General features: G+C 37.6%; 3 protein-coding genes across 3 annotated transcripts; 1 reads left to right on the forward strand and 2 right to left on the reverse strand.

Annotated features, from left to right (window-relative positions):
• Positions 1–23484: 23484 nt before the first annotated feature.
• LOC147487809 (uncharacterized) lies at positions 23485–23901 on the reverse strand. The gene has a single exon (XM_086574148.1). The coding sequence runs from the start codon at positions 23899–23901 to the stop codon at positions 23485–23487; it is 417 nt and encodes a 138-aa protein (XP_086430274.1).
• A 10864-nt stretch (positions 23902–34765) lies between these two features.
• LOC147487810 (putative E3 ubiquitin-protein ligase LUL2) lies at positions 34766–44891 on the forward strand. The gene is made up of 3 exons (XM_086574924.1): positions 34766–35710; positions 43574–44072; positions 44346–44891. Exons 1-3 carry the CDS (start codon positions 35232–35234, stop codon positions 44457–44459), a joined length of 1092 nt encoding a protein of 363 aa, XP_086431050.1. The 5' UTR covers positions 34766–35231; the 3' UTR covers positions 44460–44891.
• Positions 44892–45742: 851 nt separating this feature from the next.
• Positions 45743–47509, reverse strand: LOC147487811 (uncharacterized). The gene has a single exon (XM_086574923.1). The coding sequence runs from the start codon at positions 47364–47366 to the stop codon at positions 45969–45971; it is 1398 nt and encodes a 465-aa protein (XP_086431049.1). The 5' UTR covers positions 47367–47509; the 3' UTR covers positions 45743–45968.
• Between the last annotated feature and the right edge of the window lie 24580 nt (positions 47510–72089).

Here is a 72089-nt window from a genome sequence, read left to right on the forward strand (position 1 = left end):
TCCTACCTCTACCTCTACCACTACCACCTCTTGCTCCTCTCCCATTTGGTCCTTGACTCCCATCCATACTTGCAGGTCCTTAAGTCCTATCCACAGTTGCAACTCCTTGAGTCCCATCCACAGTTGCAACTTTTTGGCTCCCATCCACAGTTGCATGTCCTTGAGTCCCATCCACACTTGCAAGTCCTTGGTGGCTCCTATCCACAGTTGGTGGCACTTGGCTCCCCTCTTCAACATTTTTTCCCCTTCCCCTTCCCTTTCCCCTACCCATACCTCTACTTCCTCTTCCCCTTGTAGGCAATTCACCTTCAGGTGCTTGAGTCCCATCAGCAGCATTGATTAGTATGATTAGGGAAGGGTTAGGTAGTGGTCTTGTTCGAGGTCTCCCAGGCCTTCCCCTTCCTCTATGAGATTCTTTGCCAGCAGCAGTTGCATTAGCTTGTGTATTTGCTTATGCATTGGCATTGTCTCCCACTACACCTCCTTGATAACCTCTAGCATTATGCCCATATGCTTGACACCTTGAACATCTTGTTGTATTTGCTTTATATGCACTTCTTCTTTTATTCACACTTGGCCTACTAGGTTCTTTTTTTTCTGATTGGTGGATGGATAAACTCAGTTTCACTTGGCTGTTAGTTACAAAAGAAGTTATCAACATTAAGGCTAAATCACTAACAATAACACACTATAACATATTAAAAAACTAGGGCTAAGTTACTCACTGGTAGCCATTCATCTTCATGCAAGTATGGTGTGATGTGACCAGCACAAACTCTTTTATAAGCTGCTCCAGAGAAGTAAAGGATACAATACCTAAACCAACAACATATACCTATTATAAATATGTACATTATAAACATAAGGCGACAATAGTACAATTTGTAAATACAATAACTTACTTAGCCCATATAAGTCTTCTTGGCTTGATGACTACTACAACATGGAGGCAAGGAATTCCAGTGATTTCCATTCAATGCAATTACAGGTGAGAGACTTTAAGTCCATATTCCACCATTTACCAAAGATATGAGTAACTAAAAACTTGCCTTGGATTTGAGAACCACTGACATGAAGGTTTCCAATTTAGACACATCTTTCATCTATGATTTGCTTAACCCTAGGCACCAAGCCATTATTAGCCCATAATTTACACTTTTCTTTTCTATCATACAACAATTTCATCTGCAACACCATCACCAGTGACACCATATTCACAATGGGCTTGTCCCTAGCATCCAGTATGTAACTATTCCATGCTTCTGAAAAATTGTTTGACAAATGATCTTGGACACAATATCAAAGTGTGATCTTGCCCTTGGATCTTCACTCATCAGATACCCCTTGGATCCACTATCAAGTTTTTCTAGTTCGCCCATCAACTTCTCAAACTCTATTGGTGCAAAAGCTTTGGCAGCACACCAAGCTTAGTAGTCAACTCCTTTATACTTAGTCTTCATGTTTAGCACCATATGCTTGAAGCAAAACCTTTGGTTGCAGTCTGGAAACACAGTTGCCACTGCATTACATAATCCTTTATGCCTATCAAAAATGATAGTCAACTTCTCAGGGTGCCTATTCAAGTGTGGTGCCATCTTATATTCTTATCTAAAAAATCAGTCCATGTCTCTGTGTTTTCTGCAATACAGATATATAAGGCAATAGAAAACAATCCATTGTTACCCTCCAGAGCAATGATAGATAGACACACACCTCCATGTTTCCCTTTCAAGAAACAATCATCAAGACCTAACAGAGGCCTACACCCTTGAACAAATTCATCCAGAGAAGCCTTGAATGCAATATAGAGAGTAGTAAAACTATGGTAATTCTAATGCCTAGAATGCATTGTAACACTTCTAGGGTTAGAAGCAAGAAGCTGCCTACACACTCAGGCAATTTTGCATATAAAAGATCATAGCTTCCATGTATCTTCTCCATTGCTAGATTCCTAGCATGCCAAGCCTGCCAATACTTAATCCTCACTTGAAACTTATGCATAATTTCTTCTTTAATGTCATTAGGAGTAAAGGTCATATGATGCATCCTCATTTCTATCTCAATTCTACTTGCTATCTAGTTGGCATTTTCCATTGGATTCCTGTCTTCTGCATCACCCACATATGTATGCATATCATTCAACTTCCTACACTTCATTGTATGACCATTTGGCAACACCCTCACATAACACAACCATTTACAATCATTACCCTTGCACACCCACTCCATCTTATCACTGTTATCACTATACCAGAACAGGACATACCTAACGGTTAGAAACCGTTACTAAAAATATATGTAACGGTTTTTTTTTGCATCACAGTTTTGGCATTTCTAATTCGTTATTAATATTTGTAACGGTTCTGAACCGTTACATAATTATTTATTGTAACGGTTTTTTGCCGTAACTGAAAATATTTGCTAACAGTTTTCTTTGCTCAATTGTGTTACTTTTTTGTAACGGTTTTGATAAAGTTAGTAACGCTTATTTTGTGTTACTAATTTATAAAGTTAGTAACGGTTTTTTGCCGTAACTGAAAACATTTGCTAACTGTTTTCTTTGCTCAATTGTGTTACTCTTTTGTAACGGTTTTATAAAGTTAGTAACACATTTTTTTTGTTACTGACGTATAAAATTTGTAACGGTTTATTTTCTTTTGGTAACGGTTTTGCTACTTCGTAAGTGTTACTCATTGCAAAGCTTAGTTATGGTTTTCCACCATTACAAAACTATTCCATATATAAAAATAATAATTTCCCCCAAAACCACCCTTTTTGGGAGACTAGTGAACCTGCATAAAGATGTCCTCACTTATTGGGTATTCTACAATCGTCTATAACATAAACAACAAGAAATCTCACAAGTACATCCAATCACATAATCTTTTATTAAAATAACATCACCAAAACGTCTTTCATAAATAGGACTTGCCACAAATGAAATACACATTGTTTTCCAAATCAATGGGACTTGTCCTTAAACTCAAACTCTCACGTCATTTGTACAAAACTCCCACCTTTAGTAGTGGCAAGCATCAGGGGATGACTTTGGGATGATATCATCATAAAAGTCCCTTTTATCGTATACACCAATAGAAATAAATAAAAGAGAGTCAGGCAGTAGAAAACAAATATGTATAGATATATACTTATATCCTATTCTTAAGTAGTAGCTCCTTATACTCAAACTACGGAATTCAGAAAAGAGAGTATGGTAGCAGACTAGTAGCAATAGAAGCATAGTATAGACATGAAAGTTTATGTAACGCCCCGAAACCCTATAACCTTCTCAGACACCTTGACGAAAGACATAAAAAAATTCGGCAGAGTCTCCTCTGTATTATCGTAGGTCAAACTAGCTTTAAGAAAAATATTTACCTTTTTCCGAAAGTGCTGCCAAAAAAACCAAGTGACTACAAACTGTGACCTGCATGTTACTAGCACCTTACATTAAGGTTATTACGCTACTGCTCAAATGCTACACAAGCTTCTAAAAAGTCTAGAAGGTGGGGAAAATAACAAAAACTCAACAGGCAGAACCTCTTCATCTCCATCAGCTCTATTGACTCCACCTTTAGTTCAAGAATCCCAACATTCAATGGAAAAATAGTCCAAGGCTCCACCATCCTCCTTTATCCGGGATTGGGACCGATAGTGCAAACTAATCATATTGATTTGCACAGGCGGAGTTAAAAATGGGTTAGTACTTTCTTCAACCTGCTAAGCAAACAAGCATACATATACTGCAATCAAATTTAATAAATAGATATAGTATGAACATATTAAAGTCAATACTCATCCATACAAAAAAAAGACCATAAGTTTGTCAAGTCACTATGACATCTATATTAAACAAAAAACAAACGACATCCAAAACATGAAGTAACCAAACCATACTGAAAAATCCCAAGTTCAGAAAGTTTGCATATCCCAAGCAACTTATTAAGAAAACGGCATCCTTGACTCGAGCCAAATTAAAGGACCTCCTGCACTAAAGCCATCCAAAAATCTAACCCCATCTTGGGGCCCATCGTAAACAAGAGCATCACCAACCAAGACTTCCTTTATGTAGACTTTTTTTTCACCTACGAGAACTTTTCTGCCATTGCAATCTCCAGCTATCTCTGTCATGACATACCCCTTAGCAACCACTACACCATCCCTATCTAATAAAGATACATTTGGTGAAGAACCAAGCATCCCAGAAGGAGGATTCAAATTTGCAAACATATTCACCAAGTTTTATTGAGTTGAGTGACGAACAGAACTGGAACCGACTTCAGTTTCTAGTGTTGTTGGGCCGCACGATGGTTGAGTAGTCGATGTTCCATTGTTTTTTACAGCCTTAACACTCCAAATTCAACCCCGCCACTCCAAATTTTTACAGAAAGCTCCATTTTCAACCTTTATTACAACTAACCACCCCGATTTCATAAACTCCTAATCAAAATGGCACAAGTCTTAAAAATCGTGCATGAGCAAAACTTCGAACCCCTCTTCAATTCTGATATGTTTGAAGTGCACTTCAAGGCCAAGATTAGAAGGAGGGGATGGGAGTCTCTTGTTTTGATGGGGGACGCGAGTTATTCTCCCTCTCTCACTCTTTCATTTTAAAACAGCATGCAACTGGGGAGGATCACCGCGTCATGGTTGTCATAGAGGGCAACACTTTCAAGCTCACTAAAGAGGTGGTGAGTGAGGCTCTGGGGATTCCTCTGAAAGTCTATACACAGACGAAATAGTCCCCAGACAACATGACCATCGATGTTATGATGGCAAAAATTCTTCTTGAGGGTAGGAAGAACCCCACGTCATACTGTACGTTTCAGAGTTCGCTTCGAAGGAATCAATTGGCAATATCTCAATGGACAACCTACAACTTGATATGCTCAATCAAACCTTCTGATATCGGTAAGGTGATGTTCCACATCTTGTGGATTCTTTAGGAGCAGAAGAACAACTTCTGCATTGCCACCTTCGTCTAGGAGCAACTTTACAAACCCAGGAGGTCCACTGCTTCTTTACTAGTGCTGGTCACTAGGATCATGTAGCACTGGGGTTTCGTTGCTACAGATACTCTAGTGGAGGTCACCATAGGTGCTATCTAATCCCACTGCGTCTAGCAATTCAGGCATCCACCTGCCGCCGAACACACACGTGCTACTCCCACACCTACGCCAGTGGACTACTTCATTGAAGGTGGTACTCGCCAGTTCACTAAGCCCATGGATGGAATTCATTTCATCCATGAGGGCTAGAGGATTCTGCACCAGCACTTCCACCAACTCAAGCAAGGGCAACAAATCATTATAGCGGCACAACAAACCCTCAGAGAGGAGCAACAGTCTTTCCAGCAAGAGCAGCGACGTTTTCAGCACAATGTCCCAATGACATTGCACAACATTAGAGATGTGCTACCTCGTAATACTCTAGGACCCAACGTCAGCGAGGAGGAAGATCTTCTCGACGTCGTGACGAGTCACACACGGATTCTGACCAAGCAGTTCTCTAATGTCCGTATAGTTGGATGTTTTATTTTTATATTGTTTTGTTCGCTTTTCCTTTCAACACTGACGTGTATGACGTTTAGTATAATTTTAATTCTAATATGCCTTTTTAATTTTTAGCCGTGGAATTTGGAGTATGAGTAGAAGTTAATACTAATACATCATGCCAAAATTTTCCATTTTTTCTTTTTCTGCATTTTATATATTTTCAAAAATATAAAAACCCAAAAAGTTCATAGTAGAATAATTATGTAAATCCCTAATACAATAAACCATGTATTTCTCGTTCTATATCAAATAACCCACGCGCCAAACTTATTTGGGGGTGGTATATTTTCATCCTGAAGAACAGAGTACATGTGTATTGTCGTTTTTGCCCATATTTCTATGGTAATTTCTTTCCTTATCTCTTCATATTTTGAGAACAAAACATATTTCTATTTGAGGCTGGTATAACAACATATAGTAGAAAACTTGCATTGTAATTAATGGCAGCTTTCTCTCATGGTGGCTCGCTCTCTCTCTTTTAGGGTTTTGAATTTGAAACCTAAACCCCAGAAAATCCAACTGGCTTTACAAAGATATATCTTCAATTATCTGGTATGTGGTTTGATAAGTATGAGTTCGTGGTCTGGTGAGAAGAGTTTTTGGATTTCTCTTGGATTTCCCTCATATTCCTTGCCACTTGGAATTGATTTTGCCCCTTTGTTTTGCCTCTGCTCCTTCTCTTGGCAGTTTGTTCGGTGTAACTCTAGTAGTCCCATGCTCATGCGGCGAGAATAAGTGACTATCTCCGAATTCGAACAAGACAAGGCCGACTGGTTGTGAAGTTTGGTCTTGATAAGTGCTCAAAAAGTGTTATTTAACCCTCAATTATGCCTTTTGTTTAGCCATCTTAGTGGACTAATAGTGTTTGTAAGTTATGTTTTATGATTCTACAGGTCAAAGAGAGAGTTTTGTGGAATATTAGAGAAAAAGGGGTAAAACGGAGCAATTCGGAGCATTAAGGATCATATGGGAAGCCCGTGGACAATCATGGAGAAGGCCAAGGAATTGGAGCTATTAAAGATGCGACTTGAACCTATTTTAAAGCCTATTTGGAAGCCCAAGGCCAAAGGATTCGTTGCTTGGATCAAAGCCCGCAAAAGAAGATAGAAAGATAGAGCAGAAGAGACAAAATTGGCTAATGCGTCTGGGACGCATGGATCGAGCGTCCAGACGCATTGATCACGCCTGAGACACATTAATAGTGCGTCCAGACGCATGAATCGACACTGTAGCCAATTTCTTCTCAGTTTTGGAGACAAAGTTAGACTCTGAAAGAAGTCTATTTGTATTAGGAAACAAATGACGGTTTTGAATGCTTCTAGAGCTCATTGTAACCTCTATAAATAGAGGACCTAAATGCCTCATGTAATTTGCCAATTCACTTATATTCTTGTCTCTTAACTTGAAGGAGAGAGATTAATAATAAAAGATCGGTTTTAACTAGCCGAGTCTTAATAAATTAGTCTTTCTAGTCTTATGTTCTTCGACTCTTCTTTTTCTCGTTCTTCGTGTTCTTCCTTCTTTATGGAAGGCTAATCTTCTCCTTTAAGGGAGAAGATGAAGCCGGTGCTTAAGGTTCAATGATTCTTCTGGTTCATAGTGTTCTTCAATCAGGTTAGTTCTTTATGTTTTTAGTTATTAGTTCCATTGCCCAGACTAGGGGATGGAAGTATAGATTAATGTTTTTATTTATTGCAATCGAATATTATGCTAGTTTAGGGTTTTATTTATTGCAATTGAATATTTGCTAGTGACATGTTTTTATTTATTGCAATTGAATATAATGCTAGAATAGGGTTTTATTTATTGTAATTGAATATTATACTATTATTCTCTACTTTTCTTCTAATTGTGTATTGTTTTAGAGTAAGAGAAGTATTCCTTGTGTTTGCCTTAGATGGTGATTCATTGAATAGCTACCCAAGCTCACATAAAAGGGAAAGAAGATACTAGTAACATGAACATAGGAACAACCTTAAGTAGAGTTATTTGTTAACGATATTTCATCCAATAGGGCATCGGTACTCGCTCGATTGCCTAATTATAGTTTACTTGTGAGAATAACCATGAAGCAAAAGGTCATTGAATCAAAAGTATTGGTGGATTCTAATCTCTTGAATTCCCTCTCTTATAAATTCTCAATAGTTTAGTTTAGTTTAGTTTAGTTTAGCATTAGAATCTATAATATCTATAATCATAGTTTTTAATCCCTCAACCCCTTTTCTAGTCCTGTCCTTCATATAAACATACACTTAAAAGTAGAACGATACCCTACTCATCCTTTATTTATTGAGGGATAATTAGGTTTTGATACCCTTCTATTTTGTTCAACGACCATTATCTATCTACATTATCCATATACCATCTCACACACAAAAAGAGGCAAGGTCAGGTCTACTCATGGTTACTCTGGAGGTTTCATTGTGTTGTGGTTTGGATCAGGTGTGTGAGCTTGGGACGGCAAAGATGTGTTAGATAAAGCTTGAAACTTGACTCAAAGATGCGGCTGGTTGGAACTCTAGAGGTGACCGTTGGCAGGAGATGTCCTTTACAACCTCTCTGGACGGGTTTGTTTTGGATTGGGATCGAGAGTTGGCTTCTTGGCTATTGGAATTTGGTTTCTATGGTGGGCTGGGGGCTCTGTCGGGAGGTGGGGCAAATGACATTGAATGGAGGGGCTCGTTGGTTGTTTGGTGGCACTGGGAAAGAGCTGCTGCCATAGTTGGTGTTGGCTATTTGCTGGCGGGTAGAGAAGATGGTGGTGGGTTGTCTCGATCCAGATCCACTTCTCAGGCGGCTTGTATTGGTTGGGCTCAGGTTGTTTGGATACTGGTTGTTGTCCTAGGCCCGAATAGTTGGGCCGGTTTATTAGCTGATATCTAGAGCGTAGACTTGAGCCTGGCTAAGGGGATTTTCACCAACTTTTGGTCTCCTATGTTTGAACCTAGTTTGAGCTCTGCCTAACGGGGTTTCAACGTAGTTAGTACCAGCATGGTTGCTTAATTGCACCAAGATGTTGAATTTTCCAAAGTTCACTTGCATATCCTCGTGATTTGTTGTACAGAACATTGTAAACGAGGATGCGAGTGGTACTATAAATGTAAGGATATATTATATTAATACAAGTGGGGCTCTGCCTAACCCTAACTTAATTTTTTTAAAAAAATATTAGATATAGTATTATATTTCTTCCTTTCTTAAAATTTTTTTTCGAAAAAAACCAAAAATATTTTTTCTATTTAATACTAAAAGTCTTGTTTCCTTTTTTCATGATGAATAAATAGTCTAGAAGCCTCATTATAGCAACAGAGTAAGGATTCGTTTTGCGAACTTAGACTAATATACGTACAATAGTTTCTACATATTTTCATGAATGACATGCATAAGCATTTGATTGTATATAGCAGTGAGTTTCCGAGGCCAAGGTTAGAAAAATTAAGTTCCATATCCTGTGAGAATTTAGCCAAAAGCCTCATCTGAATGATTATTGAGTGATGACACAAAAGATGTCAAGATACAAAGACCACACGTCCACTTGCTTGATTACCACACCATATCCTAGGAGAGAATTTAGGCCATTTTTGGATCGATATAGCCGAATAAACATTAAAAACCCAAAAAGATAGTTTTCCTCTAGTTACCCCTTTTGAAGCTTCATAATTTTCTAAAAACTTTTTATTCTTCGCCATCAATCTCTGACCCGTTACAACACATAATAAAAAGCTTACCCAGCTGACGAGTTGAGAATTGGGTGAGTATCAGAAAAAGAGAAGAGGAGACCTTGTACAAAAACAGATAAGTTAGTTGCTTCGAAAAGAAAAGAAAAGAAAGACCTAACAAAAACCAAAACTCCAAAAAATTCAAAGGAGTTAGAAATCGAATCTCCCAAAAGTTCAAAATCAAAAGGAGTCGATATCAAAAAGAAAAGAAAAAATAAACAAAAGCAAAGTTAGAACTCCCAAAATTGAAATTCATATGGAGTCACTAAGCCAAAGGGCTAAAGAATGAATCACAATTCAGAAGCAAAGAACAAAACAAAGCTCTTCTCTAGTTACAAGTATCTTGAAAACCCAACTTCTCAACCTATTATATTTTGTTTTTACTTCCTTTTTCTTTCTAAACCATCACCCTAGCCCCATAACTCATGATAAAAAACCTCTAGCTCGATTAGGAATTGGATAATGTGATAGTAAGTGGCAAGTGTGATCAATCGACCCCGGTTTTCTTTGGAAGTCATTTGTGTATGTGAGGAATATAAATGCCCGCTGCCATTTGAGAGAACGAAACTTGAGTGAATCTATTAGAGAGTTTGTGTTTTAACACATCCCTGTGAGAACCAGTGTTCTAAAAAATGGCTTAGGCGGCCGTCTAGGCGGTGCCTATCCGTACTGTATTTCACTTTAATCGGTTGATAAAATGGTAGACTGTTTAATCGGGCCTAGGCGGGGCTGGACGGTTTAGAAGGCTCCAGTTTGTTTTTTTGGTCCAATTTGTTACAAGCCCAATTAAATTTAAAAAGCCCGATAGGGTTTAGAAACAAACAATCGGGCATTTGCCTCTCTCTCACTCACTAATAATAGGGTTCAACGGTTCTGCTCAATCTCTTCTTCAACAAACCTCTCGGCCTTTTCTGCTCTCTCTCTCTCTCTCTCTCTCTCTCTCTCTCTCTCTCTCTCTCTCTCTCTCTCTCTCTCCAATTCTGCTCTCTTAACCATACAATACAATTACATTAAAAGTAGTTCATCCCATTGTAATCAATTCATGCAGTTTACAATACAATACAATTACATAAAAAAAAAATCACTTCAACCAAAAGAAACAGATGAAAGAAAGAAGAAAAACGGTGACCCATTTTTCTATTTCGTTTCGCCTTTTCAATTCCAACAACTTTGATATCAAGCTAAGTCTTGCCACGTATCAAATAACCTGTTCTATCCAGAGAAAAAAAATAATTATATATATATATATATATATATATATATATATATATATATATAATATATATTAATTAAAATTAAATAAAACCGCCCTAAGCCTAGAGGCCTAGGGGCTTAGGCTTCCCTACCCGTCCGACTACCTGATAGGGTTATATACTAAAAATATTACTTTTGTATTAACTCTAATTCTTTATATTTTGAATGAGAATCATATAGGCAAATGTTATGCATATATGTTATTAATTATATGCATGCGTCTAATACTTTATGTTGTAGATGATATGGTGTGTGGTGACACACAGAAGATCATATCATCAGTACCTTATAAAGTATAAGTAAAAGTTCACAACCTAGATGGATTTGGACAAACCATTGGTACGGTTGTAGTATAATCTGGTATTAGTCTATCTTGACTACATGATAACACTAGTACACTTTGTGTGTATTGAACAAGACCAAGTGAGGTTGTTTCTCTTTATACTGAATATATAAGAGAACAAACATGTCACACCCCGAATTTCGACAGAGTCGGGAACAAATATTGTTTTTCAGAATTCTGTCGAAATTCGGGGTGTGACAGTTTGGTATCGGAGCATTTGATTAGCTTAGACTTAGGTGAGTCTAAGTGATTCTCGGATCATGGTTTATGGATAGTGTTTAGGAAGTATTATTTTCAAAACTATTTCCGTTAGTCGTTTTATTTTTACAAAGAAAAGAAAAGAGATACAGAAATAAAGAGAGTCAATATTTTTCTTGATTTGTTTATATGTGTAATGTGTATATTTATATTAGTTACTCTTGTGGAGTGCATATGAAATGCTTTTATTTTTTCCTTATCATATGAGGAGTGGTTATATGTGTAATATATTAATTATTAACGGATTTGATCAAAATGATGTGTGCTGCTATAATATAATATTGTTTTGTTGTTGGTGATCATTTTCACATGGAGTATGGATTAAGTATGACAACCTGTCTGTGAACTTTGTATTTGAGTGTTATGCTATTATTCAAGAAACAATAAGATATTTAATCTATATTGAATGAGCTGTATTAACTGATGACTTTATGACGTACTAAGTAAGAAACTAATTACCTCTGCGTTGGAGGAACTATCTCGCCTCACTCGTACACTTTAATGGATGAATACTATTTTAAAGTATAAGAGATTAATTTGTTGGATGTGATTAGTTAGAAATAGAAAGAAAAATAAATAAAATATATGTGTATTCTATAATTGATATATGTTTATAGAACTAAACGAAAACATAAAAAGGTGAAAGATAGAACCTGGTTGTTGAAGTATGCGTAGAATGAAGTGCAGAGAGATAGTATAATTGTTATAAAAGAAGCTAAAAGAACAAAATTGGGAATTGCACAAAAGAAGATAGAGTTGGTTAATGTCAAATGGAGGAGTTACATCAAAATCGAATAAATTTGGACATGGAGAAAAAAGAATTTTTTATGGAAAAAGGAAAATCGTAATAATATAATAGGAGAGGAATAAGGAGTAGCATGTGGGAATTTAAACATGGAAGAGAGAGATTTATTCTTCACTATTCCCATTTTAGTTTTATTTCTAATAAATGCATTTGCACTCATGAATTTCTTCATTAAGTGGAGACGTTGGTTTTTATTTATTTTTTATTTATTTTATTTGTTGGAGAGGCTAGGGTAATGAAAAATTATAAATAAATAAAACGAAATATAATACCATGAAGGAAGGATTAAATGGACTTTAATGTAGTAATTTAGAAATTAATTGAGGGAGTGTTCAACGGAGGAGTAATATAGAAATTATTGTAAGTATCATTATCATTACTGGAGAGGTTGGGTTATTTTTTTTAAGAGGCTATAAATAAACAAATTAAATAAAATGGAATTAAAATATTATTAAGAAATAATTACATGATCTTTAATTCATTTACAAACCATTTAATTCATTTACAAAATATTTAGTTCCTTAAGTAATACTTTTAAATGGCATTGAAAAGGAGTTTCAAAATGCTCTAGATCGTACATTTACCCCAATCTAACTCAGATCCCCAGACGATCCCGACCACCCTTTGTCTTGCTATTGTGTTTTATTATAATAGACTAGGTATAACCCGTGCCGTACGGCACGGTTTGTTATTGGGCGTTAATTATATTGAATGCATTTGCTTATTATGCATTATTTGAAAACAGAATTGACTTAATCAGTCTCAATCGTAACTTAGCGTAAACCACTAAAATTTCAGTTACATGAGCGTAACTGCTTACATATAGTTAGTTATTCACACAATACCAATGCCTGAATAAAACTCATGTTAAACCTGTTTTTGTCACCTGATTGCAATGCCATGTGAAATATGGTGTGGCAATGTTAATGTTTATCTAAAATCATAAATTTTCATCATCAGTTAGTACAAAGGCTCTTATTCCAATTTTGTTTGTTCCCCTCATCAGTTATTCATATTCAATAATAACACATTAAGATAAATGGGTTTCCACTGACAAATTACAATAAGTAAATAATTGTTATGTTGTGTACTTCTGCTATCTACAAAGATAGATCCATACCTTTTAATCTTATAGTCGCCAAATGCTTGGCACATGTGTGTATGTCACTCGGTCGGTCAGATTTCCTATGAGTGTCGGTGATAAAAGACCAAAGACAACATCAACATTAAAAAAGACGGACTCGAGAGAGACTTTAAGAACTTAACGACATTTCCATGGACTACGGGAGCGACTAATATATGGCACTTTGTAGATGATTGAAAGGAACCGAGTCGCCTCATGTCCCATAGTACATAGCAAAATCCAATACAGTATGGATGTAGTCTAGGGCCCACTTGAGGAGACTAACATGGGGTGCTATAAATTCATTCGCAAAGAGCAATTGAACTACAACCCGACTTCCTTTTGAATCCCATTCTCTCGCCATCACCATCCTCATCTTCTCGCCTTCTCCCATCGATCCAAGGCGATATATATTTGACAACACCACATAGTATGCATCATCGCTTGCACCATTTCGAGAATTGACCATACCAACCTCGGCTCCACTCGCTTTGCCATTTTACGTTTTCGAGTAAATCCCGCAAGCTCCAAGCAAAGCCCCCCGGGCGACATCATTTGGCTTCATTGCCATTTTATAGAGCGTAAATTCATTGAGGAGGAAGACTTATAGGAAATACGTAATGAGAAGATATCCTTTTCATCAATAATCGGAATATGTGACATAAATATCCTTTTATCAATAACCGTAAGAGTTTTACAAAGACTCTAAACTCCGTGAGTGCAACCCTACCAACTGCAAAGATTAAGAAAAATTTCGACTCTAACTACTAAGGCGTCAAACGAAGGCATCCAATTGAACCCGAACACGGTTGTCCATCACACCTAAACTGTCAACGCTTGAGCTCTGCTGCCTATCTTTCTTTGCTTTCTGCGGATAGATAACATTTGTGAGTAGAACAAGCAACTTAAACCAAAGAAAAGTAAGCCGTCCACAATTTTTCATTGAAGATCAGAACCGACATCGATTATCAAGTGTTTATAATCTGCTCATCTTGGCAAATAAGTTGCCACAAAACCGAAGCGTCCTTACGTTTGTACTCCTTAATTTTTTTTTCCTTGGAGACTTTATACTCGAGCTTTACGGCCCTGTTTCAATAAAGATTAAACCCCAACATACATTCAGTCAATAGACATTGGACATCAATGAATTAGGTGGTACGTTACGTTGAAAAAGGCATAATGCATACCTGTTGTTGGGTTCAATTTCCAATGCCTTCTTAATATCAATCTCAGCCAGTCCAAATCAGCCCGGTTGGATGTAAGCTTGGGCTCGTCTATAGAGTGCCTTGACATTCAGTACTTCGCAAGTTCTAGTACCTACAATATAATTAACGGAACATTAATCCTCGTGCCCCTTGCTTTGATGTGATTGAGTTGTAGGTATAAGTTGGTCTTGATTACCTTTGTGCAAAGCTTCTCTGCCTATTTGTAGTCCTTTAACTTCACTTGCAAGCTGCATTGTTCAAATTTTATCCCCTTACTATACCCAAATGGGTCTCACGTGTCCTTGCAGCTATAATTATCTCTATTATTAAAAGGGCTCAATTAAATTCCCAAAGCCAAAAAAAAAAAAAAAAAGTCACACACATCCACAAAAACACAAGTCCGACAATCTTGTAGTATGATACTTTACGTTACAAAGGTCATGGATCATGGATACCATTGTTTCGACTTCTGCTGCGGCGCGAGTGCACTTCTCTGCCAATCCCATTTCCTATTATCCACTCTTCATTGGTTGACTCCAGTATGAAATACCATGTTACCTGAATACCTGATCTTTCTCAAGAAGGATAGAAGATCAACAGAGAAGCTTAAAGACTGATGAGCAGGTTAGAAATGTGGACAAAAATAACATTGGAGTTTACCCAAAAGGAAGTGCCTAGGCGCCTTTTCTGTAACCAAAGTCCATGTGAGCAATGACCATATTCCCTTGAGCAAAAACAAATGAATATTTTCAAGTGATTCTCGGATCATATTCCTATTTTGGATAAATCAGCAAGCACCAAAAAGCTGATCTCTTCTCTCTGATCTTACATCCATGTGAGGCACATGTCCACTGAGTATCCCTTTTCTTCAAATCAAGATTGAGACTTAGATTCTTGATAATCATAATTGTCTACATTTGGCTTGTCTAGTACATGCTCTTGAACTGTTGATACACCATTACACCCTAATAACTAATAATAAATAAGAACATGGAAGTGCGCAATTATACTCACCATGTACCACAATTTCAGGGAAAAAGAAAGAATTATTGACACCAAGTGGATATTAATGTTTTTTGTTTTATTTCATATCGAAGTCAAATGTGTGAAAATAAAAGTATATATGTATTAGAATGAAACAAAACATTGTAGGGCTATATACGTGAGCAATATGTGGGAGAAAGTAAACTGAGTATATTTGAGTGATTAGCAACTTTAGGTATATTCTTAGAACCCAAAATGAAATCCAAAAGCAGTCGTTGAAGAATACATACCAGGGAGAAGATGGAGTTCTCCAACAGGAATTCTTTGTCTGAGCATGACTGGCGAATGAACAACTGTGTTGGGAATGTTTAGGAGCGAGGAAACACTACCAGTAATAGCATTCATGCGTAAATAATAGATAAACTTATATGTACGGCTATACTGTGCCTCGTTCTTTAAGAATGTTATTGGAGCTTGATCAAGCTTCTAGAAGAGACATATTTATGTACACAAAACTTCAAAGATTGAATAAAAGCAACTATATCAAGAAGAGATGAATTTACCAGAGGAACACTCGCATCAATGATATACCTTTCGATGTTCCGAATGAAGCCGACAATGCATAAGTGGGGAAAATTTACATTGAAGGAGTGGGCTGAGTCCCAAAGAATTCTTTGAGAGCATTGAGATCATCAAGGCTGAAACTCACAAATCAAGCGAGATATATAGATCCCGTAAATATTTTAATAAAGCCGTGGGACTAATTTTCAACACTATATTTCGTGATAACTCAGAGGTCATAACTGAAAGTGGCTGATTATATGTCAATATAAACCTTCCAGGCGGTCAATCAACCATAAAAAGCAAGGAGCGTAAATGGCTAAGAACCAATATAAGGAAAAAAGGAAAAAAAATAGCACCTAGGGGTTTGAGATTTTACATGATGTCCGCACTAGAAGCCATATCCTTTGTCTTTGGTAAGACAAATGGGGCATACGGTGGACATCCATAAGAAAGATTCACGAGACCTTAATAACTTCTTCCAAGATCTGATTGCTCCTGGTTCCCCCTAATTGATTTATCAAAAGGGCAAAATAGCCTATTAGTTCTTCCTAGCTTACTGTAAAAAATGCTTTGATTTTTATAAATAAAACGTACACAAGAATAACAAAAGGCTAAATAAAAGACCTACATTATTTTTTCTTAAGACTTAATCATTGAAAAGTCCCTTAATGATAGCTAAGAAGTAGGCTGTAGGCTCTTATATATATATATATAAACAATAGTTTGGTGCACAAAGTGTGGGAAAATATGTTGCATCTAAAATGTATCAAACGAAATTAATAAGTTAGCCTACAATGACAGGTCCTTAAATCATTGTAGAAGTTAGAAGAGATAAGATGGCAACATGAAAGTTTGACCTTGTTATCAAATGTTGAACTTTCAGGTGGAGCTGTCCCTCTAGAGGTTGCTTGGGATTATATGGTGGCACACTATCTTTGGAAAGCTATTTGGACTGGGACGGCCGGTTTCTTTGTGCTAAATGAAGCATCATTGTAAAGCGGTGGTGAAAGAGGCACCCTTTCTAATAATTTCCCATTCCTAGATCTGCTTTAAAAAATGCCTCTAGAGTAAGTGCATCGTTGTTATGTTTATGTGGAATATGCTTAAAAAAATCAGACGGTTAAAAGCAAAACCTTTAAAGGAAAGACGTCTCTTGTTACCGCAATATATTAAAGTTCACTGTTGCTTTATACTGTGCCGAAATTCCATCAAAGTTGCAAGAGCAAACTCCATGTCTTTTTTGTATATAGGCATATTCTTTGACATAATTTCGGTAAAAATCACAAACTGAAAGAGAGAAATATAAGGTTGTGATCATAAAATATGTGACGTGCAGTACAATCAAACAGAGTAAGGGGTGTGATTGTCGCCCGCTAGCAATTACCTTGAAATTATGAAAAGCTCGAGCAGGAATATTGTCGTTAAATGCCTTCATCATATCCCAAGGTCCATCCCCAACTCCCACTAAAATAATCGACTATGAGTATTCATTGGAAAAAAAGAAGCATCAAGGACATGATTTTGCCAAAAAATAGTAAAAGTATTAATAATAACCAAGAGAAACCATAAATGTACCTTGCTTTTACAATTGCTCCAACAGTTTTGTGATACGTGTTGCTTAGCCCAAATTTGAGGAGACGAAAACGGAGATAATGACAATGATTATTCCTTTGGGTTTGGTTGTATTCCCTTAGCCTTAATAGACTGAATAGTGTTGTTGTACATCATATCCATTGCTCTTTTGTTGCGAGTCTAAGATTGCCTGAACATATCCACTCTCTGGTATCCCTTCTGGCCACATTGGTACCACAACATAGACAGTAAACCTTTCTCCAGCTGTATTTCTTCCCCATTTTTTGAGCTTTAAAACTGAGATGTGAGCCAAGGCTGAATCTTACTGCAAAATAACAGCCGAATACACCCTAATTTGCCGTGGGTGGGATTGGTGGAGGTAGCCAAAACCAAATTATAATATTAACGACGTTAGACGAAAAAATTGTGGTACTGAGTTGTACTAAACAAAGACAATTCGTAAAGCAAGAAACAGTGTTACTGAATTGTACTAAACAAAATACTTTAAAAGGGACTAAGGGCGCAGCTAATTCAGGGAAAGAAAGGTGACCCACAAACAGGAAAAGAGAGAAGGAAGCGGCAATATAATCGCATATGCTACTTTTCATGATATAAATAGTTTGTAGAAGCATGCTAATTTGCAAAGACCATCTAAATCAACTCCATTGACAATATGTGTTTTCAGTGGCAATTAAACAGATAGATACCATGAGCTCGATGTCCACATAATCTTAGCGAAGATGTTTTGCTAAACAAAGTGCATCAAGTCGTGAAGTTTTGTGACCTTCCTAATGACAACCATCCGACTTTGGCCTGTAAAAAATATAGCAAATATTAGTTCATGGCACCGAGTAGACCAAACTTTATATGAATGAAGAGGTCATTATATGTTAAGCATTGGAAAAGACTGCTATTGAGGTTGTTGATATAGTGGAGGTGGAAGCACTTATTGAAAATTAGAGAGTCCACAAAGTAGGTCCATAGTATTAACCGTGAGTCCAATTATCATTTTTTTCATCGTGTACATTATGCAAGTTTCGTCACTTACAGTACAAACACAAACAGGGATTATATCACGAAATTGCTCATTTTATTTTCTAACAGTGTAATGTATTTAGGATAGTTCAACTGGAAGCAAAAAATATGATTTCTTCATCCAATGTTGGTAACAAAAACACAAACACACATTGAGCTGGTACAAAAGTAACACAACAAAATCTATCAGAACTCAGAAAGGACAAAAAAAGAAGAACAAGAACAATCAAGGTGGTCATTGTTATGTCACAGAGAGTTTTATCTTTTTTTTGGCTGTATTACATAAACAGAGTAATAAAAAATCACTTAAAATAGATGATCAAGTAGTGGGCACAGGGGTTATGAAAATGTTTGAACTGTCCTCTACTAAGCAAGCTAAAAATCCTGAACCCAAACAATAATATAATGCTGTAGTAAATCATAATTCATAATACGTTACCTTAGCTTTCTTCGGTATCTTGATGATTGTCTTCATATTTATTAAAAAGTTGAAATTGAAAGCATAACAAATGGATAAATTGAACTATTTGTTCTCCAAAGGGGTTAAAAAATGTCAAGAACGGTGGTTGACATCCTCATCTTCAGATGGGTCATATTGACTATCATATTCCTCTTCACTTTCAGCATGCTCATTCTTTTCCATTATGAGACGCTCTTTCAGAACTTTATTTTCTTCAATCAGCTGCTGATAACTTGCCTGCATAGCTTGATGTTCTTCAAGTAGTTTGTCAAAAGCGAATTCTATTCGTCGGTAGCGCACAGAGTATTTTTTTTTGTCCTTATAGTTGAAGTCTTCGATTTCGCAGCTGTGGGCTTCTTGTAAAAAAGCAATTGCTTTCTTTGCAGCATCCTGTTCCGATGTTTTTTTGTCATGTGAACGTATTCCTAAGAATATCTTCTGCTTTTTTATTCTGGAGATTTCAACTTCTACCCATGCCTCATATAAATTTTCGTGTAGGGTGCATCCGTAGGAACTTTTGCGCATGTTGAAATGCTTGAGCATGTGGTGGAGTAAGGTTTTGAAAGAAATGGTGTAAACTGACAAACCCGATTCCATGACCTACATATTAGGCAAAATTGTTAGTTGTGCTATGGAATTGAAAAATACTACCAATGGGCAACCAAGCAAGATAAACAATATGCATGTTCATAGCCACAAGGAGAATGAATTAAAGTTGTTAGTTTATAATTGAAGAAGACATAGAAAAAGGTTAAGGCCTAAATTGTTTTGCACCACTTTGCGCATAGACAACCCAATACAATTGCAGCAAGCCTGTAGGGGGGCTTGGCTATTGTAGGGTTCTAACATGGATTTTATATTGCAGTACCATTATAAGTTGAAAGCATAAACCGATGCGTGGGATGATAAAATGATGCCTGGGTGATTAACTTAAATGCATTGAAGATAGTATGATGTAAAAAAAAAGAGAAAAGAAATAAAGAACTAAAAAGAAAGAACATAGAAAAACAAAAAACAAGATCTGAAAGAAAGACAAGCGGCATAGATAGGGTCAAGTAACGCAATCATAATCAATTTCTGGTCAATGACACTAAAGCAGTATGCAGATGATAGGGATGTACAAAATCAAAGATTTGGTTTAAACCTTTGTGGGATTTAGAAGCGAAATAGCAGGAGAATTGAATAGGCCAAAAAAATTAATCAGAATGGATGTGGAAGGAATTTTAGCGTAGAAATGAAGACAATAATTTAGTATAGAAATGTTAGCATAATTTAAAGCTTGTGGATTCGTGGTGACTGCTTTGTGAATCTCTTTTTTAGTGTTGAATACAATCTAAAAACACACCACTGAGAGAGAGGGAGAGAGTAATAATTTGAAAACACACGACTGTAGCCAAAAAGCTCCGGTTGTTAGGTTGTTTTTTATTTCTTTAAATTGGAAACCAGTACATGAATTCCCAAAATTGATACAATAAACCAATTGAGTTTTTCTATTACACAAGCATAAGAACAATAATAAGGGAAGGGAAATAAAGGAAAAAGTCATAAAGTTTAGTAAAGAGAGAGAATAGTGAAACAACCATGGCTCACCTCTTAAAAAAACTTGAGGGCGTCTTGAAGCTTAGGAGGTTGTAACAAAAATGGTGCCAAACACTAAGTTATCTGGAGGATGTCTACACCAAGTAGCTTTGTTCAAAGTGTTGAGGAGAAAGGTTGCAGACTCGCGGGTTTTATACTGGTATAAGTGAGAGAACAAAGCGGGAACGCGTTATTTGATCCATTACTTCGTAACCGACTACTTTTATCTTTATGAATTTATTGGGCAGAAAATTTGGACGAAGAGGCAGGCCTGAAAAATGGAGTTAATTTAGCGATCTATTATGTTTATTTCGATTTTTATTAAGTAACGGTTCGGAAATGGTGTTTAAGGGAGAGGAAAAAGGGCAACGTGTTAAGCCCACATCGAAGCCCATTAGGATTTTTTTTTTTTTTTTTTTTTTTTTTTTTTTAAATTTTAAATTTTAAATTTTAATTTTTTTTTTTGTTTGATTGGATGATGGTCAATACATAAAAATGGCAATCAACATACATTAACCTATGTAACGGTGAATAAGAATATTTCATTTGAACCTTTATTAAGCTCTTTGTAAGCTGTTAAATTTCAAAGGTTAGTTAATCAATACTCTCCATGCATTGTGAACTCATTAGGGAAAACCACACAAACATCTTTGGTTGGTTGTCGAGACTCTCTATTTCCATTGTTATTTCTAATCTTGACAGTGAGCTTTAGATGTGCTTTGTTATTGTAGTCATTACATTGTTAAATTTTGCATGGCCACCCCAGAGCCCTTGGGAGGTGTTGCTTCGCGTGTAGCAAGAAATTTGTCGCTGGATTCACCGGGTACTTTGCAAAGATTATACATTCTAAAAACCCAGCATTATATGTCAATTAGAGGTAAGACTGCATAATTTAACTAAGTATATTCGTTGTAAATAAATAACAAACCTTTGAGTGGAAGGAGTTGATTGTGAATAACATTGTACAGAAGAATCACTAAGTCTTTATAAAGGAGGTGCTTGGTAATGTGATTTTTTAATGCTATAAATACCAAGCCTACGTATATGTATACTTTCTATATATTAATAATGAAATTATTTGCTGACCCCATTTGGGATCAATTACCAAGATTATCAATGTAAAGAAAAGTATAGTATATAGTAAGTTACCTAGATTTGAATTATTTGTTGGGTCAGTATTTTTTCTTTAGATTATTTCTTCAAGGGAGTGAATTTTGTATGTCCATATTTGTAGTTGGTAATTCTACCATCCATGGGGTAAAGAAATAAAATGTATATAGTAAGTTATTATGCTCAAATATAGAATGGACTACTTGTACACGAAGCAGATCCTAATATATTTGTTCGTGGATCCTGTTACCTTACTTTTAATTATATGACCAAATGAAGACATGCTATTTGGATTTTGTTAACTAATGTTTTATTATATGACCAGGATGACCAAATCAGATAACTTGTTGAAAGCGGTAAAAAATTCTGATTGGAAATAGTATTGTTTAAACCACGCATCAGGCGCATAGCATAGAAGCAGCAAAACAGTGAATTGCATAGAATTCCTTTCAAAGTCAATCACATTAAAAGGATGAAAGCTAATTGAATGTCATGTTTTGCTGCTGGTCGTGCACGCTGTATTTAGCAAGATGGTAGCATAGGAGTAGAATTGGTTGCTTCAGCTGCTACCTATATTGAGCCAACCGGAACGGGCCTGCACCACTTGAGAATTAGGATCCTGGTTACAAAGAAATGGAAAAAAGAAAGGTACAAATGAAAAAAAAAAGGGGGTTAAAGAAATCATTCAACATGAGGAAGTCGTGTTCTTTAGATTTTTTAGAAATCAGGAACTAACACTCTGTCGTAAAAGGCAAAATAAAAACAATTCTCCAATCGTACCATATTTTAGTTGCAGTTAACATTCCCTCCCTAATAGAACTAACACCCTAGAATGGCACAAGTAAGCTTATTTGACCTAGAATAAAAAAGCAAAGTTCCATTTTGATAGTATAGAAAGAGCAAAGAAGGAGACCTAACAGTAATCTGAACTCAGGGTCTCTGTTCATCACTAATGCCAAGCATGGGGATTTCAAGTGGCTATAGTGGCATGGTAGGGAAATCCGATAAATCGAGAATTGAAGCAAAATACCCAGCCCTATTGTTCAAGCAACACCTAACTGCATATGTAGGGAAAATATATGGAATGATACGTGGATGGTTTGAATAAAGAGATCGGATCATTCTTGAACCTTTGCATCTGAGGTAGTACTTTGTCTTAGCATCACCTAACAATTTAGAGATAACATTTAGCATTTGACCAATCTACAAACTCTACTAACAGGCCCCAAGATCTGCAAGGGTGAGATCCATAAGAGGGTTGACTAAAAATTTGCATATGAGCATTGTTGCAAAGCAGGCAGCATCAAGCATAAACTGGCAAAGCATAGTACAGAGAATGTGTAACTCGATGCATGTAATGTGTGGAAAATCATGTAAGTAAAAGCTATTCATAATATATCATGTCATACTATTACTTTGACTATATATGGTTCAGAGAAATACTGTATGGTTATCTCACATGAGATCTGCAGGTCCCATACCGCAGCTTTTCAATAGGTAAATTGTTTCTTCTGAAATTGGACATTTGAGTGATTTGAACCTGTAGAATCAATAAGTAAATTTTCAGCTCAGTTACAGTCCAGCTTCACAGAGTAGTGCTTAGTGAATAAGACGAAAAACAGGAGGACGACAAATAAATGCATGCAGCTTAATACCCATAATACTAAGATCATGTTCAAAAGTTGATCTAACTCATCTGCCCATGAGTGATTCATGTGCCACAATACAGTCATCGATTATAGACATTTGTTTTAAGAAAATAGTAGTGCCATTATTAAGGTGCTGATAATGCCTAAGTGCTCTTATAAACCCACGACCAAAAAAGCCAAGATGTACAGTACAATCAAGAGGAGGGTATAGTTATGTATACCTAATAATAGGCAATGTAAGAAATGCATAGACATAAGCCGGCTTTACCTTTAACGATGCTTCTGAAGCACGCCGGGGTATACAATGTTGGTGGTGCAATTGGATGAATCGTGTGGTAGTAGGACCGTAATTCTTTTTGAAGACGTGCACCTAGAAAGTGCGACATAGAGCTGGCCATGACTGAATGCTGGGGTCTCTAAGTTGATGCCGACATACTTGACTGATTGTCCTTGAGACTTGTTGATTGTCATTGCAAAGGCCAGTCTAACGGGAAATTGCCGTCTCGACATTTGAAACGGCATTTCAGTTGTTGATGGCATTAGGGATATCCTTGGAATAAATACAGTATTTCCAGCCTTGGCTCCAGTTATGATCATTGCTTCCAGTACTCTACTTTCGCAGTGTAATACAATCAGACGGGTTCCATTGCAAAGCCCATCTCTTGGGGCAATATTCCTAAGCAACATTATAGGGCAGCCTATTTTCAGTTGGAGATTAAACGGTGGAAAGCTTGAGGGATCTAGGGAATTTAAAAACTCACTTGGGTATGTGGATCCGTTGTTTTGAGGGCTTGTAATATCATCGACAACTTTATCTGCCACTAAGTAAGAAATCTCTTGACCGGGGAACAAATTCAGGGCCGCTCGGTTAACGACGCTGACATCGTCATTTCGAAAGCGACTAGGATGGTTCTTTCGAGTCCAAGTAAAACTGGTGTTGCCGCCCCAATCACACATTCAAATCGGGATAAACCGACGAAATAAGATCCCCTATGTCAAGTATTAAGCCAGATCCCTATTGGCAACTCAACAATATCTAAAGGATTCGTGCCAATCTAAAAAAATTGAGAGAAGTTTGAGTCAAGAACATGCCTTTTTAATCTTTAATTTTTATGATGTTTTGATTTGTAAAGTACCTTGATCAAGTAATCTCTGGCCGGCATTATTAGGCTCGACATCTCCAATCTCATGTTATGTACCAAGTGCAAGACTTGTGCGTGTGTGTCCATTTGGGATCTTTCTCCGATGTTCGACGAATTGTTTCTGCTGCCTTTTTGGTACAATAGGCAACGCGTTTGCTGAAATCTCCGCCTAGAACCATAGTAATTCCTCGAAAGGCTTTGAATTTTCGGATATCCCTCGGTGTTCTTTCAACGGCTTCGACGCAGTTGTTCAGTCTTTGCATGGGGACTTCATCCCAAATAATTAAGCTAACTTCCTTGAACGATTTCAAAGATGTATGGAGTTTTTGAAAACCCGCGAGAAGGTGTTGTCCATAATATCCGATTGGGAGGCAAAAAGTAGAGTGTCGGTCCCGCCACTTTGACAAAGAAGAGCGCGATGCTATCCCCGACAGACTTAACATTGATGACAATATGGCCTTGATCGCGGCAAGTAGCAAAGACAATTGTGTTGTAGACATTTAACGCTTTTTTTCGCCCCATTTGCACCATTTAGGAAGAAAGTCTCTCCCATATTGTTTTGCTGAATGAATCTGTTATCTCGGTGTGGGCATGAAGTTGTTCAAGATTCGGGCATTCCAAATTTGCATTTGCCTCTTGTTCAAGACCTTCTTCGCAATTCCCTCTGCTCCCAAATAAGTCCGTTCCCACCAAATTTGGTCCCAATCTTTTTTGGTTGTGGCATGTCCGGGAAATTAGATAAAGTCTTACCCGCGAAAAGCAACTTGTTAATTAGGAACAAACCATAATCGGCTATTTCCTCTCAGAGTTGGACTATGGTTGTTAAACTTGGAACGTATCATGTGAGCGGATCGTCACAAATATCGTAGAAAATTCATTCCATAGTGTTGCGGGACTAGTTGGGGAACATTCCAAAAGGATTACGTTGAACAATCTGCCAGCGGTTGGTATCCGGGTCTTCATCACCGACGCCTCTTGTAGACATTCTCCTCCTTTCGTCGTCGGATTCGAAGTCCACGGCAACGATCTTTGCTTTGAATGTGTCATGCTCAAAGCCGTCAACCGTCATGAAGATCTTCAAATGATGTTGGTCCTCTAACTAAACAGCCAAGAGTAAAGGCGAAGGAAGCGTTCTCCGGCATTTGGATTTGCAAAGTACATTCTCCCAATAGCATAACCGTGGTCCCTTAGTTTCCAAATCTTTTTATCTCTTTTCCGGACATATCATCGTGGGAACTCCCGGTAAGTATATCTACGGGCACCGAATCTTCGCACAACATTTGAAGAAAGCCGTTAGAGTTGATCTCGATTTATAGCTCTTTGCGAGAACTGTAGCCCTTGACTCCTTTGCATTGTAAACAACTTGATGCATCCCTTCCAAATGAACCGACCTTTCAGCGTGTGGTAACTCTTTGTGCAGAGGGGAACTCGAAGAAGGCGCCATGCAGCCGGGTGGCCCGACATACCGTGCATCAATGTCTTTGTTTTGATCTCATCATCGGTACCAACAATAACCATTGTTGCCCTATCATGCCCTTTGTAAATGTATTTGTGAATGTATTTAACTGCACGAACCGATGCACAAACTTCAACATTTATATGGCAGTTGAGCAGCTCTGATAAGTGGGGGTTGTAGGGGGGGCGACATCTCGGTTATCAACTTTGCAATCAGCAAGCACCTCATATTAGTTCGGTATTGCGTAGATGCGTAAACTGGATATCCAACTTGATCCATTGTAGTTTCATCTGTAAAAGCGCGGGGGTAATGTTTTGTACAACGACCATTCTCCATGCAGGGGGCCTTTGGATTTTTAGGTCCACATGGGCCGTGTACCATACACCTCTTCACTGTCTCGAAAAGATTAGGTTCCGAGATAGGGTTTGGGAACTCCGCAGAAACAATCTTATTGACTTGATTGGCATTACGGATCTTATCGGGTTGCTTGAGGAAGATGAGGCGTGCATGTGTGGCGATCCTCGTTTTGGAACTTCGATAGTGTAGACGGATGCAGCTTTTTCGCCAAACACGCCGTTATTTTTTATCTCTTCCATTATTGCTTTCCTTTTCATTTGAATACACGGGCAACCACCTCAGTCCATCGACGCCAGCAGTTTGGTGTGGTTTGAGAGCTCTTATGATTTCTCGCCAATTTGGATTTTTTATTTCTTTGTTAGGAATACATCACGGGTGTTTGTTGTATCTCGTGAATGGCCATTGAGTCTTGGTAGATCTCATACATATGTCTTGGGCTACCCGTGTGAGATGATGGGAGAATGTAACGCTGGCCAACTTGATCAAGAGGCAGGCCGTCTGCTGTAATGTCCGTCAAACCGTTGTACACTTCCGCACGAATGTTGTCTTGATTCAGGCAAATATAGCGCAGGCGATTCTGTTCAGTTGCAGCCCAAGCATCAACTATCCATTCTTGGTAGAGGGAGCCTCCCCTGAGTATGGAAGAGTATTCAGTTGGACGGTCAAATAAACGGTATGAATAATACTGTACTTGCGTTAGTCTGGCATCACTTGGGCAATTGTTCTTGACATCCCATTGTCGCAAATCCGGTGCCCAACCAAGGTCTCCTATAGGGAAAAGAAGTACATAATGAAGAGGTGTATAAGCAGGATGACATTCACTTATCCTCTCTAGTCCACCTTCTTTGTAGTGAATAACGATGTCTCGTAACATATCATACTTTGTCTCATCACCGGGTAATACCACAGTGATTTCAGAAGTTGCCGGGAGATTATATCGGCAGCGATCCGTTCTGGAGTGTATTGTATGAAGGCTGGTATATTGTTGTCCGCCGATGCACTTGAACTTAAGACCTCATGTGCATTTTTGAAAAACTTTGACCACGCATTTGCCTGTACCAAAACACCTTGTACAATACTTAGCACCTCCTTTAGTAAATGCTTATTGCGTTGTTGTCGATAATCCAAAGCCGCGCCAGCATCATAAATGTATAACTGGGTGTATTTTGGGTCGACATGTTCATTAGGTAAAAGTGATCCAATCTTATGGCAGAGCTCTCCATGTATAGTGAACGACTTTGGTCCACGTCCTTTCAAGATTCGGTCATTTGCTTTAATGCCAAGACTGGTGAATGCATTGCAAGCATTATATCCCCGAATGTTCTTCCGAAAATCACGTGAAAGCCAATCGTTACCTTCGAAGAGTGATTCAAGCGGAGGCGATGGATCAAGTGAGGGCAGTTTTATTTTTCCTTGGAGCGGCATGATCCGAATAAAGGTTTTTTAGTTGAACTGGAGAGTTGCTCTGGCGCTCCAATGTAAAAGCGAAGCAAGACCGACATTGAACATCTAGTTCCCCAAGGTAATGGACTTTCGACCGGGATAGAAGGCATTGTTTGGTTGGATTTTCAAGTTCGTCAATGTCATAGTATTCTTCGGCAGAATATTCGGATGCTTCTTCAGAATTTTCCTCGGGCCTAATAGCGCCTTGAGCGGGAACATCCGGCTCAGTACTGTTTGGAGGCAAATTGTTTGTGGAGCTAATTTTGGTTGGGAAAAAACAATTAGTATAGTAATTTATAATTGTTCATAACGGGAATAGTTAAGTTTGGACATGCTACTTACATGTTGCTCGTTAAGGAAAATGACCCAAGATGAAAACCGGGGGTGAAGTTACGTGTTGATAGAGGGAAGTGCTCATGCTGAGTTGCGCCAGAAGAACATCCACCATATGACGGTCCAGCAGGGTCTGAGTTGATGTACGGCTGGGGTGAAAGAGTCTCAGCAATTACAATATGCTTTCCTTTATCTGCTCGCTCGGTGGTTGTAGTGAAATTTGTTGCATCGATAGAATGTACTGCTGTTTCCATTGTGAGGCCGTGAGTTAGGGAAGGAGGATATATGCGATCCCTTTGGGTGGCTGAAACTCTTAGAGCTTCCTCCCGTTGACGACGTGCACGTTGAGCTATTGAACGCCGAGAGGGTCCTAACTGAAGGAGCGAATGCATGTTCCATGTGGACATAGATGGCGCTGCTAGACTGATAGTTGACTGGCTATTTGATTCACTGCGGACTGTAGCCTCATGAGATAACCGGTGTTGTGTTGATGAGTCTCCCATAGTTACATCGGATTCCATTGTGTGGGATAGTGCACGCTGTTGGTGTACTGGAACAGGGCCAGAAATAGGCATCCGTAGGGCCTTAGACAGATTCATTCAAGTTTAAAGTTTGATTATAGATTAGAAAACCAATAACGTGGGAATAAGTAGGAAAGCCAGTACATGAAAAATCTGTTTTAAAGGACATCTAACCTCAAGTTGGGCTGCTCGTTAGTTCTTAATGTACTCTTGTACAGTTTCATTATGTATGTATGATGATGCTTGGGTGTCCATGGGTTCTATAAACAGTTTGATAAGATTGGGGTATTAGGTAAATAAGGACACAGAATAATAATCTTGGCGTATATACAATTTGATGATAAGGTCCACGGAAAGCAAAATTATGAGACAACATCGTCAACTTACAGTTTAAAGTATAGTAATAATGGGAACCAGCATTGGATTACCGAATGCTTAAAAAGACTATAATCCATTATAACGATAGCAATGAACTAACCTTGATTTCACTCAACTTGGATTAAGGTATGATTCATTTGGAGCGTAATAGAGAAGGGCGTAATAATTAGCATCCAACACCGATGTAATGAAAGACAAAATATGTTATCATTAAAATCAGGTTCAGTGTGATGATATTCCTATGACTTGGAGTTCTTTGGATATTCCTATGACTTGGACCAATCAATGTACCAACTCCCAAATCATCCCATCCAATATATGAGCGTGACTATAATCCCGGTAGTTTTTTCCATGAGGCAGTATTTGTTGAATATAGAGAATAAACAATTGTTCCAGAATAAAAACTTACAAGTTGGAAGAGCGCGAAGCCAAAGGCGGACGTCTTGTTTAGGTTTTGCAGAGCCACTCATTTACTGATAGACTTCAACTCCTAAACAAACCTTGACAACATCAACACTTTCCCTGCTGGCCACTATTTCATCCGGTACTAAGTCTTTGGGTGCAAACAAAGCTCTTTCAAGAGCCCGCCCCATTATCTGAAATTTGCATATGAGCGAAACAAAGATTAACAAACAATCCAAATGAAGCACAAATGCACAATAGAAGTAAAACCCAATGATACACTTTCTAGATTGTGAACTCAAAACCCAAGGAAAAAAGAAATACTGGGATTAACATAAGGAAAAGGTTGACATTATCCATTTCGAAGGATTTTTAATTAGCAAAATCAAACAAAACAACCAAAAGTGCATTCTAAAAAAGAAAAAATGAGAACTGAAGTATGTAGATCTGAGCGATATTCAAAGTCCATGCTTGAGGGCAAGTGATGCGCAACATTTCAAAAATCACCCAAAGATGAAACTCGAAATGTAAAATTCACAAATACTCGAAGCATGAAACAAAGATTAACAACAATCCAAATGAAGCACAAATGCACAATAGAAGTAAAATCCAATGATATACTTTCTGGATTGTGAGCTCAAAAACCGAAGGAAAAAAGAAATATAAGATTAACATAAGAAAAAGGTTTACATCATTCATTTCCCGAAGGATTTTTTAATTAGCAAAATCAAACAAACACAACCAAAAGTGCATTCTAAGAAGAAAAAATAGTAGAACTAAAGTACGTAGACAACATTGATATCCAAAGTCCATACTGACCAAGTGATGCGCAACATTTCAAAATCACCCAAAGACATGAAACTCGAAATGTAATCACAAATACTTAAAATTGAGCCTTCCAAAGGGCTATTTGTCTACCAAAATTTAGCAAAGAGTATCCAAAGTTCATTATAAGGAAAAATGAAAATCACACTTGCATCCAAAGTGTATTAGTGAAAATCCCATTCAAGATGAAGACATGTGGAAAAAATACTTGTAAGAGGGGCCGATTAATACGGGGACATGATATAATCGGAATAAGAAGTGTCCTTAGCAAAAAAAGAATCGGAAGTAGCTGACAAACTTTAGATAGATGCTATACTCTTTCATTGTATTAGCTCAGGTGTTGAAAAAAAGCTTCATTTAGGCGTGTTGAACGGTTCATTAAAACCGGATATCTTAGCTCCGTGACGTGGGTGTGCTTTCAGAGCCCCAAATAAGCCGTGCATGGAAGTTGGCATCTATTCTTTGGTGATAGATTATGTACTATACTTAGGTACATCTATGGCGGAACCTCATGTGGCTAGAGTAGCCGCACTTCTAAAATCCGTTTACAGGGATTGGAGCCACAGAGCAATCCGTTTTAGCAATCATGACCACCGCGATATGCTCGGTTAACGATAACACACATTTGAACAATAAGAGATTCATGGACTGGATTGTCTGCTACAACTCTAAACTTCGGGGCTGACCACCGTTCGAGTGTGAAGTTTGTCGAGATCGGTGAATTGCTGATTCGACATTCTCGCCAAAAGCTATCATGTGGAAAATTAAATATGTTAAACCAGGAAAATGGTAAACACGACAAAATGACTCAAAAGCAATTGGGAAAAAGACCCATCTCGGTTTAAGACCCATCTAGGAAATACATACGACATAAACCTGGTCAAGAGTCACAACATAAATACCAAACATTAAGTAAGCAGCTATGTCTTAAAACATGCTCACTACGTGTTGGATCAATTTAGTTTTAAGACCTTGCTCCAGGAGTATCTGCTTACTAACTCTCGTGCAAATTGAAAGAAACACTAAAAATACCGTAATGGCCTAGTCTATTATATTCTTGTATACATAAGATTAAGACTAACAGAAAGACCCAGGCAGCAGGTGCGGCACCAATATTCCAATATCACTAAGTGTGCATACGTAGGGGTTGACGTTTTAGATCATGGCAGCATGTGCAAACCACGCTTACTTAACAATTTAATCCAAAACCTCAAATGTCAAAATGTCTTGCCACATATTTAATCACCTCCGTTGGAATTCATAACTTAGCATTTCAAGATTCGACTACCCGCATTAAAAAAAATTAGGTTGCCACATCCAAACAAAAAACGACGACTTTTTTTAACTAAGGTGCAGAATATTTTTGGTAACCAAAAATGACAAATGACCAATTTCGAAACCCAAATACCCAAGATTGGGAAATATATTAATAGATGTGACGCTAAGATTGTTTGTTAGCAGTTACAAATGGTACTGGTTACCAGGAATGCTTAACATATCTCACAAACACCTAACCCAAACTGAGCCACGCATAAACGGCTAAATTGTAAACACCTTAACCCAAACTGAGCCACGCATAAACGACTAAACTGTCAAAATGTTTTGCTACATATTTAGTTACGTCAATTGGATTTCAGAACATATGGGCAATCAACATAAAATGCTGTAAATGGCACATGCATCATATCACTGTGGCTACAGTAACGTAGGCCAATTTCAGTAAAAAAAGATAGCACGCAATAGTAAATTACGTAAGGTTCTGAAATCGAAAACTAATGTAAGGGAAAGCAAATTGAATCATGTAACCTGAAATCGAAAACTAATTGAAGGAAAAGCAAATTGAATCAAGTAACCTGAAATCGAAAACTAATTGAAGGGAAAGCAAATTGAATCAAGTAAAGAACCTGCTGGAATCCTGGCAGTAAGAGTTCGGTAAGCCGAGGCCGCAAATCTTGAGCGAGAAACAAACAGAGAACATGAATTGTTAAATGAACAATTAGAAAATCATGTAAAGAAATAGACATTAGTAATAGAAAAGCACCTCTTTGAACAATGGCGAATCTGGAGCGAGAGTTTAGCGAATTGTGAGAGAGCGAGCGAGCCAGGTTTTATACTGAGAGTAGAGGAGCAACTTAAGGGAAAAATCATGGTTGTTTTAATAGCAATCAGTATTGGCTGAGAGAAATGAGTCGTTGTGAAATTAACTCCTGCCGTTTCTTTGTTTCTTTGAGAGCTTGAAAGGTGGGAGCGCTAGACTATGCTATTACTGGAAGATGAAGCTGGATCGTTCACGCTCTCAATTTAATCTCTCGTGCTAGAGTGTAGTGTGGTTGAAGCCCAAGCCCATACTTATATTTGAGAAATGTACATATTTAATTTAGAATGTATATATTTGAGAAATAAAACTAATAAATTAGTTGTTAAGTTTGTTTTAAATGCAATAATTAAATAGGAAAGACCCAAATGGGAAAGAAGAGCAATAATTATTTGTTTTAGTAATTGAAAATTTTGATAATGCATGCATGCATTGAATTTACAACATTTAATTCATTAAATAAATATTTTTAAATGCCTTTGAGAATTAGAAACGGTTTCAAAACGTTCTAAGTCATACACGTGTCTCTCTTCAGATCCCCATGCACATCAAACACAGATCCCAAGACGATCCCGGCCTCTCTTTGTCCTGCCATTGTGTTTTATTATAATAAATGATATAATATCATTGTGATCTTAAGGCGTGTGTCCTCTATGCAACATTTTCGAGGAATTATTACGTAAATAAGGTTAGTGTTATATTTATGATTGAGTTGCTATGCAATAATATGAAAATGTCTTTGGATAAATTTGAGATATGTTTAAATGGAAATATTTCGTTGGACTTTACATTGACAAGTTAAAGAATTCTTCTGGTCATGAGATGCATTGTGATAATTCTAAATCTTGTGGTTTAGTGTAATGCAATTATTTATTTGGCATGTGAAAGAATGAAAGTTGTTATGAGATGCATGGAGATATTTCTAAATATTGTGGTTTAGTGCAATAATTTATTGACACGTGATGAGGTTGAAATTTTAAGAGACATAGACATAAGTTTGAATAAATTACGTAACGAAAATCCTAGAACCTAGCTATCACAACTCATGTGATTAGCCCTTTGTGTAGGGCGTACGTAATATGATTAGCCCTTGTATAGGGCGTATAAGATGTTGATTGACCCATTTGTAGGGCAATCGTAGTTGAATAGTGACTTGATTATCTCGTTCGCAAAATTTAGAACAAGACGCGTGATATTTTATGCCGAATAGTGGCAGTACTCACCTAATGACGTTCATGTGAGGGTTACCTGGTATACGATATCCCGTTTAATGTAATTACGGACGGAGTGGTTCATTACGTGAGGGGAGGCATGTGGATGTACATGTTCGGCGTTGGGGAGTGATTGTGGTAGCTAGGGAAACTAGGTAAGACATAGAGACAACGTGATTTTAGAGACACTTAAAGAAACTCTAAACAATAATTGTGATGATATATCAAAGTGTACGTTAAATCTATAATAAATGATTGATTGTGGTTGTGAAATTGGTTATTGAGATTGTTCTTGTTGGTTCAATGAGATGATTGACATTATATATATATGATATGTTTGTTTCATTGTAATTTATGTTGTATTCCCGATGGTTTTACAGAAGAGTGGGTTGAATTGACTATTTATGCAAGTGTGACCCACTCTGTGATCAGGCCTACACCAGTGTAGGTATATAGTAAGTTTTAATTTTGTTATTTTATTATTAGATGTAGTTGATCTAGTACGGTTGGAAGCTAAGGCGCCTCGGTGGAGGAACTAAATGCCTTATTATTATTGAATTGGAAGCTAAGACGCCTCAGTGGAAGAACTACCTATCTTTATTATTGTACTTAGGAATGTTGTATTATTCGTTGGATGTTAATTAGGCGCCTCGGTGGATGAACTAACTGCCTTATTGATTGTATATATATATATATATATATATATTATATATAAATATGATTTGTATTTTTGGGCTACTCATACCAGCATTGTTTATAATGCTGACCCGATTTACATGTTTGCTTATCGAGCGTGTTCATAAAATGAACATAGTCGAAAAGTTTTGACAAGATTAGTGTTGAAGAAGGCTGATTGTTGCTTGTGGTTTGCGTTAGCGTCTCATTACAGAATATGTTTTGTTTTCTCTTGAGGTGCAATAGATTTTCAGTTGATACAATATTTTGTATTTTAAGTTGTAATTATAATTAAAGAGTTGTTGAAAGGAAATTTGTAACTTAATTTGAATTTGTGAATTTTTGGTAATGAAGAGGACTTTGGTTTATTTTTAAAATTTTTTATTGGGTTCAAATTATTGGAATAATTAAACAGGTTATGGGTTTTTGGAAGTTGAGAGTGCATCATACCTCGAAAATCGAATAGTCGGAAACAAATATTGTTTTTTCTGATTTTATCAAAATTCAAGGTGTGACACGAGTGCTCGTATATTTGAAATCAAGTAGAGTCGTTGTGTATGGACTACGTGCGCATCACGTGCTTGGTTGATAGGATGTCCCTTATAATACTTAACAAAGTCCACTTAAATGGGTTTCGCCAAAGAGGCCCTGTTAAATACTAGTATTTAAGAGAGCATCTCCATCTCTAGGTGGTGGTAGTGAACAATCATCGCATGTGATCTGTGGGTGGTGGATGCAAATTTGTTAGTGACAATTGTTTGCCACGAAATTTATTAACACTACGATTTTCTGGGTTTTTCAGCAAATTAGAGATGCTCTAACGTATCACAGTTGTTGTCTAGGGTCTACGTACGTATACTCTAACAAAAAGAGCGGGTTCTCATTTCGCGTAACTCTCGAAAAAAAAATGTCTTTCTTTCGGTGCGTTTATGCCAGTCTAATCCCCCATTGCCCGTAACGGAACCACCCCACTCAAAAAAAGAAGATTCTTCTCCCCGAATAAAAAAAATCATTATATCTTTCTCACTCACTCCCATCTCTTCACCTTCTCTCATAACCCAAGAAAACACTTTATTCATTTCCCCTCTCTCTTTCTTGTTTCTAATAACAAACAAAAATATAAATATAAATATAAATATAAATTGCACCCGAAAACAATAAAACAAAAAAATAAATAAAATGGGAAACAGCGGAAGCAGCAATGGGCACAGACGTAGGAGTAGGACCCACACACATCCACCACCACCTCCAACACAACAACCCCAACCCGAAATATCAGGAAACCGATACGTATTCGCAGCGGCAACTCCATACCCACCTCAATACCCAAACCAGAATCCACCTCACTATTACCAATACTCTGGCTATTACCCACCGCCACCACCACCACCACCGCCTACCATGCCTTTACCATTACCTGCACCATACGATCATCGAGGCGGTGGGCCCCCACATGTTGATCATACTAATTGGGTTGGTGGACGGTACCCTTGTGGTCCTGTTCCTCCTCCGCCAGCTCCTTATGTTGAGCATCAAAAGGCGGTTACTATTAGGAATGATGTTAATCTTAAGAAGGAGAGTTTGAGAGTGGAGGTCGATCAAGAGAACCCGGGCCGGTTTCTTGTTGCCTTTACTTTTGATGCTACTGTTGCTGGAAGGTACTGTTTACTTATTTGTATATATAAATGTTTTTATACTATCGTGAATATTAGTTATCCATGTGCAGTTTCGAATCTAATTTACTTGTAGTGGAAGGATTCTTGTTAAGTTGGTTTATGTAGGTGGTGGTTGCTTGTTCTTTATGTGCATCCATTTGTCAATTGGATTATAGGAATACTGTTAAGGACCACCAACTTAGGGCGGCATGGTAATGTATGATTCCGAGTAGCATGGTGAAGGAATTATATAAGAATAAGAAAAGTTCAATGATCTAATGTGGTAGAGTTGTACTGTTTGTATGTATTGTTTCCATCACTGCTTTAGGTGCCCCCTCCAACCACCTGGTCGTACTGCGTTTAGTAGGTTTTGCAAGAATAGTGAGATTAAGTTACGACCAAGTAGTGGTGTCGTGTCGTGAAACGCGAGTTTAATATCTAAACAGAGAATTCAAAGGTTCTGTATATACATAGATCATCAGTCTTTGTTTCACTTTTTTCCTTTTTGTCCTACTTTTTTCTTCTAGAGCCATTAGTACTTAAATTCCATTAACTTATATAAGGCAATTTAAAGAGTATAGTGTGTCTGAAATCGGACGCACTAATTTATTGAAGAAGATACAGAATTGGGCTATCATACGGTGCAGATTCCAACAATTGGTGTCATACTATAAGAAAATTCTAATTGGAAGCATCAAGTATAATTTTAAATTATCATAAGGATTTTTAGATATCTTTTATAATAATTAGTATGTTAAATATTGATGAAGAGAATGACATCAAGATAGTACGAATTAAACTTTGAGGAGTGTCTTAAGGGTGCATGTTCTCTTTATTTGTTACATGTCTCTAATGAGGGCGAGTTTAGGTAGGTTTTCACTAGTGTTTAAGGATCAGTAGATGATGCTGATGAAGAACAATTATGGTCATAATTGGAAGATATATCGCTGCTTACTGGAATTTACCTTGGTGCATTGGTGGAGAGTTTATTTAATCAAATTTTCAGCTGAGAAGAGACGGGATTGCAATATCAACTGTAATATGAGATCCTGTAATCAATTTGTTAGTAATTTTTGTCTAGTGGACTTCAACCTCGAGGGTGCTCTGTTTTCACACACTGATAATCATGAACAGCCGGCCGTGAGCAGATTGGATAGATTCTTGGCTTCTACTGAGTGGGTGCAGTATTTTGGTGATCATACTGAGGTTGCTTTGGGTTACCATACATTTGACCTTTGTATGATATTATTCCAAGGTTGTAAAAGTGAGGGTGGTCTTAAGCCATTGAATTGATGTGGTTTGAGAAGAGTGACTTGGTTCGTTTATTAGAAGGCTGGTGGAAGAATATTGTAGTTACAGGTAGACCTGGCTCTGTTCTTAGTTAAAAGTTGCAGTTAGTTAAAGATTGGTTGATTGAATATAAGAAGAAGTCTTTGGAAAGGTTTGATGTTAAATTTAAAGAGCATCAAGAACACTTATCTATGCTTAAAGCAAGAGACTTGTCCCGTATGCAACTATTTGGGTGTTGTGGAGATTAAGGGATGGTCTAATTTTTCGTCACAAGGAAACTCCACCTTCTCAACCCGTCTTACAGGTGAAATCTTTCCTTTGGTATTGGCTCACCATCTATCCAAAGAGGAAAGATTATAGGTTTAGGGACTTGGTACTTCGTTGGGGAACTTCTTATAACTGGCGACTAATTAGTTTTGTGCCCATTCTTGAGTGCACTGTTTTTTGTAATGTTGTGTTGTTATAGGTGAGGCTCTCTCTCACTCCATTTGTATTGTCTCTAGTTTTATTATGTTTCAATAAAATTCACTTATCAAAAAAATATTGGGTTTTATAGATCTGCACTCCTATTTGAAAACAAAATTAGACTTGCCCCCCCAAATTCAGGGAAATTTGACTTGCCCCCCAAACTCACACATCGTCTCAGTCAACGCATTTTGACTGTTATCTCGTAGTGAAATGTCCCAACTACCCTTTAAGTATTTTGAGGTATTTTAGGTATTTGGGTTTTATAGATCTGCACCCCTATTTGAAAACAAAATTAGACTTGCCCTCCAAACTCACACACCGTCTCAGTCAACGCATTTTGACTGTTATCTCGTGGTGAAATATCCCAACTAGCCTTTAAGTATTTTGAGGTGTTTTAGGTATTTGGGTTTTATAGATCTGCACCCCTATTTGAAAACAAAATTAGACTTGCCCCCCAAACTCACACACCGTCTCAGTCAACGCATTTTGACTGTTATCTTGTGGTGAAATGTCCCAACTACCCTTTAAGTATTTTGAGGTATTTTAGGTATTTGGGTTTTATAGATCTGCACCCCTATTTGAAAACAAAATTAGACTTGCCCCCCCCCTCCCGTCAAATTTAGGGAAATTAGACTTGCCCTCCCAAACTCACACACCGTCCTTGTTAGCAATTCGGGATACGCCAAAAATTCGGTACGGGAATAATTCAAGAATTATTCGGTTACTCAAAAAAATGGTTCGGTCAAATATTCGGTAAAAAATTCACAATTCGGCAATTATGTGGTGTTTAATTAATACGCGTTTTAAATGTTTGGTTGCAAAAATTCGGAAGTAAAAAATTCATGATATTGTGTTAGTAAATATTAATAATAGTTGTCCTTCTTTACAACATAATAAATATATCCAAGCAATTTAGCTACGAAAACATTGAAACTGTTTGAATGATCCACATAGGTATCTTCATTTATTTGTTTTTGGATTGAAATTACAGTTCAAATTTCAATATACACACTATATATGGCATGATAATTTAAATATTGCCTAAAAAGGTAAAAAGTATAAAAACAAAACTTTTAGATTAATTTATCACTAATAATGTAAGAGTGAGGACATAAAATACATAAAAAATAACAAAAGCGCAACCGAATTTTCATTCATTTTGTTTTTTTTTTAGCCGAAGCCGAATTTTTGAAAAATTCACCAAAAACAGTATTATACGTTTCAAGGCAAAAAATCGCGAATTATTCCAAATTTTTCAAACATTCGGAAGTATAATAACGTTTTGGGGAGTCCGGAAGTATATATCGTTTGGGGGAGTCTAGTTTCCCTTTGAATTTGGGGGGGCAATTCTAATTTTGTTTTCAAATAGGGGTGTAGTTAAGGGTAGTTGGGACATTTCACCACGAGATAACAATCAAAATGCGTTGACTGAGACGGTGTGTGAGTTTGGGGAGGGGGGCAAGTCTAATTTCCCTGAATGGGGGGGGGGGGGCAAGTCTAATTTTGTTTACAAATAGGGGTGTAGATTTGTAAAACCCAAAAATATTTAAAACAAGAGAGGAACTGGTCAATCTTTCAGTTGAGGAGTTGAACCTTAAAGCTGATACTAGAAAAGAGTTAAATGATTGTCTCAATATGAAAGATATATAGATAGAATTAGTAATAATAAGTATTTAGTATGTTATAGTTTAATTAGTATTTGGTATTTTAGCAGTATTTGACTTAGGCTTTAGCTAGTTTATAATTAGGATTCGTTGGAGCTCAATGATTGAATTGTATAAATAAGGTCATTGGCCTCACAAATTGGTTGGTTGATATCATAAGAATATTGCTGTGATTTTCGGAATAAAAGTGTCAATTTTAGGTTTTACTAAATTCCCTTTTTCCACCAAATTAGGGTTAGAATTAGCTTTTGATTAGTGGTGTGCTAATTGAAGTTGCTTCCACCTTCAATTCACATCAAAAGTAGTATCAGAGCGGCTAGAATCCTTGGAAAGAACGAGATTATGTGGAGATAAAGTTCTTACTGTCTCTGAAGAAGTTGGTGAAGCTACTGTAGCTATTTGTGTTCTCAATCTTGAGTCCGGCTTTAAACTTGCTTCAGCTCGTGGTCAAGCTTTTCAAGCTCAAATCTCCACAAAATGTCGTTTCTTTCCAAGGATTCTAACGCACTTTGAGATTACTTTCAATTTGAATTAAAGACGGAAACAACTTTTAATCAACACACCATTGATAAATTAAGGCTAATTCTAACCCTAACTGGGGATTTTAGCAAAGCCTAAAATCAACACACTTTTAATCCAAAAATCACAGCAATATTCTCATTAAATCAACCAACCAATTCGGGAGGCCAATGGACTTATTTATACAATTCAATCCTTGAGCTCCAAAGAATCCTAATTATAAACTAGCTAAAAACTAAATCAAATACCAGTAGAATACCAATTACTAAGTAAACTAGATTACAAAATACTTAGTATCACTAATTCCATCAAATATTCTGAAACCTAAAAGCAAATGGACATTAGATGGAGAAAGATGTGCAATATATTTTCACAACATTGCAAGTGCCAGAGTTCGAGTTAATTCTATTTCTAGATTGTATATCAATGGGCATGATGCAAGATCAATACTTGAATAAAAGTCGTATAGTGGACATCTAGAACGGCTTGTATAAGGAAGAGTTCTCAATGAGGTTGACTCTTGAAGGGGTTGGTTTTCAGACTTTGGGTGAAGCTTTGACTATTTGGTACTTTACCCATGAATAACCATTGAGATAGTGTTTCAACACTCTGTTGCCCTCTCACCCGTTTGTTACTATTTCTTGATTAGGCAACTTCAAAATCATGCTTAATTCATACCGTCAAATTTCTACCCTCTCGAGATGACTCTAGTTTCTAGAATAAAGCATCATGAAAGCTTTGTAAATGGAGGGCTTATGGTGCTTTAACAGATCTGGTGATCTCTCTGTGAGAAGTAATGTTCTCTGCTCGTCTGGCATTCATCTGGCATTGAATCCCATTTTCTACAATATTTTTCAGAAGAATCTTAGATATGCTCTGCTGATTTGGAACTTACTGGTCATATGTCCTACCACAAAGCCCTATTCAGAAGTTGTAAGTCAAATCATCATTTCGACCATTCTTCTGCACTTGCTTATCACAGTTAATATATTCGGCAAAAAGCAGATCTTATCTCCGCTCTCTGTTTGCAGAGAGAGAGAGAGAGAGACTTAAAACATCACACTTGTTTGAGATTCTTTTATAACCCGGTTTAGTGAGGAATCTTTCTTTAAGTGTGTCATTCTATTATAATCTACAAAGATGACTTCACTATGTAAATACTTTATTATGTATGACCAGAAGCAGATCCATACATTGGACTATTGGATTAATTGCATTGGACATGTAAATTACTTGCTTCATTGGAATGGATTGTAATAGCTCGATATTGTGTAGTGTTTCACCTAGGGAAACATATAGAAAAGAAAAAAGGTAAGTAGGAATTAAACTAAACCAGGCTCGCCCTAATTTGAGATGAATGTTATAATAGAGCCCTAATTTGAGATGAATGTTATAATTCTCGACCTTTTGATAGTTTGATAGCTTCACATTGGCATGGGTACGAATGGCTTTACAGGCGTAGAAACTTTTCTCCGGGTACGTGTCGTTGTCCGACACAGTTTAAGGATTGTCTGATGCACGACCTATATTTGGTAGGACATGGGGACGGGACAGCTAATTAAAAATTAAATTGTTACTATTCTAGTTACACAAAGTAATTCTTGGGCTCAAGACCTTGCAAGCCTTACAAAGCGCCTCCTTATGAATAAATAACTATGAAAGTGGCATATCATGGTTATGTTAATAGATTAGTTTTTGAGTCTTTTAGGGTATATAATAAACCCTAGTTTGAAATCGTATGCTTAATGTGTTTGTCTGCCTAACACGAGTGTCTGCGTGTCTGTCCCACACGGATTTTTTTAAGAATATGAAGTGTCCATTACTTAGATAGTTTTAAAGGGTAGTTGCAAAGGTTTAGTGTTGCCTTAGGTATTTGTTTCTGTAATCTATGTTACATGGACACGCCATATTTCAAAAATAATCCACATAGGATATGTATCCACATGTCCGAGAAGAACACATGTATGTGATATAGCTCAATTTTAGATATTTCGCCGTGTTAGACAATTCATATCCGTGTCAGATACGAACACACATGATTCGTCTTTCTCTGGTCGAAGTTTTGGGAAGAGTGGACAGATACATCATTCGGGGACCTTATGTTCAGATGGGATTCCTTGCTCGGCCATGCATGATTGCATCCCTTTGTTTTAGTTTTCTCTAATAGTCGTAGTTTCTTTTTTCTAGTATCGATTTTGTATCTGTTTTTTCCTTTGTTGTATCTGAGTGGGATATCTCATCCTACGAACTTTGACTTTATGATTATATATATATACACATCACAATTTACTGATAAAAAAAAAAAAAAAAAAATGTAATTTAGGTGTAAATTGCTCCAAACAGATTGGGGGCATTTTTTTTGTTCTTTGATAAGGTGGGGGCCTTTTCTATAGATGTTGTAAATACTAAATTCAGTCTCTAAAACTTTGTTTGATATTACGCTAAATAATGAAAGTTGAGAGTTGAGACCTTGAGAGAGGAGATGGGGTTGAGGTTTGTTAATGGCTGCCCTTCTTTGGTGGAGAAGGTGCCTACGTAGTTCCTCCATAGGAAAGCGGAATCAAGCCAACGCAGTTATGGGGTTGGCTTTTATAGATGTGGAAGGCATGGTGCAAAGCATGATGGCTATAGTAGGTGGAATCATGGCGCACAACATGATGGAGACATGTTAGACATGGCTTTATATGTTTGTAGCCCATAAGACGTTGTAAGCTTATAAGACATCTTATATATGAAGAATATTGTATGTAACATGTGTTTCCTTGTAATTGGTTGATAGATAGAAGTAGATATATGTACTTACAGAGCCCTCTCTCGTTAGGTTGCTATTGTAAAGAACGGTTTGACTAGAAATACAAAGTACTTGGACACGGCGCGAATTGTTGTTATTTGTTGCTTGAGTAGGCGTGTTTTTGTAACTGGTGAAATACTGATGGTTGATGGCGTGCTTGAGGGACAATTGTGTGTCGCATGTTGAGTTGTTGAAATAGGTAAGCCCTCAATTAGACGAATTTGATGTCGTTTTTAAAGTAGGTTGTTTTGAAGACCTAAGATTTGGCGGACTAAGTCGTAGAGTGTAGAATGTGAGGTTGTTGACGACGAGATGAGTTGAAGAGAAGAGATAGTCAAGGCGTTCAATAAGTAGTTTGTCCAGTTATAGCAGAGAGTTGTGGTGTTTTGAGTTTGTAGATTTCATCTAACCCTCAGTTACTAGTTACTGAGAAGTGTAGATGGCTTAGCGATGGTTATCATGATTACCATGAGTATTGTCAGGTCGTCGGCCTGGTACTTAGTTTGAGAAGTTGTAGAGCATATAGTTGTTTAACCTGTATAGATGGTGTGAACATTGTACCTTACACTAGGGTACACAGGGTTTAACCATATTTGCAAGACGTGGCCTGATGTCTTGTAAGCCTGGAGTTGTGTAAGACGTGACGCAGTTTAAGGGAGTGTCTAACCCTTATGACAGTTTAGGGGAGTGTTTAACCCTCGACAGTTTAGGGGACTGTCTAACCCGTATGTTTGCATTGTTTGCATTGAGCGGACCAGATTGAAGTTATAGCAGCTTGTGTAAATTTCATTGAGATCTCACGAATCGCCTCAATAAATATGATCTTGAGAGGGCTTATGCCTTGTAGAGCGGTGTATATGTCGGATGGAGTAGCTTATGACTCGAAGGTCATGTGTACTTGAGAATTATTACTGTTGGTCGGACATGTGTCTCCTTGTAATTGGTTGATAGGTAGGAGTAGATATATGTACTTACAGATATCATACAGAAAATCTTTTGGTGAATGTTCTTCTGTTCTTTTTATGTATCTTCCAGTTCTGATGTTTGCGTATGGTGTGAGTGATATGATTTATTTGATACTTTTAAGTGAAGTTTGATATGTCTGATTGATAGTTTGTTTATTATGCAATGCAGCATCACTATTTTCTTCTTTGCAAAGGAAGAGGCGGATTGTAACCTTACACCGATGAAGGAAAGTCTACAGCCCATCACAGTTTCTTTCCAGCAAGGTCTGGGTCAGACTTTCAGGCAACCTTCTGGAACTGGGATTGATTTCTCCACACTTGAGGAGTCAGAATTACTAAAAGAAGGTGATATGCAAATCTATCCACTTGCCGTTAAAGCAGAGGCATCTCCATTAGGACATAATGAGACAAACGGTGGAAGCCCAGATACTAAACCCACAAATTCTCAGATCACCCAGGCAGTGTTTGAGAAAAAAGAGAAGGGTGAGTATCAGGTGAGAGTAGTGAAGCAGATCCTTTGGGTGAATGGAATGAGGTACGAACTACAGGAGATTTATGGGATCGGGAATTCGGTAGACAGTGATTTTGATGGGAATGACCCAGGAAAAGAATGTGTGATCTGCCTCTCAGAACCTCGTGACACGACTGTCCTTCCTTGCCGACACATGGTATTTATAGTCTTTGTTTCTCAATATACATGGACTGACGTTTGCATTAGAGATCAGGGAATTCCCTACTGCTTGTACTTACTTTGGACAAGTTCAAGTGGATTCTTTTGTTGTCCATCTAATAGTTTCAGTTGATAAATCTCTCGTTCTGGTTGGGCCATTCAGTCTCCCTTTCCATTACTACTGGCTTAGTATTCTTCTTTTCTCTCATTAAATGTCAGGGGATAACCATATTTATGTGGCTAAGTTATATGTTTGCTTTTTGGTGTGCAGTGCATGTGCAGTGGCTGTGCAAAGGTTCTAAGGTTCCAAACTAACCGATGCCCCATTTGTCGTCAGCCAGTTGAGCGTCTACTGGAGATCAAGGTCAACAAGCCTGATGAATAAGATATTCTCTGTGGAGATACTATGCTTGTATAGTTTGCGACGTCTTTTTTCTTATAATCATCCTCGGCTGTTGTGTAACCGAAGTTTATGACAAATTATGGCATTACCACCGCTGTGAAGCTATATGCTCGTGGACTGGCAGGGCTGATAAAGACTCATAAAATACGTATATTTGCTGCACATCATGCAATCTAAACAATGATGGTTGACAATATTATGTATATGTTCTGCATTATGTAATTCAGTGTACCCAGCTTCTGAAGTTGATCTGAGGAATATACATGGTGATGTGCAAGGACTTACTAGGGCATGCATGACCGCCGATATACATGTAGGCAGGGTGTTGATACAGCTTCATTTTCATTAATCTGGACTGAAGTAGTAACATATAGCCGCCTCTTGAAAGAAAGTAAACCTTGTTTGTTATTGATAGCTCTGCTGTTGACAAGTAGTTTCAAGGTATTAAGTTTGGTGATGATAAGTCATGGTGTGCTGTTGTCTAAGGTGTTAGATTTTCCGGCTCTTCCTTGTCTCAAGTTGTAACTGTGGAACCAAGTTACTTGAGTGCAATATTGCTCATTGTATCACAATAGTAGTTCTTTAAACAATAACAATAAAGAAAAACAAAAGTATGAAGAAAGAACTCAGTTTGTCAGGGTAAACTACTCAGTATGTCAGGATAAACTAAGTAAATGGTATTGTGTAGAAGTTTATGTAGAATTTCAAGACCACAACTTCAGTACACAAGCCAGTTGTTTCAAAAGTACCATTTTATCTCGTGGCCTAAGTTTATATCATCTCTGCGATCAAACTTTTTTGAAGTTCTAATTGATGGTTTCATTTTATAGAAACTGAATACAAGAGTTGATACACGCTCCAGGAAGAGCAACCGATCTGTTTTCCTCACAGATTAAGGTAAAAGTGAATATTAAATTACTTCTGCAAAGGAAATAGCCACTGATGCAACACCAGCAGCACTTCCAATTTTTTTAAACTTAAAACAGAACAGCTGATTGAATACATGTTTTTCTCCTCAGCTTAGATAACATAGATAAACAAAGATCCATACATAAACAAAGATCTCAAAAGAGGACAAGACTCAACGGACAGTAGTGCCATATTGAAACCATAAGTTTAACTTTTAACTGGTGTTCAGTCTTCTATCCATTGATGAACAAACACACCACTACTCCTCAAACCCCTAACAAGGTCCTTGAGCACTTGAGTTGATACACACTCCAGGAAGAGCAATTAATTAGTTTTCCTCACAGATTAAGATTAAGTTAAGGCGTAAGTGAACATTAAATTATTCCTGCGAAGGAAATAGCCACTGGTACAACACCAGTAGCACTTCCATTTATTCATAAACATAAAACATAGAATAGCTGATTGAATACATGTTTTCTCCTCAGCTTAGACAACATAAATATACAAAGATCCTTAAATTGGACACGACTCCACGTAATGCCATATTCAAACCAGAAGTTCAATGAACTTTTTAACTGGTGTTTAGTTCTCTAACCATTGATGAACAAACACTCCATTACTCCTCAAACCCTTGACAAGGTCCAAACAGTCTGCATTCTTAGACCCTTGGCCATCCACATTGTTTGTGCATCGAAGGAATAACTCATCAACAAGGCAAATGTCTCCACTTTCAAACAACTCGTGGAGCAATTGTAATTCCACCCCTTGTGCATTCATCTTCATAACTACGAAATCTCCAGCTGCAACTGTTTCTCTGAACCAGGCAAGAAAATCAAACTCTTCATTTTCAGGTGGTGGATCAGGTGGATCACCATTGACAGCAACCTTATTTCCAGCCAAACCTGGGTGATAAACAAAAGTGATACCTGGCCTATTAACATAGGAAGAAAGAACAGTTGTGTTATGATCAACAACATAAACATCAACAGCTCGAGATGGTGCAGGATACATAGTTAAAAACCATTTTGTAGTGTTGGAACTCATGAATTGCCCTGCACCTATATCAATATAGATAAACCTCTTTCTAGAAGCGATATCCACAAACTTAGATAAATAGGAAAATCCAAATCCACCTTCAACAGCTAATGATTTTTCCTCTAAAACAGGCTCCAAATGTCGCATAAATGGCTTGTTTTCTGTAATTGATGGACACTCATCAGGGAGCTGATAATGCTCAAAAGGATTGATCCAATCAAATTTCTTCCTGAAAATTACTAATGAGAACGAGTGATGGATACTGTGCACATGTAAAACATCTGAGCTTTTCAGGTACAACGAAATCGGGGTAGCAGATTTAATCAAGCTAACAGGGTTTGCGTGATGGGCATAGACAAGCATTGCTCCAATACCACCTGCCTTGAGAACTCGCTCGATTTCTAGCACAAGAAGGGCAGGTACAGTAACCCTATTGATATCACTCGAGAACACAAAATCAAAAGATTCGTCCTCAAACTCAAGCTCGTAAACAAAGCTTTTACGCATTAGCGAGAAAAACGGATGCCGATTCATCCCAAATATATTAATAAAACCCAATTCACGCAATGCAGATACAGCCGAAGCCGTTCCATCTCCAACACAAAGAGCTTTCGCATTAATTTTCAACAATTTCTCATCCATTAGCTCTTTAAACATATCTATTGTAATATTCCCCATTTCCTTACAAGGAATCACATTAGCAAGATAAGGAAACACATAAACCAACGACATAAACCGTCCAGGAAATGCCGTTAATGCCTGATTCGATGAAGAAGCACATCCATCATAATAAGAATTCAGCTTAGTTGACTCATCATCTACATCACGGATAAGTTGTAGAGATGGAAATATGGCTATAGCAAATGCAACTAAAAATGCACGAAGTAACACACGCTTAGCCATAGATCTACGAAGTAGTATTGATTTCATAATCTTGAATACCATAATGAAAAATTTGAGAGTGTAATAAACTTGAAATTAATTAACGAGTGCAAAACCTGGAAGAGGTGTGATTTCCACCCACGAGGACTCCTTGAGACTTTTTATAGCCTAGCCACACTCTTTTTGGAATTCTTTTAGTCATTGATTCATACCAACATGTACCCATCTTGAAAAACTGCATTTTATGTTACACTACATTCTTCCCTTAGAACCAACTTCTCGTTAGATCCAGGAGAGCTGTGCTGGGGGCTGGAGAGTTTATAATGGAAGAGAGAGAGAGAGTGTGTATATATATATATATATATATATATGATATATGTGTGTGTAATTGAGCTGGAAGTAGTACTAGTGCTTTTAGTGTTAGAGTGTGTGTGTTGGGGATAGATGTATTATGTATTATTTATTTCTACCCAAGGTGTGAACTACGAAGCTTCCAAGGTTATGACACTTTACGTGGGACGCGTGTTGGGAGTAGAATGGGTTGGTGGATGACTTGAAGACACTTTTCTTTTATTCTGTTGGATCACATGGTCCGTCTTTATGAATCTAGACAACTAGATAGGCCAACCTCATCTATAATTTTGATGCCTTCGCCAAACAGTGTGTGTAACACGAGGCAGTAAAAATACAGGGTCAAGGGTCAAGTTAGAGAGAATGAGGTTTTCGGATGATGGCTGTACTAGTATCATTGGAGTATTTAGTTAATTATGTATTTTTTTAAATTATTTTTTATAATAGATTTTGCGGAAAATGTCTGGATCGGACGTTAACTAAGAAATGAGGACAGAACAGCCTGTTGAATCTGCACTAGTTTTATTCCACTATCGGACGTGGCCCCCACTTGAAAATAGTGTGAAATACCTCTAATACCCTTCCACATATTAGTTATTTTTATTTGAAAAAAAATAAAATTAATATTATAGGAATTTACATATAAACCCTTGAACAACTCCCTCCCACTAGTCACATCTCTTACATCAGAAGTTATTTTCTCTCTCCTATTCCTATCAAAACTGGACATCCTTTCTTCTCTCTCAACAACATTCACTCCTGAGTACACAGTCTCCAATGAAAATTTCATTTCTTCCCGCCCAATTTTCTTCCATTTTTTTTTCCCCATCCATTTCTACTCTGATAAGATACATTATTTTTCATTCTAGAGTTCTTCATCTAAGAAAATCATTTGGAGAAACACAACAGACAACCATGTGCTTGATAATAGGCTAAAATTAATTGTTTACATTTAAGTTGATTACGCTTATAAATGTTTCTATTACATTCGAGTTAAATGTCAGTTTAATAGCAACATCCTAAATGTCCCAAGTCACTTTGATCATTGGATTCTTTCCACATGTTGTAAAAGTAAAGCAAAATAGGGATGAGAACCGTATTAAGCGTATATTTTCAAGTTATCAAAATACGAATTTTATAGCACCATATATTGTTGTACATTTGAGATAAGATGTCTTACTATGATCATATTCAGTTAAGTTAAACTGTAGTACGCTCTCTAAAATGAACTTATATAGTGGAGTACATATGAGATAAGATGTCTTAATATGATCATGTTTAGTTTAGGTAAACTATAGTAAACTCTCAAAAGTGAAATGATATAGTGTCGTACTTGGGAGATCTGATGTCTTAATATGATCATGTTCAAGTGGACTTATATAGTGTTGTATTTGGGAGATAAGATGTCTTGATATGATCAAGTTCAGTTCAGGTAAACAGTAGTACGTACGCTGTCTAAAGTGGACAAATATAGTGTCTTACTTGGGAGATAAGATATCGTAATATGATCTTGTTCAGTTCAGGTAAACTGTAGTACGCTGTTTAAAGTGGACTTATATAGTGTCGTAGGTGGGAGATAAGTTGTCTTAATATGATCATGTTTAGTTCAGTTAAATTGTAGTACACTCTCTAAAGTGAACTTATATAGATGTGTTATGGGTTTTTGTTTCAACCATGGTCACTAAAGCATAACAAAGTCCTTCTGAATTATACCATGATGGTGATTCTGAAAAGACTCAAGAGAGGAATTATTGTAGAATGAAAGCCCACTATTGGTGGAAAAGTCATGTAGAGATGGGCACATTTGACGAGTACTGGATTATTGGCAAGAGACCAAAAGTAGTTGTGGCTATATGTAGCAATGATGGATACCTTCATTTTCGTAGTTACTATCCCCAGACTCCTCACTGTCCGGATCTAGAGACTTTGGCCCATTTGATGGAGATTTTCGTGGTGACAATTAACAAGTTGTACAACTTCAAGTTCAATATGGAGGCGGTGGTGAAATGAGAATTTCACAAGTTAGTTTCGGACATAGACTTGCTCAGGAATTGGTGTTTCAATGTAAATTTCATGGCTAGGTATCTGTATGAGATGGGATGCGACTATAAAACTATGTTTTACACCAATGCAAAAAAGGCCAAAGAAATGAGGTTTATTCTATTCCCAAGTGTGGTTTATGTATGCATTTAAGTTCCTGGGCGAATTTGAAAGTCCAAAAGACTATGATGTTTCTGAAAGACTACCACGCCCGGAAGCACTGCCATTTCCACTACCATGGATAGGAAAAAAGGTAATAAATATGGTTTTGAAAAATATAATAGTATTTGATATATAAGGAAAGGAAAAGTTATTGTTGCCTGTTTATGTTTGTTATGTGCAATAAATCTGTGTTCAAATCTTGTATAATTGAAAAGAAAATATGATGAGGCTATGATAGATTCTGAGGACATATATTGAATGGAAGGCGTATCTACTCTCAAAACGACCACGACTAGGAATGGGTGGAAGTGGCCGTAAGTGCTATGTGCTTGCAAAGCCAAAGGGCCCATGCATCACATATACTCTGCCATGTGGATCTCTTGAAATTGACTTCTACGACGAAGACGAATATGGTGATTTTGAGTAATTTGTATGAGGAATGTTTTGGAGTTTCAAACTTGTTTTATATGGCCCTTTTGTTGTGATGAAAGCGAATACTTGTATCGATAAGTTTTAGTAAATTATATGGTAGAAGTTGATAGTTTTAATCTGTCGAAAGTGAGAACCCAAAATAGACCAAAATACGACGCTTTCCAAATTTAAAGTACACCAAAATAAACAAACAAATCCACGACGCACCACATGAACAACTTCAATAAATGTCACTGAAATATGTAATTTTTGCAATGCGAATATAATCAAAGTCATCAGAGATCTACTATTATCTAATAACATGTACGATGTCGCAAAGCGAGTTTCTGTAGTCTTAGTATGGATATTTTTGTCTCCGGGGCAACAAAGATCTATCTATATTTTTCAAAGAAGACATGAAGTCTGAGTGGGAGCATATATTGTCTTGCTCTAGGTAATGTTTTAGGGATGTTCTAACTGTACACAAAAGTAATTAAATACAATCCAGTAGTTACTAAAAACAAACAAAATCCAATACCATGTAATTAGTTTGTCCATCCAGTCAATCAACCACTATGCATTTTTAATATTTATTCACGGCTAAGCAGGCATGCAAGTCAAAACTTCCAACCCATTCTCAGCAAGTCCACCCCATGATCATATCCACAATTGAAGTCTCAGCAGCATCCTGCTCAAAAAAGGAAAGAAGTCAGCAAGCAGCTATGAAGTGTCACAGCAGGCATATAACATCCCACAAAAATAACAACCTTTCAACCCACATTTAGATGATAACTTAGAGTAATTTGGGAGTCATTTTAAATCATGTACCTTGATTGCATTTTCCCATTATAAATGAGCAGTTGTTGCAATTTAAATTTTGGAAATAGTGTTCCCACGAACAGACTTTTGTTCCAAATCAGCACCTCGCACCGCATCAGCACCACCACCCGGAACACTCACAACAAGCATAGTGTATTTTTCTTCGATGTGCAACCCCAACTCCTTAAGCATAGTGCATTAATTAAAAAGTAATTAATGGTGAAGTAGAAGCATTGGTATTACCATATCAACTGCAGTTGAATCAGGGTCTTGTAGGTTAGGATGAAGATCTAATTCCCATCTTCTAAGTTCTCAATTACACAGACTTCCTGCATAAAACTTGATAAAAACTCAAAAACTAGCTAAGATGATCAGGAAAGCATGAAGACAGAAAAGCCTACTAAGGCGGTGGATATCATCAGCCTTGTTTAGATAAGTTATGGCAATATCCTTGGCTGTCTCCCTAGCCTTGAGAATCTCTTTACATTTAATTTGACCATGTAGAGAAGAATGAGCTTCTATTAAGGGAAAATACCTCGTTCGGAAATCACTTGGCTCATTCTTGTTTATTTCATAACGGACCCTTTCATAATACCAACTAGGTGAACGTTGGGTGGAAAGCCCAGTTAGTAGTGCCATATCCGACAACTTGAATAAGATGTATCATGGAGCGATTCTCATTTTCAGCAACTCTGAAACCAATTTGAGGTGGCTAAAATGATTGTATGTGGTTGTTTTTAGAATCCCTAGAGTCTACAGTCCCATCAACCTTCAGAAGAAACCGAAATGGAGAAGTCCAAAAATTTTCTCCTTCATCAGTATCAAATTAATCAATCTTGTGCTCTCCAGGGACCCCAAGGATCCTAAAAAAACCTTATACAATCATTTTTGCCACCTTAAACTAGTTGTAAATTTCTTCCCCTTCGTCTTACAACTACTGCACACATGGACACAACTTGTAAGCACATTATAACAACATAATCAGACAAGGAAGACACTTCCAAAGCTATGATATCTTACAACAGTCACACAATGTCCTACTGAAGTAGCAGACTTTTAAACCAAAATTAGAGTATAAATTAGTGTTTGGAACATATTTAAACAACCATTTCCACCTCAGTAGTAGCAGTTGGTGCATTTTCAACTTCAGATATAGCCTTGACTGTTGGAGTTTTTTTCTCCCACATCAAAGTCCAAAGACCGAGCAGCTTTCCTCATACAGTACTCTTCGTCAGTGATGCCACACTCCAACAAGTCCTTTGCTATTCTTTTCCTAATATACATTCGCCTCTTTGATTGAAAGACGGGTGGCAAATTTCTGAGTAAGCAGTTAGCAAAGGCAAGTGTGTATGCACCACAGTTGGTGTCGTCATCCTGTTTGGCGCATTCGGCAAACTCCAATTTCCACTAACGACCCAGTTTTGCAATGTCTATACACTCACTATCTGAGCTCAAAAGTGCGTAAGGGAGCACCGTCAACAACTTTGTCAAACGAGGTGTGGGGTCCAGAACCTAGACGACACCATCATTCAGCTTCTCCAACGAGTTGTAGATTTGAACAGTCCATGTGACAAAGTTAACGATGATGAGGATCCAATGCACTCCTTCAACATTCACCATCATCATCAACCCACGACAGTTTCTCAAGTCTGGCCTCGAACTGTCGCGCTGAACCAGTTCGATGATACGGGTCTTTAAATTACCCACAATTTGTAGTCTTGTGATAAGAGCCCAAAACTGTAGTTTTAACCCCTTAATAATTATACTTTTAGACCAATTATGTGAGTAATAATTAAGAGTTAACACTGATTACGTGTTTTTATGCATTTCAGGCTTCAAAGTCCATTATGTGCAGAAATGTGCCACTTTAGCGAGATAAAGGAGCAAAAGTTGGTTACTAAGGAGTTCCGTGATTAAAGGCCAATATTCAAGAAGATAAAGCCTTTCTAAAGCCCGGTCAAAAGCTGAAAAGTCGACAGGCGTAAAACAAAGACACAAGTCGACAACTTCGAAGGCGTATCTTTGGACTCAGACCTCGGAATGGGGCCTACCTTATGTCAAAACGACCGACTCGGAAAGAGCTTTCCAATGGTCCAAGACTTGACCCAATCAGAGGAGCAAAAGTGGATGAAAAGTCTGTTGAAGCCAACTGCAGCTGAAGAGGCCTTTTTGGACTGAAAGAATTGGGTTTTGGGCCTGATTCTCTGGCCCAAAACATGGCTCCAAGCCCATGCACGATTTTTGGATCTGAAAGTATAAAAACAAAAGCTTAGCTCTTTGTTAATGGTAGATAGTTAGACCTAGATTAGTTAGCCTCCATTAATTAGTTTTAGAACTTAGTTTAATTAGTTTCAATTCATTGTATTAGATTAAACCTTTGAATCTTGTTCTTCATTTGATTAGATCAATAAAGTAGTATTTTTATCAATTTCGATTTTTGTCATTTCCATTTCTAGATCTAATTTCAATTCTTGTTCTTATTTCATTTTAGTCATTAAATTAGATGTCATTATTGTTTGATTAAGTAAATTTCAATTCTTTACATTATGTTTAGTTTAGATTCAATGGGAAATGTTAGTTTGATGAATCAAGGCTAAAACCTCCATTAGAGGGGTTGATGAAGCCTTGATGAAAACTTAGTTGTTAGTGTAGAATTGTTTGTAGATTCTATTCCACTCTAGAAGGTCGTGTTTAAGCCTTGAGAATGGGTGGGCGACCTCACATGCTAGTTAGTACTTTCGGTAGAAATGCCATGAACACTAGGGATTAGAACTTCGAATTTCTTGCCGTAAGAACGTAAGAATCGAGATACAAGAATCTATGTTAGGCTATTAAGTTGGATTCGAGGTGGATTCAATTCCCCTCTAATCCTTTATCTAGATTCAAGCACAATCATATTTCCATAGCATTCGTAGTTAAATTTAAGTAATCAAATTCAGTAAGTATCGTAGTATATCACCTTCGTAAAGCTCTCATTGACTTAAGACTGATTAATTAGACTAGAAAACAATTCCATGCTAGAGCACTAGGAGTGGAACGAATTCGTTACTCCACTCTATATCATAGGATTGAGAGTAGAGAAATCTTTGATAAGGATCATAAGAAAAGTTTTAGTTTACTTACGTTTTGATTTCATGGTTCATTTCGTAGGTAAGCTATTCATTTTATGTTTATCAAATGGCGCCGCTGCCATCTTAGTTACATTTTAGTATTATTTTCATAGTAGAATTAGTCATTTTTAAGTCCCATTAAACCCACCCACCCTTGTTTGATTCATACTGTGGTTGTTCGTTTCAGCATTGAAAAGTTCCGCAAAAAATTACACGGAGCGCGACCGCGCCCATATCAGCGACCGCTAAGTTATTGGAACGGGAGCGACCGCCATACAAAAGCGACCCGCCCTCATACCGAGCGCGACCCGAGCTAAGTTACTAGAACACGGGATGACACCGCTCTACCGCGCGAATGCACCAGCGCTGCCTTTGAAATTTGCGGATTTCCATAGGTTTGTTTGAACTTCGATTTTTCAAGTTTTTTGGTGTTTTAACTTGTTATATACACCGAACACGCCAGTAAACAAGACGCTATTCATAAAGCGAAGCAAGGGCGAATCAGGTATTCCTTTCTTCTACACCTCGCGATATCCGGTTAGAGGTTTCTACTAGTATATCGTAATTGTTTGGAGTGTTGCATGTTTAGTTAAGTTCGACTTAGTCTTGCATGAGATTAAGGTGCGGTCGAAGAAAAACAACTAACATAATTACACGGCTCGTCAACAAACAAGTCTATCTAGTTTCCCACCCACTACACCTCTAGCTACTATTTCACACACACCACCCGATATTATGGTGAAGAAAGAGAGACTCTCTCTCCGACTTTTATAAAGCCTTGAGCGATAGCCCTAAATCTTGCATCGTTCTAGCGGACCGATTGGGGATTTCTGCATCCCCCAAATATATTTAATTTGTTACCCGTTTTTCATGGTTTAGACCATGAAAAACCTTATCGGCTTACGTCGTAGGATTGAACAAGTCCTTATAACATTCCACCATCCTACGGTTGGTGCGGAACAAATTAAATTGAGGGTATTCCCTTTCACCTTAGGCGATAAGGCGTCTTGGTTAAGCGCCCAAAGGCCTAATTCTGTGGACTCGTGGGCCAAACTTGTTCAATTTGTTTATGGAACATTTTTACCCACCCCTAAAGACGGATGAAATGCTTTCCAAGATTCACTTCTTTCGACAGAATCCTCATGAATTATTTTCAGAGACTTGGAATCGTTTCACCGATCTCCTTATAGAGTGTCCACACCATCACCTAGCAAAAGACATGTTAGTTCGTGCCTTTTTCAAAGGACTTCTACACCACCATAAAGAAGTCCTAGACATAATGAATGGGGGTAGTTTCCTAAGTAAAGGAGCCCGAGGGAGAGGCATATAAATTTTTGGAAGATCAAACTAAGTGTAATAATAATGGGGGTAGTGACGATTACTCCCGCTCTGCTAGTTCTTCTTCAACGAGTTAAGGCTACCCGGTATGTTTGAGGTTAAATCAGATCCCGAGCTTAAAACTCTAATTGAATCCCTCACAAAAAGGTAGAGGCCATTTCTCGTACAACAAAAGCCTATCCCCATCATGAATGTAAATTCAAATCCATGTAGTTTCAATTTGGAGTCCCGAGCATCCCGACTCCCAGCGTCCCTATAGCCTATGAACATTCTTGTTCCATTAATAGTGAACCTAACGCCCTTGGAGACAAAATCCCAACTTCGGTTGGAGAAATAACCAACACGCCACACCTCGAGGTACAATAATTAATATGTTAGGCCAAACGGTTATAACCAAGCTCCACCATAACAAGGGCCGGGATCGGGGTAATTATAATAATTATAACAACCAAAGCTTAAACCTCGACAAGGTCAAGCACAAGGTCAATGTAGTTATAATAATTATAATGCTAATAGAGGTATCGTTAGATAAATAATAACTATCACAATCCGCCCATAAATAATCAATACGAGATAGTTCCAAATCCACACCACCCGTGACTACTACACCCACACAACCGGATCGTCTTGACACTTTCATACAAGTGAGCCAACAACTTTTCCAAACCATGGCTCAATCTAACCAACACATTCTACAATCCGTTAATAATTTAAACCAACAGTTAGCCCAAGAGAAAGCCCAACCAAAAGCGTGTTTCGTGCCAAAGCGATACCCAACCCTAGAGCGACAAAACACCTTTGAGGTAAAGCGGTAATACTAGTAACGGAAACTACAACCGTAGGTGAGCTAAATGCCATCACCACTCTCCGGATTCGGAAGAGTGGTTGATAACAAAGTAACTATGCCTATAGTTACCCCATCAAGATTCTCTACACCGGATATCGAACTAGATACCGAAATAGAAACTGAAGAACCTACCACTGTAGAGGTACCAGTTAAACCACAACCTAAGAAACAGAAAGCCAAGGTTACACATCAAGTCGAGCCATACGCTAAATATAGAGCAAAACCACTGTTCCCTCAGAAATTAGCCATGCTAACCAGGGATACTAACTTTGAGGAGATTAGGAACATTTTCAAAAATCTAACGATAAACCTTCTTTTTCTCGAAGCTATAAAAAAACTACCTAACCACGCTAAGTTTCTTAAGGAGTTGTGCACTACTAGGCATAAGACCAACATACCTAAAGGCGCCTTTCTAACCTGAAGCAGGTTCCCAACTTTATCCAAAAATAATGGAATTGTTAAGTACAAGGACCACGGTCAGATCCCTCATCAGCATAATGCACCTTAGGAGATTCTCATACGACGACCGCTACTAGACACGGGGGCTAGTGTGTTTACTCCCGTTTTATTTGTATAAACAAATAGGTCTAGAGGAGATGCAACCTACTAAAATGACATTGCAATTAGCTGATCGGTCTATTAAGTATCCTAAGGGTGTGGTTGAACCCATTCTCTACCAAATAATGACTAGATGTGAGGAAGTTCAACCCATTCTCATGGTGAATCAACTACCTTCTAGAGTGGAATAGACTCTTACAACTAGTTCTACACTACACAATCAAGTTTTCATCAAGGCTTCATCAAACCCCTCTAATGGAGGTTTAGCCTTGATTAATCAAACTATCATTTCCAATTGAATTCAAACAAGACATAATATAAATATTCTAATCAATAATTCAAAAGTAAACTAATAACTATGAAATGATTGACAGCTAAGATCGAAATTAATTCTAATGAATTTAATAATTAACTAGATTATGAAATAAAGACAACTAATTTATGAATTTAACAATACTAAAACTAAATAAGACTTGAATCAATAAACTAAATCGGAATTAAAAACTAATACTTTATTATAAAACTATGTATGATTCTAAAATAATAATCTACTTGTTCTAACACTAATTAATTGAAAGGTAAACTAGATCTAAAACAAGATATGAAAACTAATTAATGGAGAGAAAACAAGATCTAAAACTATACTCCAATGGCTACCTTCTACCCTAAGCTAAGTATATCTTAAGAGCTAAGTCCTGTGTGTTGAAATGGAGGAGACCAGATCCATATTTTCGTGCATGGGCTGAGGAGCCATGTTTTGGGCCGAAAAATCGAGCCCAAAACCCAATCTCTTCAGTCCACAAGGCCCTTTTCAGCTGGATCTGATTTCAGTAGGCTTTTTGTCCACTGCTGCTCCTCTGATTGGGTCATGGTTTGAACCATTGGAAATCTCATTCCGAGCCGGTCGTTTTGACATAAGGTAGGCCCAATTCCAAGGCCTGAGTCCAAAGATACGGTCTTCGGAAGTTCTGCTGACTTTTGTGTGTTGTTTCTGCCCGCGTTGACTTTGACTTTTCAGCTTTTGACTGGGCTTTACAAAGGCTTTTTCTCTTTGAATCTTGGCCTTTAATCACAGAACTTCTTATCAACCAACCCTTGCTCCTTTATCTCGCCAAAGTGGCACATTTCTGCACATAATTGACTGCAATGCCTGAAATACATAAAAGCATGTAATCAGCATTAACTCTTATTTATTACTCGCATAATTGGTCTAAAAGTATTATTGTTAAGGGGTTAAAACTACAGTTTTGGGCTCTTATCAAACCACCCCCAAACAGCATTTTGCTTGTCCTCAAGCAAATATGAGAAATTAGCATAAGTGACCAAAAATAGGGTTCTAACTAATCTCGTTTCACCGAGTGCGATTGCATTGACCATATGCAACAAGGCCTTAAACCACTAGGAATTCCCTAGTGGACGAGTTATAGCCTCGTGAGAGTTTTCCAGTGAAGGTACTCATAAACTTCATCTATACTACAACGACTATGAAATAAAACTACTGTTTCCTTATTTATGCCTTAATTATCTATACATCTCACTAGCAATGACTATAGAATAATCAAGTCGAAACCTAAGCTAATACATGCATAATAATCAATCATCTTCGAATAAACATATATACAATGAGTAATACTATAAAATGCACTAGCAGGTCCATTTCTGACAACTCGGAATAGCGTCCTTAAGTAGGTCCTCACTTAAATGTCAAGACAAAAACCACTCTGATTTTTCCGCTCAAGTTTCGCTACTCCAGTGTGCAGTGGGCACACTTTACCTTACAATCTCAATGACACACAAGGAAGCCAGAGTTGATCAAACACATCTGCCACTTACTATCACACTAACCTATTCTTAATTGAGCTAGAGGTCTTTATTAGGTGTTGCGGGGATTTGGAGATGGTTTAAGAAGGAAGGAAATGGATATTTAAAAAGGACAAGTATGAGATAATAGAGTCTTCATATTATGTAACTAGAGAAAACCCTGTTCTTTACTTTTGCTTCTACACTTTGTTTCCATCCTTTGCCATATTTTTCTTTTTCTTTGGCTTTTGACTCCTTTGATTCTATTTTTGGAGTTCTAACTCTTTATTTTCTTATATATATATATATATATATATATATATATATATATATATATATATATATATATATATATATATATTATATGTATATTTTATTTGGATGGAAACTTTCTTTTCTTATCTGAAGCGACTAACAAATTCTTGATTTCGAAGGTCTTTCTCTTTTCTATTCTTCATCTCTATTCTCAGACTTATTCAAAGAATGGGTAGGTTGATTTTTTTATTTTGTTTTGTTTTGTAACAGGGTAAAGGATTTGAAGCTTATGAAAGGCTAAAGAAAGGCTCAGAGGGGCGACTAGCGGAAAATAATTCATAGGTTTGAATTTCTTGCTATATCGATCCAAAGAGGGCCTAAATTCTCGCTAAGGATATGGTATAGTGATCAAGCAAGTGGACGTGTGATTTCTCTATCCGGATTTTACTTCTCCCTTGTGTCATTTCTCAAATGTTCACTCATATAAGGCTTTAGGCTATATTCTCATAGGATTTGTAGAATAAGTACTCTAGCCTAAATTTTAGAAACTTACTGCCAACAATCATAGATACTTATGTAATATATTTATAGATAGATGCAAGGATTATTACCTACATATTAACCTAAGTTTCTAAAAACTATTCTAATGCAAAAGCTACGTGAGATTTCTAGATTATTAAGGGTCTAGAGAAAGAAAACAATACCAATATTTCTAAGTGTACAAAATAAACTTTTTATTAATATTTTTAAATTTTTTGAATTTTTAACTAGAAAACAAGTGCATATTATACATATCTATATCCTAACAGATGCCTTAATTACACGTGTTTCTATCCCCCCCCCCCAAACAAGAGGCATGGTTTGTCCTCAAAATATTTAAATAAAAAGGGTAGAGAAATACCATGCAAACGTGTGAAATTATAGAACATCTGCAAAACAAGGTTAAAACATACTAATATAGAAAATAAAAACTGACGCAACTCGATATGAGTTCCACCCGTTATGGTGTTAACAAGAATCAAATTGCTTGGGACATAAGCAGACACTAACTGAAATAAAAACTAACCTTAACTCCTGTTTAAGCGTCATCCTCCTCATCTTTAATAAAGAAATGAGGTTCCTTCGTATCCTTCCATGCCATGATAACTTGCCAAGCCTGCTACCATGTGTCATCAACTTGTGCTAACATGTCGAGTGTTACTATATTTGATGGGGGTGTAAGGAGCAACCAAGTGAGGTTGCACCTGCCATCCCGGCCAAGTCATTACTCAAAATGAGTGAACCACCCAATTGGTGGGTCTCATGACTTCAACCCTTTTCCAATCTGTGAACTGGGTATAGAATTCGGGTAGACAACTAAGCATGATCCGGCAAACCAAAACAGGCATAAGAAAATACTTATGCCTCATACTTTAGGCTCTCTTAAGACTAGCCACTAATACTCGGGGAATGTCATATCGGCGACGTCCCTCAGCTAAAGCAAGGAAAACGTCACCAGCAGTACTATTTGCAGAGGCAAACTGCCAATCCCCTAAAATATTCATTAGGATAAATAACATGGTGGTGCCTACATTTAGGGACATGCTACCAAAGGCTATGTTATAACTCCCTTGGTCCATTATACGAAATATCCCTCGCCCATAATACTCATGGAAATATGTATAGTCATAGAGGTATGCATTATTGGTCATATATCCCCAAGTGTGAATAAGATCAGGTATTGGTATTCCCGAAACTAACGCTACCACATACTTATTGAATTCTAGTGGCGTGTCATGAACCGTGATGGAGAATTCTTGTTCTCTATCCTAGTTACAATAGAACTTAACATTATTGTAAAAAAATTCAGTAAGCTTAGGTGAATACGAGTCGTCTTCACTTACCAGTAGATGCCTCCATCCTAACTACAAGATCCTTTCACGAAACCAATGTCCATAAGTCTCGCTTCCCAACAAGTGTTAGAAAGACTGCTCTGGTATCACTATGGGAGAAGTCATCACAAAACTACTCTCTAGAACAGCTGCAACGATCTTGGAACAACCCACAAAAAATTGGAATTTTTCGTTGCCCCGGTCGGGGGCGGGGGGGCGCTTCGGCTATGCTGGGTAGGCGTGAATGATTTTTAGTGAATTTTGAGTTCGGGCACTTGGGGGTAGAGGCTTCTCACTTTTGCCAGGATAGATAGGCACACTCAGGATGAAAACTGGAATTCCAGTGTTTTGGGCGCAGGTCACGCTCAGGTTTGTGCTTGGTAGGGCGTGGGTCGTGCTCTGAGGAAATTTTTATCGACAGCGATTGCCTAGAGGCGAAGTAAGCTCGAGGTCTTTGAAATCTTGAAGTGAGAAGGAAAAGTTGGGAGTGAAAAGTGAGAGATGAATGTGAGGTGTAGTGTGAGTTGTGAGTGTAGAATGAAGGAAGTTTATATAGGTTTTAGGTTTCCAAAACGAATCGGGAAGTTGCCAAAAAGCTTTAAGGCAATTGCTGAAAACAAAAAATTTCCAAAATCAAAAACGGAAACAACCCATATTCTTGATTCTAAAACAAACCTAATATCTTATAGATTGAATTTAGAATAGTAACTTCTAAATTCTTTTAGATTTCGTCCTACCACAACATCTAATCATAGGTATGCCCATGATTAAAACGTTTAATATTCAAGTCTATTGGTTTTCTTGATTAATTAAGTCCGAGGTCCACAGTCCAAAGTCCGAAGTCCAAAGACCAAAGTCCCAAGTCCAAAGTCCGTATAGTCGTACGTTTTAGTCAAGTTACCTTACTCACGTGGGTTTGGTAGGATAGGTCGAGTAAGGGATCGTCCAAACCTTAGGGCTCGGAAAGGTTCACAACTGGAATTACAACTTTTGGTGAGTAGGATTTTAGGTTTTTTAGTGGGTTTTAATTAAATTAACAGTAATGCAAATAATGTAAATTACTATGGTGATTTATATTTAGATAAACAAGATAGAGAACAGGGAGAGAGTTAATCATACTCATGCAAGAATCATTTTTTCAACAGTTTATATTACCACATCACTACATCTCTAATTCATCTTGTGTTTGGAGACGACGTCGAGTATTGATCCCTAGTGCATGCCCACATCTCTGAGCCGCATCGCACTAGCATAAGGAGTTGAACTAATATTTTATCTCTGGAATATCATTTCAGCTCCTGGCTCGATTCCATATCAGCTGGACAAATTGGAGAGCTGTCTGACATAATAGAGTCGCACGCGAGACATTTTGGGTCGCGCCCGAGACTGTTCTGGTGCATCAGCACTCCAAATTTGTACAATCTCAGTCATTTTGGGACCAGATGTCTAATCTATGCCTAATTCCTAAGTAGCGATTCTAGAATATTAACGAAGTCAATCCGATTCTTACGAAGCAAAGATAACCCTCCCCACGAGGGGGGATTAGCTCATGGTCATTGAAGGAATAATAAAACTTCTTGTATACATTAAGTAAATAAATGCGGGGACGAGGAATTAAACTAGAAAAGAAATGATCATTATTAATGACTTACTGATATTTAAGTTCTTTGGAATGAAAATGACGGAATGTAAGTGCTGAATTAAAACTAACTACTGCTAAACGGAAGCTAGAGCATAAAATGCTGAAAGACAAATAATGAAGGCTACCCCCTCATATATATAGGCGGAAAACCTTTCACGTGAAATCCCAACATTTAATCAGGTTTGTATGTTAGCTAATTGAAATGTTCAAAACTTTGAGAATCAAAGTTTTGTTTGACCTGTTTTAAATTTTGTCATTTAGCTTTATAAGGTTTTGTCTTTATATGTTTTAGTTTTGTCTTTTAGCCCAATTCAATTCAAACATTGAATTGGTACGTGTCTTTCTCATTGCAAGGTAGCACAAATTTGTGACCATTACTTGCCACCTGCCTATGCTGACTCATCATGCCTTTTGGGCCCGTAGAGTGGGTCCACTTAGTGTGTCCAGTGGCGGCGCCGATTTTGGCATTTTTGCAACTTTCTGTCTTTGCATAGAGTTTGTCGTCCTGGTCGCTCTGGCAGTTCACTAGCCAACGTCGACACCCCGATTTATCAGATTTGAGCTTCGGAAGTTTGCTACTTCTTTATATGTGGACCCGTTCTGCACTGGTTTTGTTCTTTTGGAAACTTTGGCTCTAGTCAGGCTCTGTTGGGCTTCACTGGAGTTGAGTGGGAAATTTCAAATATTCCAGTATTCCTGTACTTCGATGCATGTTTTATCATTATATTCATTTTAAATGTGGAAACCTGCAAAAGTACGAAAATATAATTATTACATGATTATTAAACACATAATCGACCAAAATGCTGTCTCTCGGGGTTTAATATTACAATTTTGGGTGCTTATCACACCACCCTCAAACAACATTTTGCTTGTCCTCAAGCAAAGAGGAGACATTAAAATGATAAGTGGTCAAAAAAAGTGTTGTCCTAAGCTATATCTCATTTCGCAGAGTGCGGTTGCATTGACCGTATGCAACAAGGCCTTGAACCACTAGGAATTTCCTAATGGACGAGTTATAGCCTCATGAGAGTTTTCCAGAGAAGATACTCACAAATTTCATTTATACTACAACGACTCAGTAACAAAGGCTTGTTTCCTTAATTAATCTCAGGTATCTAGACATCTCACTAGCAGGGGAAAACAAAGATTTTATTCATTCGAAATTCAAGTTAATATACATACAATAATCAAAACATCTACGTATGAGCATGCATGTAGTGATCTTATAATGAAATGTAGGAGCAGGGCCGTTTCTAGATCCTTTGGATAGCGTCCTTAAGTAGGTTCTCACAGGTATGTGTCGAAACACAATTTCTCTCTTATTTTTCTACTCAAGTTTGGCTATCTCTAGTGTGCAGTGGGCACACGTTTCCTTACATACTCAATGACAATCAGAGGAGCCGAGGTCGAGAAGTCACAACTGCTACTTATTATCACACTATCCTACTCCTAATTGAGCTAGAGGTCTTTATTAGGTGTTATGGGGCTTAGGTGGTAGTGTAAAAGAAAATAGAATGGAAAATTCAAAAATGATAAGTATGAGAGAATAAGGTCTTCGAGATATTTATACTAGAGAAATCCTTTTTTCTTTCCTGCTTCTAACATGGGTTTTCATACTTGGCTTTTTCAAGCTTTTTATTCCCTTTTGATTTGATTTTTTTGGGGGAATTCTAACTTTGATATTTCTTTTGATTTTTGGAAACATATTTCTATTTTTCTTTTTCTTTTCTTCTGAAGTAGGTAACTGATTTTGATTTGTGACAAGGTTTTTCTCTTCAATTTTCTGCACTTCATCCTATTTCTCATACTCATCATCTAGGTAGGCTTATTTATTTGTGGTTAATAGATGGGTAATGAATTTTTTTGGTGAAATAGAAAGGATTAATGAAAGGTTCAGTGGGGCGACTAGCGGTAAATTTTTTGACAGGTGTGAATTTTTGGCTATATCGATCCAAAGAAGGCCTAAATTCTCGCCTAGGATTTGGGTAGTGATCAAGTAAGTAGACGTGTGAACTTCTCTTATTCGGAAGAACTACTCCTCTGTGTCATTACTCATATATCAGACATTTCAAGGCTTTTGGTTAGATTCTTACAGGATATGGAAACTAAGTTGTCTAACCGTTGGTCCCAGAAACTTACTGCTGTGTACATTTAATGATAGTCAGTGCATGAATGCTCATGAAAAGATGTAAAAACTATTGCATACGTATTAAATTAAGTTTCTAAGAACAAGTCCTAATTCTGATGCTAGGGTGAGATTTCTAAATATTTTTCATCATAGAAAGGGAAACGAGAATTTGTCACTAAATACGTTTATTTAGACATTAAGTAAACTATATACAATTATGCATGCCTCATTTTTGCAAAAGGTTCTCACCACCCCCAAACAAATTCGGACAACGTGTCCTCAAAGTGTTAAGAGGAAGAAAGAGTATACACGAGGCTTTGAGCAAAAAATATAGGTGACATCTTCCACAGAAATTTATTGTAAAACACTATATATTATACATCATAAAAGTAGAAGCACACTGTTAGGGTAGCACACTGTTAGGTTATTTATTTATTTCACATCAAAACGTAAAACAAATATGTACATGCATCAAATCACATTGCCCCAACCTTGAACTGGGGGATAGTCCATCCTTGCCTCGTCTCTGTAGAAATGCCATTCGTTTGCATCACGCCAATCTATCATAGCTTTCCAGACTTCGCTCCACTTCCTCTTTTTTGCATTGTCTAGATGAGCTATCATTTTATCATCATTAGGGAAAGAACGAACTTTCTTTAGATACCTTGCAGGGCGTCGCCATGTCCTAAATCGCAAAGAACGAATTATCTTGTTTGTTGGACACATAGAGTCAACCTTTACCCAGTCCTGAAAGGTGGCCACAAACTGTGGGAAGTACATCCTCACTATCTTGCATGCTGTAACTGGCAGGGTGATATAGTGCTGCCGAAAAGACCGAGCCTTCTTAAGATTCTCAATTACTAGGTCTGTAATGTCAAAGGCGGTATGTTGCTGGGCCAATGCATGGAATGTCTTACACGCTGACTTTGATGTTGTGGAAAAATGCCAATCCCCCATGATGTTCAGAAGAATAAATAACATGGCAGTTCCAACATTCATGGTCATACTGGCTAGTGTAATAGTGAAGTCGGCCATCGGCCGACCGGCATGTTCTCTCGGCGTGGGCAATGCCATCGCCAGCCATACGGGCAGCAAAATCTTCCCTAGAATAGTCATTAAAGTCATTCTCTATCATGTATTGAATGGGAGGTCCGGGTCAAGAAGAGGAGGAAGGTCTAGGGCCATAGCAACAGTTGGCTCGTAAAAAGAGTGTCGGGTGTTACCAATACGGAGTGTAAAGCCATTCAAAGGGAAACCCTGAACAGCTGGTAGATTTTCCATGTGATCATAAAAATAAGTTGCCAAACCTGGGGAGTATGTCTGCTCCGGGTGTAGAATAAGAGAGTTCCAACCAACTTGAGTGATGTAGTCTCTGAAAATATGTCCATATGCATGAGAATTCAACAACGAATGGAAAGATTGTTCTGGAATCATCTTTGGAGCTTCCATTGTAGAAGATGTGTGAAAAAAATGTGACCTGTTTAGACAAGGATAAACAAATATTAGAGTATGATGAGAATAATTAAGTAAAAACAAATTACCATAGGAAATTTAAAAACTAAAAAGAAAATGACAAATAATATAAAATTGCAAAATTTAAATGGTTTCATGGGCACAAGTAACGGCGAGGATCCTTTTGTGGGAGGGATCCATTTATAAGATTTTCTATGTTGTTAATCGGTGCAACAGCCCGTTGCAACATTTTGCTTTATGTTTGGTAAATCTCGGTGTGGTTCTCCATTATGAGAGTGTGATTTACCAAGAACTGGTTGTGGCTGTGCAAGAATTGTGCTTGTTCCTCTTCGTTTATTGTCCGCAGGTCCTGAAATTCAAGAAGACTGTTGAGGATAATGTTCTGACGTTTGAATAATGTCACCAGTCCTTATTGCATTAAACGAAGCCCTTCCATGGGATTAAATATGTTGCATAATGCATTTTCAGTGAAGATGTTGTCAGCGGAACAATCTTCGTCGGTTTCTGCACCGACATGGTTCTTTGCAACGTCGGGGTTCCAGAATCCGTTCCTACATACTGAGTGAATGGTAGGAATGTTAGCTGTTCGAAGAGGTGTATGAGGAGAAGTACTAGAAAAACCCCAGCGTATCATGATAAGTGTCACAATAGTTGGTAAAGGAGCTGCCTTTTTCTTGGCACGTGGGATTGCGTTCCAGAGAAATTTAATAATGCAAAAATCATTGCAGTTACTCTATAAGACCCAGAGTAGATGGAGGAGTGGTTTGGTTATTTCAGAAGTCTTAGACGTGCCGAGCACATTATAAGCTACCCATTGGATCACGGATAATTGGTTCTTTTGCAAAGATCTGATAAACAATACAGCTTTTTCGGTTGATTAGCGGAAGGATAGTTGGGATTGATATTGTCAAAAGGTGAATCGAAGGTGTACTCCTTGGTTTGTAATAGAATTTGAAGTACCTTAGAGATGATTTCCATAGTCAATTCACGCTCGCATCCGTTATCACGGACAAGGAATTGCCCATTTTGGAAATAACCGCTTTTATAGAACAACAAGACCAATTCTCTAGAATAAAAAGCTTGCTTATGATGTAAAAGAGGGTGCCATCCTCAATGTGATATTTCTACGTCAAAAAAGGGATGAAAAAGACCATTTTGGAAATTTTCCATAAAATTTTGCTTGGGCACGAAACTTTGAGTAAGGGCCATTAAAGATAGAGTGGTGAAGAAAAATATTTTTGGAAAAAGGGAAGTTAGATTTTTGAGGTGTCTATCCTTGTTATAAATAGGCACCAATCCGAAAATGTAAAAGATACGGATCGAGATGTCATAGGGTAGTTAGACCACGTGTATCTTCTAAGATATGTGCAAAAGTGGATGTAGTGTGGATGAGAAGAATGGGGCATGTGACAAGGAGTGCCCTTTTTTTTTTAAGCGTAAGTAGAAGGACAAGGAAAATGTAGATATACTATCACAATAAGATGTAAGAACGTACACCGGTATGGAAACACAACATAATGATACGAAAAATGAAAGACAAACCTAAATATTAGATAGAACTATATGCCACATTAACAACATTACTATAATGAAACAAACAAGCATGAAGACTTGATTAACATATTCAATTTGCCGCTGCTCAAACTTTTCTAGTGCATCCATGAAGCTTGAAATTTGGAGCGGACTAAAAACGATTTTTTAGAATAAGAAGTGTAGAGGGAAAAATATGAAATGAGTGAATATGGAGGAAGTGTTGAACTTATTTATAGAAAGAACTTTGCCGTTTTCTGACCGTTTTTTTTTGTGCGTTTTCTGACCGTTTTTTGTGCGTTTTCATGACCGTTTAATAAAACGTTAGTTTACGGTAAATTTTGCTGTTAAGTGTGACATCTAAAATATATATGTATATATATTTATAGATATCTATATAAATTATTATTACTAATATTATTATATATGTTCCTACCTATATAATATAATATTAGACATAACTAATATATCCAGGCAAAAACTTTTAGGAAATACCTACTATTAAGCTGGAAATGCAAACACGTAAATCAAATATCTGACATAAATATTATACAAGATTGAAAAAAAAAACTATCTACTGATGATCCTCAGGGGCTGCAGCAGAATCCTCGGGGGCTGCAGAAGAAGAAAGAAGGAGAGTCCCGCTGACGTCGTGCGATTTGAGCTCCGTGGAGGCTAACTGCTCCTGGATATCACCAAGAGTATCCATCACCTGAGCCTGAAATTGATGCTGGCTTGCCCATGCTATCATTGTCCTGAAATGCAGTCATGGAAGCTCTCATTTCCTGCTGGAATTCGCCCATGCTGCTATCATCATCGACTTCGTGAAAGTGGTCATATCTATCCTTAACTCGCCCAAGGTACGTCTCATCGATACCTGGTGAGTGTACATGTCTCTCAGACCACTGTTCACAGCACGTAAGGCCTCTATGGGGGTGGGTGATCTTACTCATGGCAGTCTCATCAAAGTAGGGTGGGTGAGAGGAGCCTACGCTAGCGTGCTCGGCAGCCCTAGGTGCTGTGGGTTCCCAAGGGTCCTGTATTCATTTCTTGAAGACAAGCATATTCTCATATTATGGTATAGGGAGTAGCGGGGTGGCAGACAGAAAACCCAAGGTAATCATAACTTGTGTTACCAGAACAGCAAGAGGGGCTGATCTAAGAGTGGCATGTGTAATAATATCAAAAAGAAAGGTAACGATGCAGAAGTTACCTGATAATCATAAAGTGAGTAGTTTACCTACGAAATGAACGATGAATTCACAACGTAAGTAAACTAAACTATCTTTCGTGTCTATTATCAAAGCTTCTACTCTCGATGCGAATTGCACTAAGTGGAGTAGGAAGTTCGTTCCACTCCTAGTTCCCTAGCATGGATTGTTTTCTAAGTCTAAGAAATCTCTCTTAAGTCAATGAGAGCTTTACGAAATGTTATGCTAACAAGACGCGTTATTTTAAATAACTAGATATAATAAATAACAAGATAAAATATAACTAAAGATAATCTGAAGCTCACGGAAATACGATTGTTTGACTCTAGATAAAGAAATAGGGGAATTAAATCCACCTCGACTCCAACTTAATAACCTAGTATAGATTGTCGTATCTCGATTCTTACGTTTTAACGGCAAGAATTTCGAGTCTAATCCCTAGTGTTCATGGCATTCCTACCGGATACTAACTAGCATGTGAGGTCGTCCACCCATTCTCATGGCGAAACACGACCTTCTAGAGTGGAATAGATTCTACTACCAAATTCTATACTAACCACTAAGTTTTCATCAAGGCTTCATCAACCCCTCTAATGGAGGTTTAGCCTTGAGTCATCAAACCAACATTTCCCATTGAATCTAAACTAAACATAATGTAAGAAATTGAGATTTACTTAGTTAACAATAATGAATCTAATTTAATGGTGGAATGGAATAATAACAAGAATTTAATTTAGATCTAGAATGGAAATGACAAAATTCGAAATTGACAACTAACTATTTTATTAATCTAATCAATCAAGAACAATCATTCAAAGATTTAATCTAAAACAGGAATTGAAATGGAACTAAAACTTAATCTATTAATAAAACTAGATCTAGAATTCTATATATTAATTTAGGTCTAACTAGCTACCATTAACAAAGAATGAAGCTTTTGTTTTATACATCCAGATCCAAAATCGTGCATGGGCTTGGAGCCATGTTTGGGGGCCAGAGAATCGTGCCCAAAACCCAATTCTTTCGGTCCAAAAAGGCCTCTTCAGCTGCAGTTCACTTCAACAGACTTTTCGTCCACTTCTGCTCCTTTGATTGGGGCAAGGCTTGGACCATTGGAAAGCTCTTTCCGAGTCGATCGTTTTGACATAAGGTAGGCCCAATTCCGAGGTCTGAGTCCAAAGATATGGCATTCGGAAGTTCTGGCATTTGTTGCTCCTTTATCTCGCTAAAGTGTGGCGCAGTTCGCACATAATGGACTTTGAAGCCTGAAATGCATAAAAACACGTAATCAGTATTAACTCTTACTTATTATTCACATAATTGGTCTAACAGTATGATTATTAAGGGGTTAAAACTACAGTTTTGGGCTCTTATCATTACCCTTTCGCTCCTGGAGGATCCAGAGAAGGTGGAGGAAGGTCTTGTTGATGTCTGAGGGCTTCGAGGTGCCAATGACGTTCAGTCCCAGCCATTGAGTCACAGCCAGCTAGTTCCGTCGCACCGAGCGCTGATACGCGCATTTCCCGTCTATGTTGTACTCTCCCTCGATTAGCGTGTCGAGCATTAGGTCGTAAGTCCGTGGGTACACGGACTGCTGCTGAGTCAGGACATGGTCGACCAGAGGAATGCCCGTGATCTCGTAGAGCAAAACAGGTGTGACTTCGTGGCGCACACCCTCGATAGTAACCCAAAAATGGTCGCCATTAAAGCTCCCATTATCGTAGAATTTCATCACCAAATCCTTGGAATAAAGCCCTCCATTAACATATAACAAGTACTCCCATCCTCTAGAGTGAATTTCATTATCAAAGAATGGAGCAAACATCCCGTTTTCAAATAAATTTCCAAAATTTTTCTCCACACAAATACGCCTGTTACCGGCCATTACTGGTCTTAGGGAGAGGCTGGATATGGATTAATGATGAGGGGAAGAAATGGGACTTGCTGACGGAAGGGAATTGTGGTCGGAGTTGTAACAGTCTCGCGCGAGACCTGGATTTAGTGTGGGCCTATCTCGTGCGAGACTTAAACGAGAGGGGGCAAGATCCGGTTTTTTGGGAAGAAGAAGAATGTAAGGGTGACACGTGTTTTCGGGTTTTTGGTGTTTAAATGGACCGAGAATTCGATATTTTGGTTGGGCCAAAAATTTTCCCAAGCCCAAATCAAGCCTAAAGCCCGATTTAAGTCTAAAAAAATTCAAATGCTTACCCACGACTTGTTCGGACTCCGAATTGGACGAATGAGATATTTAAATGATCGGCACGAAAAATGCTATCCAATTGTATGAGTCATCCTTAAAGGTCATAAGAGTTTTTGAAAAGAAGGAGAGTGTTTTATTTATAAACAAAGGTTTTATTTATATTCAAGGGAGATATACGTGAAAAACACTGGATGTCCAGAAGAGTCACCATTTTAAATCATAGATAACTGTCATGTCATTTTACCTCTATGTATTATGGGGTTAGGGGCAGGACGGTACCATCCTAGACCGTGCGCGTTACGGTCTAATAAAATTTGCCCTTATTACATACGACTATCCTCAAACCGCCCTAAGGGAACTCAAAGTAACCAATTCTAGGGTTGGTTTGGTGGAATCCATTGCCCATTTGTGTTCCAAGTATGCGTCATCTGAGGTTCGACACAAATCTCATGTGCAAAACTTAATGCAAAGGGAAAAGGAAACAATATAAACATATCTACAAGGTGAGTCTTTTAACGTCAAATTCTCAAGATGAATCAAGTCTTTTAACATCAGATTCTCAAGACAAATCCCAACCTGTAAGAGGAACGGCGCAGCGACGAAGATTATCCTGCGCAGCTGGTGTCAGACAAAAGTATACCTTAAACTGGCTAGTATCGGATAGGAAGTCAAGACCTAGAAAGAAGGGTGTTTGACAATGCATACACCAGCCCATCCTTCACGCACGTCGTTTACGAGCAAAAGTACTACGACCATTCCCTATGCGTGATGAGTGAGACTTACACCAAATGATTAGCTGAAGTTCACGAGGTAGAGAGTAGAAAAGGGAAGAGAAGGAAGGAGGTGAAATTTTAGGTACCCATCATTTATCGAAAAGCACGTTTGCTCGTGTTGCAGAAGACATTTATACTCAGTTCTGAAATAGAGTTTTCGTCGACTAAGGTTCCGGTGGTTGCAACCACACACTTCAAAGAACTATGGAGATCATAAGATAGAAGATGGCCAGGCTACCAAAATGGCGTACCCTCTATAGAAAC

The sequence above is a fragment of the Coptis chinensis genome, chromosome 7 (genome assembly GCF_015680905.1).
Source record: "Coptis chinensis isolate HL-2020 chromosome 7, ASM1568090v1, whole genome shotgun sequence".
NCBI lineage: Eukaryota > Viridiplantae > Streptophyta > Magnoliopsida > Ranunculales > Ranunculaceae > Coptis > Coptis chinensis.

What these genes read in the sequence shown, in the direction of transcription:
- LOC147487809 (XM_086574148.1), bottom strand. Translation starts at nt 23,901, where the DNA reads ATGTTGCTTAGGAATATTGCCCCAAGAGATGGGCTTTGCAATGGAACC.
- LOC147487810 (XM_086574924.1), top strand. Translation starts at nt 35,232, where the DNA reads ATGGGAAACAGCGGAAGCAGCAATGGGCACAGACGTAGGAGTAGGACC. An exon ending in GATGCTACTGTTGCTGGAAG is followed by an intron (nt 35,711 to 43,573) that starts GTACTGTTTACT and finishes TATGCAATGCAG; the next exon opens with CATCACTATTTTCTTCTTTG. An exon ending in TCCTTCCTTGCCGACACATG is followed by an intron (nt 44,073 to 44,345) that starts GTATTTATAGTC and finishes TTTGGTGTGCAG; the next exon opens with TGCATGTGCAGTGGCTGTGC.
- LOC147487811 (XM_086574923.1), bottom strand. Translation starts at nt 47,366, where the DNA reads ATGGTATTCAAGATTATGAAATCAATACTACTTCGTAGATCTATGGCT.